At 46.3% G+C, this 72,089-nt stretch overlaps 3 protein-coding genes across 3 annotated transcripts; all 3 read right to left on the bottom strand.

Moving 5' to 3' along the window:
- Positions 1 to 38,602: 38,602 nt before the first annotated feature.
- On the bottom strand, positions 38,603 to 39,504 carry LOC125544012 (membrane protein PM19L-like). Its single transcript, XM_048707535.1, has one exon. It carries the CDS (start codon positions 39,432 to 39,434, stop codon positions 38,898 to 38,900), a length of 537 nt encoding a protein of 178 aa, XP_048563492.1. The 5' UTR covers positions 39,435 to 39,504; the 3' UTR covers positions 38,603 to 38,897.
- An 8,072-nt stretch (positions 39,505 to 47,576) lies between these two features.
- Positions 47,577 to 48,814, bottom strand: LOC125544002 (thaumatin-like protein 1b). The gene has a single exon (XM_048707530.1). It carries the CDS (start codon positions 48,616 to 48,618, stop codon positions 47,833 to 47,835), a length of 786 nt encoding a protein of 261 aa, XP_048563487.1. The 5' UTR covers positions 48,619 to 48,814; the 3' UTR covers positions 47,577 to 47,832.
- Positions 48,815 to 61,825: 13,011 nt separating this feature from the next.
- On the bottom strand, positions 61,826 to 66,528 carry LOC125543998 (cation/H(+) antiporter 20-like). The gene is made up of 3 exons (XM_048707523.1): positions 65,150 to 66,528; positions 62,473 to 63,438; positions 61,826 to 62,394 (listed from the first exon to the last, which is right to left on the bottom strand). Exons 1-3 carry the CDS (start codon positions 66,356 to 66,358, stop codon positions 62,017 to 62,019), a joined length of 2,553 nt encoding a protein of 850 aa, XP_048563480.1. The 5' UTR covers positions 66,359 to 66,528; the 3' UTR covers positions 61,826 to 62,016.
- Positions 66,529 to 72,089: the final 5,561 nt, after the last annotated feature.

The raw sequence follows: 72,089 nt of genomic DNA, 5'->3' as shown, positions 1-72,089 counted from the left end.
TCCGAGTATTGAGTATACTCCAGGCAAGGCCAATGTCATTGCTGATGCTTTGAGCAGAAAGGCCTACTGCAACAGTCTGATTCTCAAGCCTTATCAACCCGAGCTTTGTGAAGCTTTCCGCAAACTTAATCTGCAAGTTGTTCCTCAAGGTTTCCTCGCCAACCTTCAAGTTTCTCCTACCTTGGAAGACCAGATTCGCCAAGCCCAGCTTCTTGATGCTATGGTGAAAAAGGTGAAGATTGGTATTGCAAAGAGTCAGTCCAAGTACAAGTGTTACCGACTTGATGACAAGGACACTCTCTTCTTCGAGGATCGAATTGTTGTGCCCAAAGGTGAACTTCGTAAAGTGATCATGAACGAGGCTCACAACTCTCTCCTCTCCATCCACCCTGGTAGTACGAAGATGTATCAGGACCTCAAGCAAGCTTATTGGTGGACTCGAATGAAGCGCGAGATCGCTCAATTCGTGAATGAATGTGATGTCTGCAGAAGAGTGAAGGCAGAACACCAAAGGCCAGCTGGTCTCCTCCAACCTCTTGCCATTCCAGAATGGAAGTTTGACCACATTGAAATGGACTTCGTGACTGGGTTTCCAAAGTCCAAGCGTGACAATGATGCTATATTCATCGTCATCGACAAACTCACCAAAGTGGCTCATTTTCTGCCTATCAAAGAGTCGATCACTGCAGCTCAATTGGCGGAACTCTATACCTCTCGCATTGTCTCTCTGCACGGTATTCCTCAAGTGATCTCTTCAGACCGTGGCAGCATCTTTACCTCCAAGTTTTGGGATTCTTTTCAGAAGGCCATGGGTACCAACATTCGCTTCAGCACTGCTTTCCATCCTCAAACAAGCAGTCAAGTCGAGCGTGTCAACCAGATTCTTGAAGATATGCTCAGGGCTTGTGTGATCTCCTTCGGCATGAAGTGGGAGGATTGTCTTCCTTATGCTGAATTCTCCTATAACAACAGTTTTCAAGCAAGTTCGGGCAAGGCCCCTTTTGAAATTCTATATGGCAGGAAGTGCCGTACCCCTCTCAACTGGTCTGAAACCGGTGAACGTCAGCTTCTGGGTAATGACTTAATCACAGAAGTAGAAGAAATGTGCAAAGTCATTCGTGATAACCTCAAAGCAGCCCAATCCCGCCAGAAGAGCTACTATGATAGTAAGCACCGTGATTTGGCTTTCGAGATCGGAGATCATGTTTACCTCCGCGTCTCTCCCATGAAAGGTACTCGTCGCTTCGGTATCAAAGGGAAGCTTGCCCCTAGATTCGTGGGACCTTTCAAGATTGTCAGCAAGAGAGGCGACCTCGCCTATCAACTTGAGCTTCCTTCAAACTTTGCAAATGTTCATGATGTGTTCCATGTCTCTCAGCTTCGTAAGTGCTTCAAGACTCCTGACCGCACCGTCAACTTCGAGGACATTGAGCTCCAAGAAGATCTCTCTTATCGTGAGCACCCAGTTGCTATTCTTGAAGAGACTGAACGCAAGACTCGCAACAAGTCAATCAAATTTCTCAAAGTCAAGTGGTCTCACCATTCCGACCGTGAAGCTACCTGGGAACGCGAGGATCACCTCCGTTCTGAGTACCCGGAGTTCTTTCAGTCCTAGATCTCGGGACGAGATCTTTTCGTAGTGGTGGAGTGTTGTAACACCCCGGATGTAACTTTCCATATTTGTATCCAACTCTTGCCGGTTCTGGTGTTAAGTTATATTTATTTCTTGGGTTCGGGTCTTTGTCTCCGTGTGTTGTTTTCTTTTTCGTGCATCTCTTATCATGTCATCTCGTGCATTGCATTTGCATACATGTTCATCTCATGCATTTGAGCATTTTCTCCGTTGTCCGTTTTGCATTCCGGCGCTTCGTTCTCCTCCGGTGGTCATTTCTAGCTTTCTTTCGTGTGTGGGGATTAAACATTTCCGGATTAGACCGAGACTTGTCATGCGGCCTTGGTTTACTACCGGTAGACCGCCTGTCAAGTTTCGTGTCATTTGGACTTCGTTTGATGCTCCAACGGTTAACCGAGGGACCGAAAAGGCCTCGTGTGGTGTTGCAGCCCAACACCCCCAATTTGGCCCAAAACCCACCAAACTCAGCTCCATGTCCTAGATCGTTCGATCATGATCGCGTGGGCGAAAACCGCACCTCATTTGGACTCTCCTAGCTCCCTCTATGCCTATTTAACCACCCCCCCATTTCGGATCTCGTCTTCCTCCCCGTCCTCGTCGAAAAAAGAAACCCAGAACATCTCCCCGCACCGACGGACACGTCCGCCCCAGCCGGACGCGTACCGCCGCGCCCTCGCCCAACCACCGCGTGCCACGTGGCACCGCCGCCGCCGCGGGCCGGGAGGCCCGGATCCGGCCCCCGCGACCCGGCTCCTCCACGCGCGCCCCGCCGCCTCCTTCCTCCACGCGCGCCGCCGCCTCTTCGGGCTCCGGCGACCGGAGCCGCCGTCGCCGCCGCGGGTCATCTCCGGCGAGCCCGAGGCCGGCCGCCGCCCGCACCTCCTCGCCGGCGCGCGGGCCGCCACCGCCGCCGCCGGGCGCCGCACCGGCCTCCCCCGACCTTCCCGGCGCCGCCCCGGCCTCTCCCCGCTGCTCCGGCCGCCTCCACCGGCTCCGGCGAGCCGTCTCCGGCGAACTCGCGCGGGTGCTACAGTGCTGCTACAGTAACCGCCAGATCTGGAAACCCTAGATCCGGTTGACTTTCCCTCTCCCCCTTATTTTTTCGTGCTATCTTTGACTGCTCGTATCTCCGCAACCGTAGCTCCGTTTTGGGCGTATGATATATCAAAATCTTCGTCTCGACATGTAAATCATTTCATTCCATTGCATCATTTGCATTTGAGGTCATCTTGATGCCCAAAATGCTGTTAGAAGGAGGCTTCGTGAGTTAAATTGCAGATCCGTTAGTTCATCATGCACTTTTGTCATTTTTGCCATGTTTAATTCGTGCATGATATGCCTGTGCCCCTTTGGGATGAATTGTTAAGCATTTTGTCTTCTTTCCAGAGGTGCCACCCATGCATTTTTAGGATGTGTGTGTTGTCTTGTGCAAGCTTGCGAAGAGAGGTACCTGAGATTGCTGATTTCAGGGACTTAGTGATTTTCACTAAGTCTGGGATATTTTAGTTCATGATGCTATATGTCCAGCTTGTTTCCTAGTGATCCGTGCCTCTTTTGAGGATGATCAGTAAGGGAGTTTTGATATTTATGTTATGCTCTATCCATCCATGTCTTTGTTTGCATATGTGGAGTGCTCTAGGTTGACTCAATCGAGCTCAACTTTTGCTTCGTTGTTAATCTGGGCAGATCGTCAACTTGTTTGCGATTTTGCCGATGCTACCGTTAGTGTTCCATGCATGCTATGCCTTTGTTCTTGCCATGTGTAGCTAGTTATTGTGCCTTCTTGATGGATGAATGCTTGCCTTGCTGTGACTTGCACCATGGTGAGTGCATCGAGCTCGTTTACATGCCTTCGTGAGTTATATTTCAGCATGTCTCAGTTTTCACTAAGTCTGAAAACTGATTGTGTTTTATGCTATGTTCGTGTGCCCGTTAATATATTTTGTGAACCCTTTTGGCCCCAGGTCACTTTGGGTCTTTTGTTAAGCTTGTTGAGTAGCTCCATGCCATATTCTTACTTGTCATGTTCAGGTCATTTATCATGTTGTTTTGCTGCTCCGAAGAGGGCTTCGTGATCTGAAATTTCAGGCTAGTGTTAATTTCACTAAGTCTGGAATCTGTTTTGCATTTCATTTTTGCCATGCTTGTTTGAACCTCTTAATGGATGAATTTGCCTATGGCTCAGTGCTAGTGTTTTGTTAACCATCTTGTGTACATCACTGCCATGTATTTTTTTTTCATGTTTGGTGGCTGTAGCATGTTCATTTCGTTGCATTTAGATGCCTACTTGCTGTAAATCGCAGACCGGTGTCATATCTTAAAACGCTTGCCATTTCCAAACCGTAACTCCGATTCCAATGATCTTTATATCGTTTTCAAGCAATTTCATCCCCTCTATCCAGTGGCACCCTTGGAATTCCAAGTTGAGGCCAGTTTCATGCATTTCCTGTCATATCTTGCATTTTGCATCCCGCATCGCATCCCGCATAGCATATCATCATTTCATCATATTGCTTGGTCTTGCACGTGGTTGATTGTATCCTTGTTGCTTGTTTGTCTTTGTTGGGTAGAGCCGGGAGACGAGTTCGCTACCGAGGAGCCCGTTGAGTTTGCTTGTGAGGATCCAGTCAACTCTGACAACTGTGCAGGCAAGATGATCATACCCTCGAAATCACTACTATCTTTGCTATGCTAGTTTGCTCGCTCTTGCTATGCCAATGCTACGATGCCTACCTTTTGCTTGTCAGCCTCCCAATTGCCATGTCAACCTCTAACCCACCTTGTCCTAGCAAACCGTTGATTGGCTATGTTACCGCTTTGCTCAGCCCCTCTTATAGCGTTGCTAGTTGCAGGTGAAGATTGGAGCCGTTCCTTGTTGGAACATTTATTTACTTGTTGGGATATCATTATATTGCCATGTTATCTTAATGCATCTATATACTTGGTAAAGGGTGGAAGGCTCGGCCTCTCGCCTAGTGTTTTGTTCCACTCTTGCCGCCCTAGTTTCCGTCATATCGGTGTTATGTTCCCGGATTTTGCGTTCCTTACGCGGTTGGGTTATAATGGGAACCCCTTGATATTTCGCCTTGATTAAAGCTTTTCCAGCAATGCCCAACCTTGGTTTTACCATTTGCCACCTAGCCCTTTTCTTTCCCTTGGGTTTCTGCAGACTCAAGGGTCATCTTATTTTACCCCCCCGGGCCAGTGCTCCTCTGAGTGTTGGTCCACTGAGCTGCCCTGCGGCCACCTCGGGGAAACTTGAGGTTGGTTTTACTCGTAGCTAGTCTCATCTGAGTGTGCCCTGAGAAGAGATATGTGCAGCTCCTATCGGGATTTGTCGGCACATTCGGGCGGTGTTGCTGGTCTTGTTTTACCTGTCGAAATGTCTGTTGTACCGGGATTACCGAGTCTGATCGGGTCTCGGGGGAGGTCTATTCCTTCGTTGACCGTGAGAGCTTGTCATGGGCTAAGTTGGGACTCCCCTGCAGGGATTGAACTTTCGAAAGCCGTGCCCGCGGTTATGGGCAGATGGGAATTTGTTAATGTCCGGTTGTAGATAACTTGAACCTTAATAATTAAAATGAATCAACCGTGTGTGTTGCCGTGATGGCCTCTTCTCGGCGGAGTCCGGGAAGTGGACACGGTGTTGGAGTTATGTTTGCGCAGGTTGTTCCTTCTAGCTTCTCGCTCGCGCTTGCCTCTCTTCTCGCTCTCTTTTGCGTATAAGATAGCCACCATATATGCTAGTCGCTTGCTGCAGCTCCACATATATTTGCCTCATCCATTCCTATAAGCTTAAATAGTCTTGATCGCGAGGGTGCGAGATTGCTGAGTCCCTGTGGCTCACAGATACTATAATTCCAGATGCAGGTCCAGGTGATTCCGCTCCAGGTGACGAGTACGAGCTCAAGTGGGAGTTCGACGAGGACTCTCAGCGTTATTATGTTTCCTTTCCCGATGATCAGTAGTGGTGCCTAGTTGGGGTTCGATTCAGGGCCTTGTCGCATGTTGGGTTCTTTCATTTTGGCGCCGTAGTCGGGCCATGAGTGTTTGTTGATGGATGTTATTTATGTACTCTGATGTGACGTGGCGAGTGTAAGCCAACTATGTTATCTCCCTTTATTATTATTACATGGGATGTTGTAATGATTGCCTGACTTGCGACATTGCTTTCAATGCGGTTATGTCTCTAAGTCGTGCCTCGACACGTGGGAGCTATAGCCGCATCGAGGGCGTTACAAGTTGGTTAATCAGAGCCTTCCCCGACCTTAGGAGCCCCATTGCTTGATCGTTTTTAGAGCGAGTTGTGTCTAGAAAAATGTTTTGAGTCATTAGGAATTATATATCGGAGAGTTAGGATTCTTTTTACTCCAGTCCCTTCTCATCGCTCTGGTAAGGCATCCTGACGTAGAGTTTTGACTCTCTCTCAAATTTCACTAAAAAATTTAGGATCACGCGGGTATCTTGGAATCGTTTTCCGATGGTTTTGTGACGAGAACATTGTTCTTGGTGCCTCCTGACATTTTAGGGGTTGTGGCAGTGTCCCGGGGAGTTGAGCTCGAGGTGTTGTCGTCACATTTTATCGTTGCAGTTCTGGAATACCTGAGTTGTGCCGACATCGAAAATCTCTTTTATGCAGTTGTTGGTGAGATAACCTCGACGCCACCCAGTACTGGGGCGGGAGTTCGGGAGTATCCATAACTTGTATAACGGATGCTTTTCGAAGGTTGAGTAGATGATTTCCGAAGGCTTCTTGGTTATGTGTTGAAGGATGGATACAGCTGGATGTAGGATTTGCTAGTTGGGTGAGATATTATGCTTCCCCTGTATCCCCAACACCTGATTGCATAACCGGAAAATTTCGGGAGTTTCATAGGTGGGAATTCAAGTAGCTCTTAGGATATCTTTCCGACAGATGTATGATATGAAATTGGGGTTCGACGTCTAGTGGTTCGCCTATTCACGGTATTTTACAGTGGTCTCGTTGTGTCTTAAAGAGTCCTTGGCTATCGACTCGGGGACGCTTCGTATGTCATGTGCACTGCCTTGTACATGATGGTGCTGTACGATCGAGCCCGTGTAGGTCCCACCACGAAAACTTCGGACGAAATTTCTATATGTATTTGTTCCGGCTTATTCGCAAGCCAACCCTTGGTTTTATTTCGAGTTGTGGCATTCGTTTTGCTTGACGTCATATGTTGATTCCATCCCTCGTTGTTGTACCCCTTCTACCTGATTCTTCGTGGCTTCGCAATTTAGGAATATGTGACCACTTCAAGAGAAATGCATTCGTTCATTTTGTTCGGATGTGAAGACTTATGTTGCAATTTTCATTCCGTTGGATTCAGCTTCAATATTTGTCTATTTGTGCTAACGGTGGTCAACCTCTTCAGGATGGCTCCCGCTAAGAGCACCAGTCAGAACCAGAATCAAGATCCGCCACCGCTCCACCTCCTCCAGAGGCATGGCAAGCTGTGATGGCCGCAACCAATGCAAACACTCAGCTGATCATGCAAATTATCCAAGAGCGCAATCAAGGCAGTCAAGGGAATCAAGGCAGCAATCAGAGTCACTTTGCTACACTCAACCAGTTCCTTGCTAATGGGCTAAAGACTTTCAGTAATTGTGTTGAGGCAACCGATGCTGACGATTGGCTTGTGGATCTGTGTAAGCATTTCGAGTGCAGCAACGTCAGGCCTGAGGACTTTGTCAAGTTCGCTTCCTTCCAACTCAAAGATCAAGCTGCAGAATGGTTCCAGCAGTACAAGGATTCCAGAGGTGGACGTGTTATCACTTGGGATGATTTCCGTCGAGATTTCCGAGCTCATCACATTCCGCAGAGCGTGGTTGAAAGCAAGCGTGAGGAATTCCGCAATCTGAAGCAAGGCTCTTTGTCTGTCTATGACTACAACAAATTGTTCCAGAAACTTGCCCGCTTTGCCAAGCAGGACGTGCCTGATGAGAAGAGCATGATATATCAGTTCAGGGGTGGTCTCAGAGAAGATATTCAGCTCGCTCTTGTTCTCTTCGACCCTTTGAGATACGATGAGTTCTACAACATGGCACTGAAGCAAGAGGCTGCTCAGTTGAGGTGTGATGCTTCCAGGAAGCGAGTCAGAGATGTTACTCCGTCTTCCTCTACTCAAGTGGCCAAGCAGCAGAAGTTTTGGCTTCCTCCTCCTCCGTTCCGTCAGCCGTATCAGCAGAAGAGCAAAGGTGGCAGTGGTTCTTCCCACCCACCCAACCCAGGCTTTCAGAACAAGACTTCGTCTCAAGCTCCAAGATCGAGTGCTCCGTATCACCGTCCGCTTTCAGAGGTCACGTGCAACAAGTGCCAACAGAAGGGTCACTATGCCAACAAGTGTTTCAACCAGAGGCGTCTTCCTCCTCCTCCTCCTGTCAGATCGGCAAGTACAGCTGTGGTCAAGCATAATCCCAAGCACGCCAAGGTCAATTTGATGAATGCAGCTCAGGCAGAGGACTCGTCAGATGTGATCATGGGTAACCTTCCTGTTAATGATATTCCCGCAAAAGTTCTTTTTGACTCTGGTGCATCGCATTCCTTCATGTCATTTCCATTTGCATCGGAGAACAATTTTAGCACTAAGGCATTACCTAGAGCTATGCAAGTCGTCTCTCTAGCTAAGCGACTGAGTTCTAGTATGGAGGTGCCGGATATTTCTATCTTGATGGGTGATTTCAAGTTTCTTGCTTCTCCAATGGTTCTTGGTAACTCTGATATTGATCTTATTCTCGGAATGGATTGGCTTTCTAAGCACAAGGCTCAGCTTGATTGTGCAGCCAGGCAGATTCAATTGACTCATTCGTCGGAGGAAGTAATTGTCTTTGCCGCTCGGGATAATACCATCCGTCTGTTTTCTCTCAATTGACTCATTCGTCGGAGGAAGTAATTGTCTTTGCCGCTCCACATATATTTGCCTCATCCCTTCCTACCAGCTTAAATAGTCTTGATCGCGAGGGTGCGAGATTGCTGAGTCCTTGTGGCTCACAAATACTATAATTCCAGATGCAGGTCCAGGTGATTCCGCTCTAGGTGACGAGTACGAGCTCAAGTGGGAGTTCGACGAGGACTCTCAGCGTTATTATGTTTCCTTTCCCGATGATCAGTAGTGGTGCCTAGTTGGGGTTCGATTCAGGGCCTTGTCGCATGTTGGGTTCCTTTCCATTTTGGCGCCGTAGTCGGGCCATGAGTGTTCATTTGATGGATGTTATTTATGTACTCTGATGTGACGTGGCGAGTGTAAGCCAACTATGTTATCTCCCCCTTTTATTATGTATTACATGGGATGTTGTAATGATTGCCTGACTTGCGACATTGCTTTCAATGCGGTTATGTCTCTAAGTCGTGCCTCGACACGTGGGAGCTATGGCCGCATCGAGGGCGTTACAGGTATACCTTTTGATCGAACTCTTTACCATTGTCGTCGGGACCCAGATGATGTTTGGCTGGCATTGGTGTTGTGAAGCCTTTGCAGTCTTGCATACCAAACTTCTTCAGGCACTCTTTGAGATACTTCTCTTGAGATATGAAGATGCCGTTGCGTTGTTGTCGTATTTGAAGACCGAGGAAGAACTTCAGCTCCCCCATCATAGACATCTGATATTGCTCTTGCATCATATAGCCAAACTCTTCACTGTACTTCTGATTTGTGCAGCCGAAGATAATGTCATCCACATAAATTTGGCACACAAACAGTTCACCATCATATGTCTTCGTGAAGAGAGTGGGGTCTAGGGAACCAGGTATGAAGCCTTTGCTCTTCAGGAAATATTTGAGTGTGTCATACCAGGCCCGAGGGGCTTGTTTGAGGCCATACAGTGCCTTGTTGAACTTGTATACCATGTCAGGATGTTTTGGATATTCAAACCTAGGTGGTTGTGCAACATACACTTCTTCTTCAATCTTGCCATTGAGAAAGGCACTCTTCACATCCATTTGATATAGAAGTATGTTATGATGATTTGCATAGGCCAGCAGTATACGTATGGCTTCAAGTCTAGCCACAGGAGCAAATGTTTCATCGAAGTCAATGCCTTCCACTTGAGTATATCCTTGAGCAACGAGGCGAGCTTTGTTTCTGACAATTTGACCATGCTCATCTTGCTTGTTGCGGTATATCCATTTGGTTCCTATTATATTGTGCTTCCGTGGATCAGGACGCTTAACCAGTTCCCATACATTGTTCAGCTCAAACTGTTGAAGCTCTTCTTGCATAGCTTGAATCCATTCAGGTTCCATGAAGGCTTCTTCAACTTTCTTGGGTTCTATAATTGAGACGAATGCGAAGTGTCCACAGAAATTTGCCAGCTGAGTTGCCCTTAAACGAGTGAGTGGACCAGGTGCATTGATGATGTCTATTATTCTGTCAATCTGCACTTCATTGGCAACACGAGGATGTACAGGGCGAAGACTTTGCTCTTGCTGATCTGTGTTGTTGTTGGGAGGAATGTCTTCAGGCTGAGCATTGTCTTCATGTGGATCAGGTGCTGAGATGATAAGTTCTTCTTCAGGATGAGCTTCAGAAGGTATAATCTCTCCAGTTCCCATTAGCTTGATTGATTCACTAGATGGAACTTCATCTAGCACATTTGGCAGTTGCTCTCTTTGTGAACCATTGGTCTCATCGAACCGCACATCCACTGTTTCAACCACTTTGTAATGAAAGAGATTGAAGACTTTGTAGGAGTGCGAATCCTTTCCATATCCAAGCATAAAACCCTCATGTGCTTTTGGTGCAAACTTTGAGGTGTGGTGTGGGTCCTTGATCCAGCACCTTGCGCCAAATACTCTGAAGTAACTGACGTTTGGCTTCTTGCCAGTTAGGAGTTCATAAGATGTCTTGTTCAGAAGCTTGTGAAGATAAACATGATTGATTGTATGGCATGCAGTGTCAATGGCTTCAGGCCAGAATTTTCTTGGAGTCTTGTATTCATCTAGCATCGTTCTGGCCATCTCAATGAGTGTTCTGTTCTTGCGTTCGACGACGCCATTCTGCTGTGGCGTGTACGGAGCTGAGAATTCATGTGTGATGCCCAAGGTATCAAGATATGTATCAAGGACAGTGTTCTTGAATTCAGTGCCATTGTCACTTCTGATGTGCTTTATCTTGGCGACGTAATTGTTCATAGCTCGATTGGCGAAGCGTCTGAAGACATCCTGCACTTCAGTCTTGTAAAGGATTATGTGCACCCAAGTATATCTAGAGTAATCATCAACAATGACAAAGCCATAGAGGCAAGCAGTAGTGGTAAAAGTTGAGTAGTGAGTGGGACCAAAAAGATCCATGTGAAGCAGTTTGAAGGGTCGAGTAGTGGTCATGATTGTCTTCGAGGGATGTTTTGCCCTTGTCATCTTCCCTGCTTCACAGGCACCGCATAAGTGATCTTTCTTGAACTTGACGCCTTCGATGCCTATGACATGCTTCTTCTTTGCAAGGGTGTGGAGGTTCCTCATGCCAGCATGCCCAAGCCTCCGATGCCAAAGCCAGCATTCTGAAGCTTTTGCCAGAAGACATACTGTAAGCTGTGGCCCTGCTGAGAAATCTACCACGTACAAATCATCTTTCCGATACCCTTCAAACACTAGAGACTTGTCAGATTCCATTAATACCAGGCAACGATATTTTCCAAATATTACGATCATGTTCAAATCGCAAAGCATTGAGACAGACATTAAGTTGAAGCCAAGGGATTCAACAAGCATGACTTTATCCATGTGTTGATCCTTTGAGATTGCAACTCTACCTAGACCCAATACCTTACTTTTACCAGTGTCAGCGAATGTGATGTGGCTCTTGTCGGATGGTCGTAAGGTTGAGTCCATAAGAAGGCTTCTTTTGCCAGTCATGTGATTTGTACACCCACTGTCAATAATCCATTCTGAAGACGCTGGTGTTGTACCCTACAGTGCAGTTAGGGGGATAGGCTTCACGAAGAGAATTGCTAAGCAAAGACATTTGACGAACCAGTGGGTTATGAAAACTTAGATCCAGATTAGGACTAATAGGGAGAGTAGTGTGCGATTCAGGAACGAAGTACATAATGATGCCATTCGGGCATTTTATCTTGCACCCTACAAGATGTTTAAGGTCCCCAGCAATAGCGTCAGAAGATTTTGGTTTTCTGCTGGAGACCTTTCCCTGCAAAAGAGAGTTAAGCTTTCTTAGCCACCCACATCTTCAAGGGTGGCTTAGAAGCAATAAGTCTAAGTGCAACATCTGAGAATTTTGGCTTTGGAGCCCTAGCAAACAGTCTAGCAGGTGGACAATAGTACTCATAAGAATAGGCAGAATAATTCTTGGTCATATGAACATGGCGGTTTGATGAACCGTTCTCATATTCATATGACTGAGTGTGGTTTCCCTGCAAAACATTTGCGTTAGTGCGACTCAGATGAGTCCTCGGTCTGTATGAAGCCTTTGGACTGTATGAAGCCTTTGGTCTGAGGTTTGTCTTCTTCATGTGAGGTGTCATGAAGACATTCACAGGAAGATTTTCAAGACACTTTTTCGGAACCCAGATCTTCTTCATAGGTGGTCCATTCCTGCGGTTAGTACCAATATACCTGGCAAACACTTCACCATTCTGATTCTTAAACAGTACATAGTTTGCATCAAAGGATTCATCAATGATAATGGGGTTAGCACAAGTGAAGCCAGATAAATTGGATGGATCTGCTGAAGGTTCCTTTGTAGCAACCCACTTGGTTTTGGGGTACTGCTCAGGTTTCCAGTAAGAGCCATCTGCATTTATTTTCCTTACGAACCCAACACCCTCTTTCCTAGGGTTTCGGTTCAGAATCTGCTTCTTAAGGACATCACATAATGTCTGATGCCCTTTAAGACTTTTGTACATCCCTGTTTCAAGCAATGTCTTCAACCTAGCATTCTCATCAGCAATAGCAGTGGTATCCTCATCAGAGGGGTTAGTTACCACATCAACAGTTGAAGATATTGCAACAGCAGTAGCAGTGGAACATTCAGCAACAGAAGTAGCATTATCACGCTCAATGCATTTAAGACATGGTGGTTCAAATCCTTCCTGAGCGGAACTGATCTGTTCGGCGCGAAGTGACTCGTTTTCCTTTTGAAGATCTTCATGAGCCGCTCTCAATTCCTCAAGTTCTTGCTTCCTTTGAAGATAATCATAGGAAAGCTTTTCATGAGTTGTTGAGAGAGTATCATGATGATCTTCAAGTTCCTGATACTTAACGTGAAGATTTTTTATGTCTTCAATTAAGGATTCAGATCGAGTCATTTCAGCACCCAACAGATCATCGCTTCTGTCTAACAGTTTTTGAATATGTTCCATGGCTTTCTATTGTTCAGTTGCAATTTTAGCAAGTGTTTTGTAGCTGGGTTTTGAATCACAATCAGAGTCATCGTCACTAGATGTTTGATAGTGAGTAGTGCGTGTGTTTACCTTGGCACCGCTTGCCATGAAGCAGTAGGTAGGAGTGGAGTAGTCCTTATTATTTGCATCGGTGTCGGTGATGAAGTCATTGTCTTCAGTGTTGAAGATGGACTTGGCGACGTATGCTGTAGCCAGACTTGCAATGCCAGAATCAGACTCCTCCTCAGACTCCACCTCTGCCTCCTCAGAAGCGGACTCCTCCTCTGAATCCATTTCCTTGCCAACAAACGCACGTGCCTTGCCAGATGAGCTCTTCTTGTGTGATGAAGACTTTGAGGAAGACTTGGAAGAAGACTTTGAGTATTTCTTCTTCTTCTTGTCGTCAGAGTCATATTCCTTGCTCTTCTTCTTCTTTCTGTTCTCATTGTCCCACTGTGGACACTCAGAGATGAAGTGTCCAGTTTTCTTGCACTTGTGGCATGTTTTCTTCTTGTAGTCATGAGCAGAAGCTTCATCATTCCTTGAGCTTGATCGTGAAGACTTTCTGAAGCCTTTTTTCTTGGTGAATTTTTGGAACTTCTTCACTAGCATTGCAACTTCCCTTCCAATGTCTTCAGGATCATCAGTACTGCTGTCAGATTCTTCTTCAGATGAGGAAACAGCTTTTGCCTTCAAGGCACGAGTTCGCCCATAGTTTGGACCGTAGATATCTCTTTTCTCAGAAAGCTGAAACTCATGTGTGTTGAGCCTCTCAAGTATGTCAGACGGATCGAGTGTCTTGAAATCAGGACGTTCTTGTATCATCAGGGCTAGGATGTCAAACGAACTATCAAGTGATCTCAGCAGCGTCTTGACGACTTCATGTTTGGTGATCTCAGTGGCGCCGAGGGCTTGAAGCTCATTTGTGATGTCAGTGAGTTGGTCAAATGTGTGCTGGACATTCTCATTGTCATTTCGCTTGAAGCGGTTGAAGAGGTTACGAAGGACACTGATTCTCTGATCTCTCTGGGTTGAGATGCCTTCATTGACCTTGGAGAGCCAGTCCCAGACCAACTTGGATGTCTTCAAAGCACTCACACGGCCATACTGTCCTTTGGTCAGATGACCACAGATGATATTCTTGGTAGTAGAGTCCAGTTGAGTGAATTTCTTGACATCAGCAGCAGTGACACCTTCTCCAGCCTTGGGAACGCCGTTCTCGACGACATACCATAGGTCGACGTCAATGGCTTCAAGATGCATGCGCATCTTATTCTTCCAGTAGGGATATTCAGTTCCATCGAAGACGGGGCACGCAGCGGAGACTTTAATTATCCCTGCAGTCGACATAGCTAAAACTCCAGGTGGTTAAACCGAATCACACAGAACAAGGGAGCACCTTGCTCTGATACCAATTGAAAATGCGTTATATCGACTAGAGGGGGGTGAATAGGCGATTTTTATGAAAGTCTTCAAAACGTGGAAGTTATGAAGACAAACAATAGAGATATGCCTATTACTATGCAGCGGAAGGTAGACTACACTAGGCAAGCCATGGTCAAGTATTCAGTAGAGTGAAAGCACAATGACAAATAGTTGTAGTGTAATAAGGATCAGGTAGGAAGATATTATGAAGCCAAACAGATCATACAGTCACGTTGTGAAGACAAGAGATAGAGCAAGCATGCAATGACTTCACAATGAGTAACAGTAAGTAAAAGGAAGTGAAGATGAAACCAGTGACTTGTTGAAGACAATGATTTGTTGGACCAGTTCCAGTTGCTGTGACAATTGTACGTCTGGTTGGAGCGGCTAGGTATTTAAACCTTAGGACACACAGTCCCGGACACCCAGTCCTGAACACGCAGCTCAGGACACCCAGTCCTCACCGTATTCTCCTTGAGCTAAGGTCACCCAGACCTCGCCCAATCACTCTGGTAAGTCTTCAAGGTAGACTCCCAAACCTTCACAGACTTTGTTCACCGGCGATCCACAATGTCTCTTGGATGCTCAGAACGCGACGCCTAACCGGCTGGAGGATGCACAGTCCTCAAGTGTAATAAGTCTTCAGATCACTCAGACAAGAAGACTTAAGTGATGCCCAATTCTCTCTGGCTCTGGGTGGTTAGGGCTTTATCCTCGCTAGGAATTCTCTCTCTCAAAGGCTTCGAGGTGGGTTGCTCTCAAACGACAAAAGCCGTGCACTGAATTTGAGCAGCCAACCGTTTATGGTTGTAGGGGGTGGGCTATTTATAGCCACTAGGCAACCCGACCTGATTTGTCCGAAATGACCCTGGGTCACTAAGGAACTGACACGTGTTCCAACGGTCAGATTTCAAACTCACATGTCAACTTTACTTGGGCTACAAGCAAAGCTGACTTGTCCGACTCTGGACAAGATTTGCTCTCATAGTCTTCACTCGAAGACATAGGTTTTTAATTAGGCATCACTTCAGTTGTTCTGACTGGTTCTCTTGGACCCCACTTAACAGTACGGTGGTTCCTATGACTCAACACAAATGAAAAAGAACTACGAAAGATCTAAGTCTTCGAGTTCCATAGGCTTCACATGGTGTCTTCTCTTGTCATAGTCTTCAATGTGAATATCTTCATATACCACCATTGACTTCAATGTCTTCGTACATTTTTAGGGGTCATCTCTGGTAGGAAAACCGAATCAATGAGGGACTTCTACCTGTGTTATCCTGCAATTCTCACAAACACATTAGTCCCTCAACTAGGTTTGTCGTCAATACTCCAAAATCAACTAGGGGTGGCACTAGATGCACTTACAGTACCCAACAAGATTAAATGTTGTTAGCATGGCAAGAGGTGAAGCAAAGAAAAACTACCTATCTAGTCAAGTTTAAATGAGGCCGGAAGCAACGAACAACAATTCCGGAAAATCCTCATATGCATATATTAGGTTTGGTACTGTTCTGCCCTAAACATAATTTTAGAGTTGTTAAACATGCAAAGTAAGGTCACCATGTTAAACTAGGCATTTTTCTACCCCATTTACATATAAGGTTTATTAAATTTGGAGCTACGGTTATTTAGTTATGAATTAAAGCATTTTAGCATGGCATTAGGCAAATTTGAACAAACAATATTTTAAACATTTTAAACATAGATGAAAGTGGCAAATTATTAATCTACACAAAATTCTAAGCAAGTTTCATATATAAATCATTTTAATATGATGCACGGTTATTAAGTTATTATATGCATGAGCATTAAGGGGTTTTCTGAAAACTGCAGTACTCTGATTAAAAGAAGAAGAAAAACGTCCTGGCAAGAAAAAAACATAACAAGGCCGAATCCATGCACTGGGCCGAAACAGAGCATGGGAGCTGGGGGGATTTCGCACCATGGGCCAGGCCCGGTTGAGATCGAGGCCGCTGGGTCAACGCGAGGCGCTGCGGAGGCGCTGACTGCGTGCACTCCGTGTGTTTCTGAAGAAAACTGCAGCCGCAGGTCGAGGCAGCCCGGCAGGGGACAGGCGCGGCAGCAGCTGGTCTCTGGCAGTGGCGATTCTACCGTCCGGGCACCCTGGGCATGTGCCCGGGCTCGAGCGCTGCAAATTTTACGAGCACCCGAATCATAACCTATGATGTACGATCCAAAATACAACAACTTCGTGATGAATTGGCCTGTTTGGGCATCGTTTTTTTTGCCTTTGGGGCTTACCCCCGTCAAACCAGTATGCCATAGGCAGACCCATCCCTTAATTTTCTTATATGGGCCACAATAGATAGTCAGTTAGTTGCATCGCTAGCCTCGCCGGTTCGTTTGTGCGGCACGACTTGCCCTAGCAACTCCAGGGTTGGAGGCTGCGGTCGGTGAGGTGGACTGGCGGAGGCATGGCGACCGGCAACACCGCAAGAGATGGTGCACGGCCGGGCCTCCAATCAGGCTATGACCCCAGCGAGCAATGACCGGGATCAAAAAACCCCAGATTCCACTCCGGCACCGGCGCATGGTGGCTCGTCCTAATCACCATCTGCACTTCAGCGAACCCTAGCCATACATGCAGCACCGCTGCACCGGTGAGTGCCCCTATGATATATCGGCAAATTGTTCAATTTACCCATAATATCTTCTCAATTAGCCATTTAATTGGTATTGTATCCCATGTTTTTATTTATTCTGCTATGAAATATTGGTGTATATATTGCACATGGCGTTTATCCAAATATATGATACTTGTGGTGTTTGATAGACCAAAGTAAAATTTCGCTTGTGGTGTGCCCAGGCTTTAGCAATTCGCTAGCTCCGCCCCTGGTCTCTGGTGGCGCAGCGTGGAGCCCTGGAGGCGGGGAGGAACTGCAGGGCCATGGCAGGGAGGATTCAGACAAGAGGCAGGGACAGAGAGAGGGCCGGAGTGTGAGCGAGAGGAGGCGAGGTGACCTGGATGCAGAGGAGGCGCAGGGGACTTGGTGGCCGGCAGCGGGGCTTGCGGCGGCGCAAAATCCGGCCGGTGCTTGCCGTATCCGGCGCGGGGGAGGACGGGAATGGGTTCCCTACGGACCGAGGTAGGTCGGGAACGGCAACAGAGGAGCTCCGGGGCCACGAAGAGGATGCGGGGCGCCATAAGGACGGGCGCGGGGACCTTGGGACTTGGCGTCCATGGCGGAGGAGCTTCAGTGGCGGCGCTCATCGTCGGATGGCGAGGCGAGGAGGGGGCCAAGGACGAGGCATGGCTCGGGCAGGGGAAGACTTGGGCGCGGTCGAGGTGAACGGCGGCAGGAGGTGGCTCCCGTTCATGGCGGCACCGTCCTGGTGGCTTCCTGCAGAACGGTAGGGAGAGAGAGAGATGAGCTCGGGAGAGAGAGCAGGAAAAGGAGAGGAGGAGACGGGGAGCGGTGGCATGACCTGGTTGCCGGAGCGGCGAGGCGACGGGAGGAAGGAGGAGGTGCTCGAGCGGCTCGGCGACGGCCATGGGAGCTCGTGCTCCTTGCGCGGCTGCACGAGGCAGGGTCTCTGGATCCATCGCTCTGTGTGGGGGACTCGGTTGCCGTCGCGGGAAGGCACGGGATGCAGGGGGGTCGAGCGAGGAAGCAGCAGAGGATGGAGGAGGAGGCGATGTGGTGCTGGTCGATTGGATCGATCCGATCTGGGAGGATCCCGAGGTGAATTGAGTGTGGCGGCGGCAAGGGGAAGGATGGGACAAGGGTCCTAATTGTTAGGGTTTGTCCCAAAAGACTAGCAGTGGAGTATATATATACCTCACAGACTAGGTTAGGGGCTACCTCGTCCCTACGATCGCAATCGGACGATTGCGGATAAAATAGCTAGGGAGCCCAATTAACAAAACAGAGATGCTTTGTAGATGTTTGGGGATGATCCGGATCCAACGGTGACGACTGCCTGGGTCGGGTCCGGGACAATTTCGGACGCACATGTGAGGGGTTCGATGCACTGTGCAGAGAGGGTTTTGGACCGTGCGGTCGCATCGGACAACTCCGGAAGCAAAGAGGGGAAGGAGGGTGGACTAGGTGGGCTGTGGCGAGACTGCGTGGGGGAGAAGAGAGAGAGAGGGCCCGGCATCTGTTTCCGGAGACTAAAAACGTCCGACGTTAGACCGCCTATAATGCCGCTATAGTTAATCATTGGGGCGTCAAACGAACTCCGAATGCGATGAAACTTGACAGGCGGTCTATCTACACTATAATAAGACCACACACCAACTCTCATCCCATTCCAAGAACATTTTCCGGCCACTTATAAAATAATATTTCGGACGTGCCGCGGGCGCGTGCAAGTGTGTCTGGGCTCAGAATGGATAACGGATGGAACTCGGGGAACCCGGACGGATGCAAGTTTCGAAAACATGATGATGCAATGCGGATGATGACATGGCAAGATGCAACACGCAAGCAAATGACAAGGCAACAACAGCGAATAACTGGAGGACACCTGGCACATCAGTCTCGGGGCGTCACAAGTACCTTGTCTTTGCAGGCATGTTGCGGCCATTTTAGCCTAGTTTTTTGTTAATTAACCAGGCAACTCTTTTTTTTAATGAATTAAGATCCTCCTCGGCCGACTTAAAAAAGTTCCTCCATCTCAAATAGCCACTAAAACACATGACTCAAATATAAACTTAACAATGTCATCAACTGAACACAAGGAGGTTAAATGTCAAACCATCCACATGGCCAATGACATACAAGCCTGCCGTATAATAGAGAGAAAAATCATGTAAAATACATGAGGCCCTAATCATGCCATCTATCTTGTCCCCTGTCCAATGCATGTTGTAGACATAAAGCCCCAATAATAGACACTAACCTATCTACATGCGTTAGTTTGTCTATTTCTATCATCTCCTTTCCTATTTGTGTTATCTCTTCTCCATTTCTGGATTATATATAAGCCAATCATGCCCTTTCCACCACCTCTAGTTCTTCTCACCAAATCTCTTATTACAATTTGCCACAATTTTGAATGGTAACTTCAATGGCTCGAGGTCTCACCATTGTAGTATTCTTGCTAGTGTTTGTTGCAGCGACGATATCATCTACCTATGCGGTGAAACTCCAGGCGGACGATTCCCCTAATGTGGCCGAGGGGCCCGCTGACACTTCTTCTGAGGCTGAGGGGCCCGCCGACAATTCTTCTGAGGCTGAGGGGCCCGATGGCCCTGCTTTCGTCGAGATGGTTATTAAGAACCCCTACCCAGCTTCCAGCCTTAACGCACGCTCTGATGGCCTCCCGGTTGACCCAACACCAGATGGGCTCCCTGTTGATCCCACACCAGACGGCCAATTTAAATAAAAACGACCTCGATGTTTTGACGATTAATGTTTGACACTATGTATGTGTATGTAAGATGATCAAAAGAATTTGCCATGTAGATTTATTTAAGTGTATGTTTTGAAGGATACATGGAAAACTTTGGAGCCATTTCATCTCTCTTCAGGTGCTATAGATTGAAGGGCACTGGTTGTATATCTACCATGTGATTTGTATTGGTCCGCGTTAAAAAATATTAATGCTTAAGAATAAGTACTACTCCATCTGATCCAAAATATAAAAGGTGTATTAATTTTTAGAAAAGTGAATCCACTCTATGTTTGACCCAGTTTAGTGAGAAAAATATGAATAACTAAAATACAAAATCGATATTATTAGATTCATCCTGCTATATATTTTTATATTATATTTATTTGGTTTGTAAATATTGACTTGATTTTCTATAAACTTGGTAAACATAGAAATGTTTGACTTTCTGAAAAACACAATATTCCTTATATTTTAGGATGGAAAGAGTACTTAAAAGACTAGAGATCTATGGTTTGCTTCATAATTCTAGCCCAAGTAGCTTCATACTCTAGTGGCACGTGGAGCTGATGTGAGGTTGGGGGCGACTTCATAGCGCCTCAGCTACAATATCATCCCAGGTCACAGCGGGTAGCCCCCTAGCAATCCCACCATCTCGGAGGTTGCTTGACATGCGATCCTTTAATGCATGAGTGGTGGGCCCTCATGCGCCACCCGTAAATGTGGCGGGGTGGTTGCTGCGAGCACCGCCGCGATGACGATGCCACCGGTGTGATGCATGGCAGGCCCGATGGAGGGTGCCTTCTTGGCTGTGCCAGCGTGAGATCCACATCCTTCCACCACATGTGCGTCCGCGTGTAGGTTGTGATATCTTTGCAATATGATTCATTTTGATTTTGGGAAAATTCTTTCGCACGACTTTAAATATAAAGCCCTTTTAGGGAAAGTCTGATACAACACTAGTAGAAAAAAAGCCATTTGTCCCGGTTTGTAAGGGTCTTCTGTCCCGGTTTTGGAACTAGGACTAAAAGGTCGTTACTAATGCCCTTGGCCTTTAGTCCCGGTTCTTACACGAACCAGGACAGATGGGCCTCCACGTGATCGCTGCGGCCAGCCCAGGCAGGGGCGGGGGGGGGGGGGGGGGGGGGGGGGGGGGGGGGGGGGGGGCTTTTGGTCATGGTTGGTGACACCAACCGGGACCAAAAGACATCCACACGTCAGCAGCTGGCTGGAGCTGAGGGTTTTTTAAAGGGCCTGGTTTAGGGGTTTTGGGGGTTAATTTAGGTTGTTATTAGCTAGCTAATAGAGAGAAGTGTCCTCTCTTATATCTCCGTGCTTGGTTTACCAACGCTACTGCTATGCCTAAACATGGCTTAGATTGAAGTGAAGGTAACATGTGGTGCATGTCGAAAATAATACTAATCCTAACTTTGATCAAATTTGGATTGTACTACTTTCGACATGCAGCACATGCATGTTGCCTTCACTTCAATCCAATTCATGTTCATTTCACCCGCTGATATATAATAACTCTTCATGCTCGCATCATGCATCATCATATATAATAACAAGTCCTACTAATCATCATCATACAACTTCTACTCGTTATTAATAACAAGTCATACGATCATCATCCTCATAGTCATCGAACCAACCCTACTTAATTGTTCTTAGCACATGATCATCAGTATTAGGTAGGACCTAAATACCCTCTTTAAGGTAAAATAGCATAAAATAATATAGACCCTGACTCTCCATTATGGAGAATGGAGATCATCATGTCTCCAATTCTTGCGCTTCGCTTTCTTTTGCTTCCAAGAACCTCCTTACGACTGTCCATACATTTTTTCCATTCTGTGATTTTTCATGTCTCCACTTCTTTTAGAAATCCGATATGGACAGGTAAGATTCATAGGATGACCTAGCTGCATGTTCAAAACATTAAGGCGACCATTCGGATACATCAGATGAGGCACACAATTCTTTGGGATTCTCTGTTGAAAAACATAGTAATAACTTCATAGTTAGCAATGATGTACTAGTTTTAGAAGTATGCAAAAGATGCACGGATGTCGTAATAGTAAAAAATCTTACCAGGGTATCTCCATGGTAGTTACCATAGTTCAACACATGCACTAGTGGCACGTATTGACCATAATGTTGGGGAGTTTGATTGTAGATATTGTAATTCTCAATATCAGTACGAAATCTGACCAAATGATTTTTCTTCTGATAAGTTAATTCGGAGCCATCGTGTAGCGGGTTTTGTCTACCATGTTCCGCACATTGTTTGAACAATCAAAATAAACTGTCAATGGAAAAAAATGTCAACTATTTTGAAATAAACAATATAAATTAGCTAATAACTATGTTTGGGGAAATCACATAGCGGTAGAATTGGAGGCGTATCAACAAGGACCCAAATGTCCATATTGTCTTGCACGATTTTAGGATCATCAAGATCCATGGTGACAAGCATACCCTCATCAAAACCATACATCTTGCAAAGTGCTTCCCATTTTTTGCAACCAAAATGGGTTACGCTCTCAGAATTATACAGCTTTACTTCAAAATCCACACAATGATGGGTCCTTAGGTGAATTTTCTTTGTTTCGAAACTTTCATGGTCTTCAAAACTCATCCTCTCCAAGACATAGCATCTTGCATGGCATGGGATAAGCTAGTCGAATTGTAAAAGATGAAAAGTACATGTTGAAATATTTGAAGTCGTGCTTAATTACGAAAAAATAACACTTGTCGTCGTTGCGTACCGTTTCAACATCGAAGGTCTCCTCCAGCTTAATGCTGAAGCGCCGATCTTCGTCTAGGTGAGGTATGTCGCACTGACCTCGGTCGTCGTGGCACCAGTCGCACTCCCCCGGGAGACTTTCGTCGTCCGAGTATGACATTTCCTATGTTCATAATTCAAATATTAAACATCTACAATTAAATATATGTACTAAAAAACCTAAGTTAGATCATTATTATTCATCACTGGAACGAAGGAGAAGCTACCCCCACGACAACAGTCGGGATTCTTCGTCCTTTCATATATGGTGGAGACTCGATAGACTTAAAGTCAACCCGAGGACTCATATTATAGGACTCATATTGACATGCAGATTTGGCTGGTCTCACCTCGAGGTCGGAGGGGGTCGGTGACGAGGACGATGGCGGGGATAATGGAGGGGGGCTCCTAGATTTTTGCAAAAACAAAAACCCTATAAGCTATCAACTAATCATATGCATACGCCTTGCATAGTGCTCTCTAATTTTTCCGGTTAGAGTAAGACATCGTATTCCCACATTTAGGGCATGGGCAACACATAAAACCATTCTGCTTGTTTGCCTCAGCCACTTCAAGAAATTCATGCACGCCCTTAATGTACTCGGAGGTGTGTCTGTCACCGTACATCCATTGCCGGTTCATCTGCGTGCATTATATATAATTATGTGTGTCAAAAGTAAGAAAATCAGACAAGTATCTATCTAAAATAAGAAAATCAGAAAGAAAATAAGAACAAGAGGCTCACCACGATGGTGCCGGCGACGAGATCGGCACGGGCGATCGACGGCGGTGAAAACGGGGACGGGGCGTGACGGACCGCTAAATCTAGACAAATCTCGGTAAAAATGGAGCTCCGAGGTCGAGCTTCGAGAGGAGAAAGCTTAACTAGTGTCGCTCGGGCATTTCATCGAACACCTCATGTGCATAGGAGGTGAGCTAGAGCACCCAAATGCCCTCCCCTCGCCGGCCAGAAAAAACAGAGCACTATGGAGTGCTCTGCCGCGGCGACGGGTGTATATAGGCAACTTATTTGTCCCGTTTCGTCGCACGAACCGATACTAACGCCCCCCTTCTGTCCCGGTTCTAGACATGAACCGGTACCAATGGCTATGGGCCAGAAGCGCGGCCCATTGATCCCGGTTCATGCCTAGAACCGGTACAAATGGATTCAGACGAACCCGGACCAATGCCCACGAGGCCCCGGCCGGCCTCCTGAGCTCATTAACCGGGACTAATGCCCCCCATGGGTCCCGATTCGTGAAGAACCAGGACTAATGGGCTGGCCAGGCCCGAACTAAAGCCATGTTTTCTACTAGTGCAAGCTGGTTAACCAGCCAACAAACGGAAAGTGAAAATTAGTCTGGTAATGTCCAAGGGAGTCTAGCAACAAGATCCACAAGAACTACACACATAAGTAGTCAAAATCACAACAAAACATAACAGAACTCAACGAAGGGGCATCACAACTATCGGGTATCTACATCTTTAGAAGAGAAGATGCCTGATTGTAGAATGGTGTGATGAGGCGGTCAAGCACATGGGTGTCCTTCCTCCTGCCTAATGGTCTCCACAGCTATGATGATTTTATAAATTTAGTCAGTGAGTTGATTGATGAACTTTCCTTCAATAACAGATTTGTACCTAATCGACCGTAAGTCCCAAGTCATAGCCACGAAGCCAACTCATTGGATACAACACGTCTGACGTGAGAACCGTTGGATAATGATTTCATTCTTGCTTAATTCGGGTGGTTTTTTTTTGAATAAAAAGGTAGAGCATTTTCTACCTTATGCATTCAAAACGGGTAGGGTACCCGAATGACCAGAGTCATTTACATGAAAGTGATGTTAACGCCGCACACTTTGTGCAGCAGGCCACCAAACCTAGAAAAGGATACAAAGCAGAAAGGTTGGGAAGGAGAGGCGGAAGAAGAAAAGGCTAAGTAGGATCAAGTGCATTTGCCCAGGGAGAAAAATTATATCCATCGAGTGGTTTAGCGCGGGGGCTCCATAGTTTGAGTAGCTCAGTAACCTTGCTACATAGTTGCCTCTCATTCCAAAAGGATCCATGAAACACCTGATCATTCCTGGCGCTCCAAAGGGCGACTGCGCATGCTGTGAACAAAATGTGCCACTTATTGCCGTGTCGAGCCCGCGACTGCTGCGAACACAGGAGCTCTCTTGCTTCGATGGATGATGCGGCAATGTCTTGCATCCCTAGCTTGGACCAGAGGGACTGCGCCAGCTTGCAATGTAACAGGATGTGGTGCATTGTCTGTGCGGCCGGGCATAGATCACACCCGTTGTGTGCAACGAGTTTGTCCCAATGCTTTTTAAGTATATTGTTGCGAGTGTTGTGTCTGTCTTGAAGGGCAATCCATAGGAAAACACGGTGCCTGTGTGGTATGATCTTGTCCCAAATATACTTGGTTGTCGGACAAGTCTTTCCTCTAAAGGTGAACAGCTGGTAGAAATAAGAGGTGGTGACAGACTTGTGTCTTAGAAGGGGCTCCCTCACATCTGGCATACATTCATGTGGCTGAATATTATGCAGTAACTCGAGATGTTGTGAAGCTCCTGAGTTGCTATGGAAGAGAGGTTTGGATGTAGCCGAATGCTCCATTGTCCATCTCTAAACTGGGAAGCCACTGTGCAAAACTCGGACGTGGAGAAAGAGAAAAGAGACGGGAAACATGCCATGAGCCAACCACGTTCGAGCCAATGGTCATGCCAGAAAGCAGTGCCCTTTCCGTCCCCAACCTTGCATTTGGTAGCCTCGATAACCATACGCAAGGTGGACCTGAAACCTCTCCAGATGGCTGTGTCCCGGTTTTGTGGAGACCAGGAGATTTCCTTGTGACAATATGCGTGTGCAAACCAGTTGTAGCACGGCACGTCGCGTTGCTGCAAGATCCTTGCCATGAACTTGCAAACGAGGGCCCTGTTGTGTGCTGCAATGTCTCTTACCCCCAAACCTCCATGTTCTTTTGGCAAAGTGACCACATCCCAAGCGACTAGGCAATGCCCTCCGCTGACTTGGTTTTTCCCTTGCCATAAGAAGCCCCTTAGGATTTGCTCGACCTTGTCTAGCGATTGCTGTGGCCATAGAAAACAGCTCATGAAGTAACTGGGGATCGCTGCCAACACTGCGTTGACCAAGGTGAGGCACCCCCCCCAAGACCAAAAGGTTGCGAGCCATCCAGACAGACGCTTGTCTACTTTGTGAATTACTGGCAACAACAGTCCATGAGTGATCTTGTTGAGAGAGTGGGGTAGTCCCAAGTACGTGCATGGGAAAGCCGAGACCTGACATTGTAGAATATCTGCTATACTCTAACAAGTCAGATCATCTAGGCAGACTGGCATGATAGTGCTTTTATGATAGTTGATCTTAAGTCCGGTGAAATCACTGAAAGCTTGTAGAATCCGTTTGATAACCCGTGCTTGTTGGATACCTCCTTACATTAAGATCAGCGTGTCGTCATCATACTGCAGGAGCAGGAAGGGGCCATCGCCCCCAAAAGGTTGAGGTTTCCTGCTTGGTGTTCCTTTTGGCAGAGCTGTTGCAAAACGTCGGCTGCCAGGATGAAGAGGTAGGGAGAGAGGGCGTCCCCTTGCCTTAGACCACTCCTTAACATGATTTTCTCTCCGGCAGATCCATTGATAACTATCCTGGACAAACTAGTTGATAGGACGTCATGTATCCATCTGACCCATCTGCTCCCAAAACCTCTGGCTGTGAGGATGAGCTTCAAAGCATCCCAGCTAACACTATCAAAAGCTTTCTGAAAATCTAGCTTGAGCACTAACATTGGCTTTTTTTCTCTTTTTTGCCTGCTGAACCAGTTCTGCTGCCAAAGCGAAATTTTCAGCTATGCATCTTCCAGGCAGAAAACCAGATTGTAAGGGGTGTATGAGGCTTGGGATGATACGTTGAAGCCGGACTGCTAAAACCTTCGTTGTAAGCTTGGGTATACTATGGACCAAAGCAATGGGCCTGAAATCCCGGATATCTGTTGGGTTCTCTTTCTTTGGAAGCAGCACAATATTGGCAGTGTTGATGCCGCTCAGGTCACTGCAATGGTCATAGAAAGCTTGGAAAAATCGCATTAAGTCCTCCTTTAGCAGCCCAAAAAAGCTCCTATAGAACTCATTGGTGAAGCCGTCGGGCCTTGGGCTCTTATTATTCGGAGCTCTCTGTATCACTGTTGCTATTTCAGCCCAGGTGAACGGCACTTCCAAAGAGCTTAGATCAGTCTGGTCGTATAAGCTTTCGGGGTCCAGAGTTGGCAACGACTCGGAAGGTGTGTCGAAGATGCCGTTGAAGAATTGTGTAGCAATTTGAAGTTTGTCTTGATCATTGTAGAACTCTGCATCGTCCTTAACTAGCAGCTTGATCCTGTTTTTGCGATGCTGGCAGTTGGCAGCAGCGTGGAAAAACTTGGTGTTCTCATCTCCCAAAGTGCAGCCTCTTATTTTAGCTCTTCTTCTCCAAAAGATGGTTTGCCACAAAATAATTTGCTGGGCTTTTGAGTTGGCATGGTTTCTCAGAGAGGCCTCCAGCATGGATAACTGCCTGCGTTCCTCCACGGAGTCAAGGTATTGAACCACATGATTGTAGTTGGCTAGAATCTCTCGCATGGGTGACTTCTTGCGTTCCCAGACCCTGATAGCAGCTCTAGTCCTCCTCAACTTGAAATTGATCAAAGTGGCGGCTGACGCGAGCTGCCTGGTTCCTCTCTCCCAACTCTGTGATATCAGATTACGGACCTCTGGAATGAGCAGCCAGTGGTTCTCAAAGCGGAAGAAAGAGCTCTTGAGTGCTACCCTTGAGAAATCCACACCGATGAGCACATGGTCTGAAGTTTTGGCAGAAAGGGCAGTAGCGGAGGTGTTGAGGAACCCCATGTTCTAGTCGGCGTTGACAAGCACCCTATCAAGCTTTACCAGTGTAGGTTCCGATCTCTTGTTGGACCAGGTAAATCTTCTGTTGGCAACTTCAATGTCGTCAAGAGCGTGATCTCTGATCCATGTGTTGAACCTGTCCATCAATACCCAATTCTTCCTGCCTTGCGACTTCTCGTGCTCAAATCTGTACATGTTGAAATCTCCGATAACGATCCAGGGCCCCGTTACTTGGTCTGCTGCATGATTCATTACGGCAAAGAACTCATCTCGCTCAGCGTCGTCGCACGGGGCATACACCGTGGACAGGACGAAGCTGTCGTTGTTGCTCCGGGACTGGAAACTGACAATTATAGTGAACCTGTGCTTGAAAATCTCTGAGCCTGAGACGACATTGTCATCCCAGGCCAAGAGCAATCCTCCAGCTGTTCCGTTGGCCGGCATGTGTACGAAGGATCTTTGAGCTGCGGGGGGGAAGGAGGCTGCCTTGAACGAATCCACAACCTGCAATTTAGTCTCCTGCAAGCAAACAACACTCGGGCGACTAGCAAGCAGTGCATCTCTGACCAAAGAGCATTTGTCAGAGTCCCCAAGCCCTCTAACATTCCAGTTAGCAATCCGCATGAAAGATAAGGGAACACTTAGATAACAGAGGAATAGACATGGCAATGGGTGGAACCAGACGAAATGCTAGATTGATAATCGAAAGTTGCTCAGACGAGCTTACAAGGCTTTGAATGCAAAGGACAGTGGAAAGCAAACATGTAGCACAATGCAGATACATAGTCCAGCAGGACCAAACACTAGATGGATGAACTACGATACAATGCATAAGCAGAAGGAGAAAGTCGTTGGGGGAGGCTCGAACTAACATGCATTTGCCCGAAACATCGTTACTCAGTACCATGGTAAATCTATTCATGATCAGACCCGGTCGACTCAGAAGAACCAGGGGCAGCACCTGACGCGTCAGAGGAGGATGAGCTTGCATCCGTGCAGACGGCCTCAAAATTCAGGTCGCAGCAGTGTGCGAGCAGCTTGGCCTTGCCCCTGGTCAGAGGCCTTGGGGTGCCCTGGAGAGGTAGCTCGACGATGGAGGCCGCCTTGACGGTCTTGCACCTCTTCCGTCCCAAGGAGCGGCGGCTGCTGCCCTCACTGGCAGCCGGGTTGGCAGAGGCCTTGCGCTTGGAGGCGCGCTCGATGGGGTCAACGCGGACCCCGTCATACATCTGCCGAATGCGCGGGCTCCGGCGGGGGAAGGTAGTGTGGCCGCATGGGGCCGGATCCATTGCCTCCACTGTGCCTCGCGCCGCTGCCGCCATAGCATGGGCGTGCGGGGCCGGCTCCGCATCCTCCTCCGCGCCCTGCGCCGCTGCCGCCGCGGGCGCGGCCGGCTGAGGTGGCACCAGAGGCCCATCTGGAGCTGGGAGGGCGATGGTAGCTGTCGCAGCCGGGGGATCTAGGAGTTGCAGGGTGGGTGGGTGGCTCTACTGGTCGGTGGCGGAGGGTTGGAGGGGAGGAGCACGGCAGTTGCAGAAGCGATTAGCAACCTCCAAAGGCAGGATTGCGCAGGCCCCGTGCTGCATATCCGTGCACGCAATAGGCGAGAGGAAGCCCACGGGCAACAGGCCGACGAACGGGCCGGGCACGGGACGTACATGCCTCGTACAAATTGGCCTGGCCACCATCACCTGATGGGCCTGGGCTCGAATTTGCGCCAAAGATCTGTCAAGCCTGGGGAAGCGGCTCTCGCCCGCAAGCGAAAGAAGAGGTCCAACATCAGGAATCAGCGAGTTTGGGACGAAAGCTTTGGGTAGATGCCTGCAGTCGATAGAAGGTAGCAGTGGAAGTGTGCGGGGACAGAATTCTCCTGAGAGGGTTTTAGGCCAGAGCTTAAAAAGGATAGATCTACAGGTGTGGTGTTCGATCTTTCCAAGGGTGAGATCAAAGCAAAGGAAATGGTTGTGGCTCGTGCTGGTAGGACCGACCACAACGATGTCAGAGGTCGTGCGATTGTTGCTCAGCTTGACAGAGAAGGTGAAGCTTAGGGTGTCAGCGTCAAAGGCGGCCTCCACATGTGGCCGCCGGACCTCGGTGCCAAGGAGGATAGGTTTGAGGCAAAGCCGGTCCTCGTCCTCGTGTGCTACCTCGCCAATGGTGGGGATGGCGAACGTGTCTACCTTCCGGATCCTAGGCTTAGCTGAGAGCTTGATCATTGCGAGGATATCGCCAAACGTGGCAAAGTGGGGGTATTGGAAGGCGCCGTCGATGCGGTGGAAGGCGAGGTGGTGTGGGATGTGTTGAAGAGATTCGACTTTGACGAGGACAAGGATGCTGGAGAAGTCATTCCCGTGGAGACAGGCATGGCTCACCCCTAGCAGGCTAGCAAAGCCAACCACGCTGGATGAGACCCCTCGGCGATCCCACAGCTCGAGCGGCATCTTCTCGAGGGATAGGCTAACTATGTGACGGAAGGAGAAAGTAAAGGAATTGTCGCCTGCATTGTGCGGCATGATGTCCACCCTACGAGTATCAGTCATCAGCAGGCTGGCTCGTAGGGCGGCCACCTGCTCTGCCTCGCGAAGAAAGACTACAAACACAGTGCCAGTGGCGCACCCGGCGAACCGGATATCTGTGATGTTGAGCCAATCCGCGAAGAGGCGTTTAAGCCATGGGAGGAAGCCGGGCATGGGAGGAGTGATGTTGATGAGGCAAACTAGGGCATTCTGATCAGGGAGGAGGGGGTAGTGCACGTCCAGGGAAGTGGGGCGGCCTCGGACCACGGGCTCCATGGAGATGGGGGGTGCGGGCTCGGGAGGAAGCAGGGCAAGAGAGCTTGAAGGAGTGGGGCGGGCTGGAGAGCTTGGAGCAGCGGTAGGCATGGAGGCCGCATTATAAGGGGGGAGGGGGCAGCGCGCGAAGACGATAAGCCGCGTCGGGAGTGGCATTAGGAAGCCACATGGCCCACACGTCTGCAGAGCAAGCAGACAATGGGGTCTCTACAATCCTTGCGCCGGTGGCTGTAGGCTAGGCATCGAAAGCATCTAAGATGCAAATCTTTAGGCTTTGCAGTCCTCTCTCATGTAGTGGAGGCGATGCGTTGCGCAGGAATCGCGTGATTCCCAGGTGCCGGAGTGGACAGGAGGGCCTGCAGGTAGGAATTATGACGCATGACAGGCGTGCTATTAAGTTGGTTTTCACGATAAATGGCAGTAACATCCTGGTAAGCCGGAAGACCCATCACATCGTATTTGTCGAGTGAGCGATCAGATTGGGCGTCATGCGCGGCAGCCAGCGGGTGAAGAGGGTTTAAGGCATTGGCATGATTGCTGTTGCATGGGGCATGCAGCCTTGGGGTCTCACCCTCAACAGATCGCGGGAAAACTGGGCTCGAGAGATCACGCACACTGCACGAGGGATTGGAGGGACGTTGCACCGTGCCAGGGTGAGGTCCTAGCAACGATGGCAAGCGGGAGTGCGCGGTGAACGGTCGTGGCGTAGAGCGTGCCGCTAGGCTGGTACGCTTCTCTTTGCTCAAAGAGACTGAGACATGTAAAGTCAAGATGTTTGTATTCTGATCCAAGGTGCAGTAAGAACTTTTAGTACTAAGCTTACCTTTTACTTTTATTTTCTTTTAACTGAGAAGTGTAGAAATTAGACACACTAAACCGTTGGATATAATAATTAAAGAACTAGAAAAACATTTCACAGTGTGCTAGGTAGTGAACAGAAATCATTGTCAGATGCTCCAAAGTAGATTTAGTTGGACAAAATAAGATAAATTTAAACTGTCTAGTGCAAACTCAAGTAGGACAGCATTGATCACGGACAACCCAACCAAAACAAGAATTAGAACACAATACAGATGCATGAGTGATAGTGATGAGCGAGAAGCTTGTGCGGTATAATACACCAGTCTTACAAACATATCGACGAGTGAGTCCTACACTCCCCCCAACCAAAACAAGAATTAGAACACAATACAGATGCATGAGTGATAGTGATGAGCGAGAAGCTTGTGCGGTATAATACACCACTCTAACTAACATTTCCAACAGGTGAAGCAAATGTTTTTGTTCGCCAAAATAAGCTCAGTTTCATAGCTGCCAGACTGCACATCAGCACATGTATATATGCAACCCAAGCAAGTGAAAAGGTCCCTCTGTGAAGGCATCTTGGAATTGCATCTCCATCAGCCATCCATAATTGCCTATTACAAACACATGAAAAATTGACAACCACCAGCCATCCATAATTGCATCTCCATTACATGGAATTGCCCGCACGAATCTTCATCAAAATCAAGTGGTGTGGGAGTTAGATGTGAGTTGGTTAAGTCTCATCTAGATGAGAGCTAGACACACCCATTCTCAATACGCTATAGCGTGCTATTATTTTCAGTGGCATTAGCACAACTTCGTTGGTGCGGACGGCGCTCATAGTTCGGCCCAGGCACCACCGTGCAGGCGAGTTGGTCATGGCCGTGTCCAAGCCGGAAAGATCCCTGTGGTGCGGGCAGCAGTCGACGTTGGAGTGACGTGAGTAATTAAAGTGAGGCTTTCTTTATTTTAGGGAAAGTGTGGATTCTTAAAGCAACAGCCCAGTCATACAATTAGCAGAAAACCTCTTCACGGTTTGAGGGAGTTGTGAGGCATACCTCAGTCAACAAGAGTTTATTATCAGGTCCTGGCTAATGTGAGAAGTAAATGAACATTAGATTATATTCAGATTCTTTTCAACAGATCTCTTGCTCAGTTCCTTCCTGCCTCAACGTTTCTACTTCAAAATTCAGCCAACAAAGCAGTGACGGTCTGACGGAAATACCGTATTTCTCTTTAGACTCCAGCAGGAAGTATTTCTATTTCGGGAGGGGAGTTTCTTAAATCCGTTTCCTGATCCTCGTTTCTGAAAGCCAATATAGCAAGCTCTGCACTAAGAGGAGCAACTTACTGCTTTACTATGGAATGAAAAACGTTTAAGCGATTCCCGTTAGTGTTCAAAACTTAGCATTAACAATTCAAAAAAAAACTTAGCATTAGAAAAAAAATGTTACAAGTAATGGGGCAAAGCTAACTTGTCTCGTGTGGTATTGCTAAATAAAGGCTGTCCTGCCCAGCTTGTCGTAAAGAGCGCGCAAAAGTAAAAATGAAAATGACAATTAGAAACAAATTCAAGGAACTCAATACAGTCTAGCAGAATGCTGGGTAGACAGTACGGGACAAAAAAGTACTGTGAGGTAACATTATGGTCAACAAAATCATAAGATGCTGAAAAATAGATTTAGTTGGATGGCGACCTATCAATTTAACAATCTAGATAGAATTCAACTAGGAGAATAGTCCTCGCAGTGACAGCTCTATGTAATCAAGAACTAAAAATAAATCGGGGGAGTGTAAGTGATAGTGGTGAATGGTGAACTTATTGTATGCATGGTATCATCCCAATATTACTAGACATATCTATATGTTAATCATGTTTTTTCTGTTTCCCTCAGAAAGTCCTCTTCCCTTGACCACAAAACAAGATGAAAGAACTATATATGTTTCCTAGGTTTTGAAAGAACTGTCTTACAAATGCATAAAAACAGGGAGAAATGAATATTTTGCATTGATGGATAATAGTATGTACATATTGTAGAAGATATTTACTTGCACAAAATAAATGGAAGAGAGGTGAAAATGCAAACCATTTCACATATAAATAATGCACTCTCAGTGTCTTAAACTACCCATAGCAAGAGCTAGCAAGTTGCGACAATAACCAGTAATACATGATGGCAAATAGATTGAATGACTAGGTTCATTCAGGCAACTAAGCTTTACCAATTTACCCTTACAAAGTCTTCTCTAACCAACATTGTTTGAAGCCACAAAAGTCATGCACCCAAACACCAACAGATAAAGACATAGGACTTCGGACATATCCAAGCTACTGGCACATTAAGTCCATAGCAACTTATATTTTTTCATACCGTGTCGTGTCATTCTGCACTGACTCTCACTGACCAGCTGACGGCCATTCTGCAAAACAGGGAATGTAAGGTAGACCAAACCTGGATTGTGTAGAAGTGGAGAAGACACGCACTTTCTGATTATCCATATTGTACGACATTATTAACTTCTGTTTGTTGGTAACGAAAATCACATTACAATCTGGATGGACTGCAAACATGGTATAGGAATAGGAGTATCCTTTGTGATGCCTTGTGAACAATTTTAAAACGCTCATTGTATGCTTTAGTGCCCACTTTCCATTAATGTAATCCTCTAGAACCCAAATATAGAGTTGGTAATCATCAACATTCTCAATCCTCCAAGCATACAAGAGCCCCTGAGACTGGCCAATGGAATAATGTGTAAACAGGGTTGGCAAGTCATCTGGCATTTCAATCTCCCTCCAAACTTTCCCCTCCGCGTCGACCGTGACTATTGAGTTACTAAAGGTAGTCAAATGCATAGCGCCATTCAGAAACACATACCCTGCATGTCTATTCACAGTGGTTCCAGAGGCCCACTTACTCTGAACAGAAGTCCACCGCCCAGTTTCTGATGAGTAGATAGACACTTGTCCGTGGTTTGGTGCCTCGGGTGCAGACAGGGCAAACGCCACAAAGCGGGAGGGAACGGCCGCATCGAAGCCCAAGTAAATGAGTGGTCCGACATTGACGATGCCTTGAACCAAAAATTGTATATGAGGCAGCACAGTCCACTCCTTAGTTGCAGGATTGCACACAGCATAGTCATGTCCGCCTCCGCCTCCGCCTCCGAGGGAACGGGATTTCGCGCAGTCGCAAAGGAGAAGGCCGCCGCAGCATTGTTCAAGCCACACGCGTTTGTAGTTCTCGCGCAGGAACTGGAGATTGAGGTCGACCAGAGGCGGGCCTCGCCCAGATAAATTACGGACACAGATGTTACCTCCGAAGTTGAGAAAGAATCCGGCTAGGCTCTGCGGCGACTTCTTGAGGATTTCTCGGTCGAAGCAGAGGGCGAACCACGGCTTGGACACGCACTTGAAGCGGCAGAGTGACTTGTAGGGCACCCGCGAGAGGATCTCGACGAGGGGGCCTTCAGGGATGCTCATGCTCTCCACTGGCTGCTGTTTCTGCTTCTTCTCGTGCAAATGGCAGAGACGATTTAGTTTTAGGTTTCCAGTTCTGGATGGAAGACTGGAAGAAGGATGAGGCGGGGTAGCAAACCTCGGAAGCCACGGGAGCAATGTCGGGGAACGGCAGCGTACGATGGGGCGGAGCGCCGTCGTAGCGGCGCCGGGTAGCCGGCGGGCTGTCCTCCTTCGTGCAGCCATGCCTGCCTCCTCCTCCTTGTGGCATCCTCCACCCCGTCTTGTCGATCAGCGCCTCGATGCCCTCGCCTCGGCTCCCCGGAGCTGTCTCTAGGTCTAGGGTTTGGGGTGGGGAATTTACCGGCTGCGGTGTCCTCCGTGTGAGGGAGCGACGGATTGGCTTCTGAGAACGGCCCTTTTTTTTTTTTTTGAGGGTAAGAACGGCCCAATTGGTTTCCAGCCCTACACGTAATCATATGATTTCCATGAAAAAATTATTAAGGGGCGCGCGACAATATACGATCGCTTTATGCGACACTGTAATTCAGCTCGTCAACACGGAGCCAGTAGTGGGCCGCACCACCCTAGTTCGTTCGTTTTAACACGAAAGCAAAAGGCTGAACCGCTTCGTTCGCTTCTGGGACCGCTCGAGACAGACGATCAGGAGGCGACTTTCCTGCCGCTTCCTCAACACCGGCGACGCTGGATCCTCGTCCGTCTCCGTCTGCCGCTCCAGCGGCGGGAGCGGGCGGGGACCCTTCCAGATTCTCTCCGGTAGAGCCCTAGAGGTATAGGATACGCGTAATTCATTTCTAGGGATGCTGCATCAACGATGGGGATGACACCGTGTCGAAATAATTTGTTTCTGTTCTTCCTCCATCTTGGTGATGTTCTAATGGGCAGAGCCAGGGAACGATGGGGATGACACCGCGTCGAATGAAGTTGATGGCACTAAGATCTAGCGAACACGGGGAAGAATCCCGGCCGATGTGCCACAAAGCATTGGTGGTGGTCCGGTTCATCGGCTCGAAAATCATCCTTGTATGCGAAGGTGTTCCTCTAAATCTTGGTATGATGGCAGCTCCCATCTTTCTTCAATGTTGCTTCTGTGGCGGAGGAGGACGATGGTGAGTGATGTTTTGTTGTGGCACCAGATTCAGTCGAAGTGAACTTCTAGTTTTATTTTTTGCGAAGTCTTTGGTGCAATATTGCAAGACATCTATGTATGTTTCTTATGATGATCATATGTGTACTCTTTGTAATACGTTTGTTTATTGAATATATTTGTGGTTAATTCAAAAAAAAAAGGTTCGTTCGTTTGTAACAGCGTGAGACCAGCGGCGCTTACATAGGAGAACCTGCACATATGATCCTCTCGGAAAAAAAACATGCACGTACGTATGAGCCATGTGTTCTACCTTTTTTATATTTTAAAATATTATAAATATGTATCTTCTCAAAAAAGTTAAATTTTAAAAGTGGTCGTTACACGTTTAAAAAATATTCATGCAGTCTTGAAAAAAATGTTTGTATAATAAAAAAGAAAATGTTTGTGCCATTTAAAACATGTTCAATGTTCCAAAAAATGTTTGTGGCATTTATTAAAATTATACAATGTAAAGAAATGTTTGAGTAAATTTAAAAACTGTTTTATAAATATATAAAAGATGTTTGTGGCGTTCCTGTAATAAAAAAATTTACACTTTTTTTAAAACAATGTCCAACATGTATTCAAAAAATAATTCATCGTGTATATGAAAAACGTGCAAGGTGTATAAAAACATTACATGTGTGTAAGAAATATATATAACATGTACTAAAAAAGGCGATGTATATTTTTAAAAAGAAGAGGTAAAGAAAAAGAAAAAACAAAGAAAACTGGTAAAAGAAACGCAGAAAAAAAACAGCATGAAAGATTCAAACATTGGTCCAAACTCGTCTATAGAACCTTCCCAAAACCGCTAAACGGGTTGACGGGCTAAGACGATGCACTCCCAGCACCAGAGGCGAGGCTACGATAGGTCTTGCAGTAGGCCAGAAATAGTCTGGGCATTATACTTGCACTACTCACTACTTACTGATGTATCCTGGCATCGCTTTGTCTCACCCACAGCGACCCGAAGGAGGTGTCACTACTATTGGACCAGCCCAGTAGCTTCGTTCTTTGCTTGTTCGTTTGTTCTTTCTTGCTTGCTTCTCGTTCACTCTTTTCTTTATTTATTACTTTTTTCTACTTTTGCATATATTTTAAAATCGTCTAAATACATAAATTTCAAATTTTATTAACTTTCAATTTAATAAAAACTTCACAACAAATTTTGAATATATTGAGTCAGTGTAAAAAGTTTGTTCATGCATTTTTTTATGATTGTACATGAAAAAATTGTTTGTCACATTTCAAAGGTATTCAGCCATTTTTCAAAAATGTTTATACAACGTAAATTTATGTTTTTGTAAATTTTACAAATATTGTTTCCACTAAATAATTAAATAATTAAAAAATGTTAACATAATTTGTAAAAGGTTTTTTTTACAATTTTCGAAACGTGACATTTAGTAAAATGTTCACAAGTTTCAAAAATGTGTTCATGACATTTGAAAAATGCTTACACACTCAAAAAAATGATCGCCTAATTTCAAAAAATATGTTCTCCTTTCCATAAAATATTCAACGGGTATTTGAAATCATATGCATATCATTAAAAATACATTCTAACATGTTTCTGAAAAAAGACATCATGTATTTGAAAAATGCTGAATGTGCACAAAAAGTATGTTCTTCATATATGTGAAAAATGTACATGTATTAAAAAAGTATACATGTAAATGAGAAAAAGATAAAAAAGGAAAAGAAAAAAATCACAAAGAATGTTCTAAAACTGGTCGGTAACGATTTGTAGAATTTTCCCAAAGCCGCTTTATTGAGCCAGCCCACTAAGGCGGAGCGCAAATCATATGTAGAGATACAACTCACGAAATCACTAATGAAGAAGCACTCGTTGCACGGAAGAAGCATCTCACGGAAGGAAAAAAATATATCTTTTTTTTAGTTTACGAGCTCGTGGAAGGAAAAACAGAAAGCATTTTTTTCTGTTTTCGAGAGGCACGATAGTGGCTCTTGCGGAAGCAAACCCATGCTTCTCACAGCAGAAAAAAAAACTCATTCTTTCGCAGAGTTATTTTTTCAATTTGTTTGTCCAAAAACTAAGAAAAACCGATGAAAAACAAAAAAGTCAAAAAATCTAAAAAAAACATTTAAAAGCTAAAGATGCATGTGAAAAAACAAAAAATTAAAAATTAAAGAAAACGCCCAAAACGCGACACGTGACAACGGCTGTGAGCGTGTCGTGTGACGTGCTTCGGCACACCTCAAGTGACCTTTGGAGAGCCTCCTGAACGAACGGTTTTTCATTAGTTGCTCTCTACAACTCGCACTAATAAAAATCGAGATGTACTGCACTTTGCGCTATATATCGCCTGCTGGTAGCACAATCATAGCGTCGTTCACGAGGATCCCCCAGCGGCCTTAGCCTGGAGCATGGCGAACCAGCCAACCAGCACACGGCAAAAAAGCAATTCCAATTTTTTTTTCACTATTTTATTTCAACTGGTTTATTTGGAAGCAATTGGGAATTTGAAAAATGTTCACAAAATTTCAAAGATGTTACAAATTCGAAAAAAGTACAACATATGAATAAATGTTCCCAAACTTTAAAAATGTTCACTAATTAATAAAGTGTCCATGAATTCAAAAACTCTAGGAGGATTCGAAACATATCATAAATTTGGAAAATGTATACAAAATTTAAAAAATGCTCACAGATTCAAATGTTCGTGAATTCAAAAATATCACAATTTTAGAAAATGTTCGTGAATTTTCAAAAAATATTTGTTACATTTGAAAATTTTGGAATTAGTACATTCTCTTAAACTCAAAAATTATAAGATGTTTTGGATATTTCAATATGAACTACATCTGTACTGAAATGATTTGAAACGGAGGGAGTAGATACTAGCTGGAAATTAAACAGGACCAGAAGTACATGTACGTACAGTCTTTCCAAAGACAACGGCAGCACATGCACAGGGAGTAGATATTACGTAGATGGAAATTAAACTACGTAGATGGAAATTGAACAGGACCATAACTAGTACGTGTACCTACAGTCCTTGAAAAAACAACTGCAGTACATGCACAAACACCATGGATGCATACACGCTAGCTACGTACATCTCTCGCGCGCGCGCGCGCACACACACACACACACACACACACACACACACACACACACACACACACACACACACACATCTTGTTCATCTGCGCCCATCACGAAATTAAGCAAAGTAAATAAGTAATTAAAGCTCAAGACGGTCAGACCCTGGCGGTTGCGGGGGCGGCGGTGCCCATGCCCTTGTGGTGGTGGTCGCCGTACTGGTGCTCCGCGCCGTACGCACCTGCGCCACCGAACTGGCCGCCGAAGAGCCCGGCGTGGAGCGCCATGACGTAGAGTAGCTGGGTGAAGGCGAGTATGATGATGAAGGCCTCGAGCACCCGGAGGCGCCAGCCGCGGTGCCCGCCGACGTGGATCTCCTTGCACGCGAGGCCGAAGGCGAGCGCCGTGATGGCCCAGGCGACGAGGGCCGAGGAGGCGCTGGTGGCGAGGCTGTCCCCGCGCCAGGTGCGGACGTGGTGCACGCCGGCGAGCTTGGAGGCGGCGCCCACGACGCCGGCGAGGATGGCGAAGAGGAGGAAGTAGAAGGTGGCGCCGTTGCCGGCCACGCCGGCGTAGTTGGTGGTGCCGTTGATGAAGTGGTTGAGGTTCCAGCTGGCGAGCCCGATGACGACGATGTACATCACCAGGTTCAGCACCAGCAGCGGCGCCACCATGCTCCGGCTCACGCCCGCCATTGCTGGATGGTTTCGTCCAACTTGTTTGCACGTACACTACGTCGCTGGATGGAAGGATGGAAGCTTAGCTGTGGGTGATTTGATCTGGAGTGTAGTGGGATAAAATATATAGGGAGCGAGAAGCGGGACAGGTGTGATCCGCGGCTTACAGGTGTTGGACGCGTGGCCGGAGACGCGCATGGGGCTTTACACCAAGCTGCTTCCGGTAGCCGTTGGCGGGAGACGCCGGGTGGATGGTTCCAGCGCTTCTCGTACGTACTCAGCTCCCGGCCGTACGTGGCGGGCTGACGGTCGTGCCCATTTACATGTGCGTGCGCTCGTGCCCATTTACCACACTACCCTGCGCTATCGAATCAGCTCACGGTTGCTTCAGTCCGAAGTTCGGTGTTCACTCCACTTTGCTAAAAAAAAACAGAGCTTCTTAATTCTGGGGTTTATGGTGCGTAAACCATTTCTAGCGGCAGGCAAAATGTTGAAACATAGGGTGGGAAGGAAAATCTCTAAGCGCCTTTGTACGTGTCAAGGGATATAATGGGCAGTTTAGTCTCACTCTGCTAATAGAGGGAGGAATTAGACCTTTTTACAAGGGATTTTTTTCCACATGCTATTGAAGTTTGAGAAGAGAAATGGTTCCCGCAACGATGTGGACGCGGGAATGAGCCGAGAAGAGCTCATACCTGTGCGATTAACAGGCGCTCTATGAATCCGAGACAGGAGAGGCGTGATTAGATTTTTGGGGACTGTCTCCTACATGAATTCGTCTGCATCCATTACGTCATCTACGTTCACGTCACTTCTGTAATTACCATGTCCACCGAAGCCGAGAGACTCACTGCCGAGAAGGCTGCTGCTGATAAGAAGGCGACCGAGGAGGCTGCCGCGCGCCGCCGCTATTGCCAATTGGCCTACTGTAAGGGTTTGTTCTGATCCTCTACAAACTTCCAAAACTCCTCAAAATCAGCTTCCTGAAGCTAGCTTCTACTCCACATAGCGATTTGCCGAGCGTTCTGCACCTCGTAGCTTCTCCCAGTGATTTGGCCTGCTGGGAGGCTGCTTGCCTGTTCGGCTAGAGCTTGGGCCGGTTGGAATCAGCCCAGCTCGGGCCTGACAGGTAGCGGCAGGGATGCACCTTCGGGGTGGTCTTCTGGAAGGGAACCTGCGGGGATGGCCTTGTATACGCCGGATATGGCGGTGGACGGGAGCTCCGGCCAGCAGCTGACAGGATCCGACCGTGGCGGCGGGGGCAACGGCGGATGCAAGGTAGGTCGCAGAGGGGATTGCTTGGCAACGCAGCTATTCGAGGGAGAGGGGAACTGCTCGAGCGCGTTGCTATGACCGTATCGAGTCGGGCTGGTGAACCGTTTTCTTTAGCGGTGGCATTTTTGTTGTAAATAGGGCGAACTTCTCTTTCTCGTTTTTCTGGAGCTGGGCTTTACGGGCTTCGAGTTTTTACACACGAGAAGGGCTCAGCTTCTCGAATACAGCTTCTAGGAGCTCAAACGTTCGGCACGGCTTCTGTCGAGAAATGTTCAGAATAGGCCCTAAGGTATAACACATTTATCCGGCTCCTATTTTATTTTCGCGTGTGTTGTACTAGCGATTTGCATAGATGTTTTTATTATCTGTGTAGTAGATATTATGATCAAGTATCAGTATGTTAGTATTGTTTACGTCATGCTCATAATTTATTGATGAATTAAATTAATCAAAAAAATGCTAATATACTCTACACAAAACCTGTTCCATTTGAGAAAACACTAAGATTTGTTGACATACTCCAACAATAGTTGCATGCAAGCCCAATACAGTTTAAGAATACAGACAAGTCCTTGCAAAAATCGTACGGTCTTCCTTTCTTCTTCTTCTTCATTGATCAGCCGCAAGCCGTGAGTAAAGCTCCTGTCTCACTGGCAAGAACAATAGTTGACATCCGACTCCCTGTCTCACCGGAGCAACCTTATTGAAACACATGAGCTCATAGGGCAGCGGCCAGGAAGTTAGATCATTGTCCCGCCCCAAAGTAGCAAGAAGATAAAATCCTAACTCTAACCGAATGAAGGATGGGGACATAAATCTCACAAGTTACATGACGAAGCCTTATATGGCTGAGCTTCATCCACTAGAGATGGAACTAGAGAACAAAAAAACACATTGCAACGTCACCCCCTCCGTAGGGTGCTGCCGATGTGCACAAACACTATTCACACCAGACCAAGTGCCCGACAAACGTTAATATCCTCCAACTCATCGACGCCACTCTGAGGATGGACATCAACATGGAGAAAGCCGAGAAAGAATTACTCCCAACGACGCCACTACCCTAGAGGGAGAGTCAGTAGGGGGCAAGCTGGGGCCATGACCCCCCATGCTATTTGTTTCTTAAATTACCCATATATCATATGTGGATATACAGAGTTAATGCCTAAACTTTTATGTATGGCCAACTCCAGTGATCATAAATGTATCGTTGGCCTTCCTCATAAAAACTTCCTGGCTCTGTTCCTGCACTACTCCAACTTCACAGCGACGAAGACCCTATGAGACACAAATCGGGACACTTAGATTAGGGGTTCCCCGAACCTCCCATCGCTGCAGCGACCAGCAGAGGCCAGGGGAAACCGTGGTGGTGCCGGTGGCTCGAGGGGATGAAAGTCACCTCCTGATCGCCTCTATCAATGAACCCCTGACAAGAAAATCGAGGAGCTATATAAGCCCGGTATCGTTTGGCACAGGGGTAGTGCAATTTGTTTAAAATCTGGATGCAACAATGGAACATATGGTTGCGCAAAAGATGTGATGCCTAGAATCCTTATTCTCGCCCCTCTATAGGTTCCCGCGACTACATAGGAAAATAAATACTAGTTATTCTCCCGCTGGTGCATGTTGAAAAGAATAGTTGGCAAACTTTAGGTGTCTTGGTCAGTGGCGGAGAGGGACCAGTAGCCCCCCCCCCCCCCCCCCAAAGCCCTAACACTACTGATTTAAGCCTAGTATTAGTGTAAAGTATGATGTTTTTGTTGCTAAAATGATGTGTTTCGATGAACTGGCCCTCCCTAACAAGACTTGCCCCCTCATTCGATTTTTCTGGGTCCACCACTGGTCTTGGTGCTCGCAGATAAGCGAATTCAGGTGTCTCGACTATGATGTTTCTCGGACCCTAACTATGATTAGGGAATTGCATACAACAAGATGACATAAAATTGAAGACATAACCATTGTCGAGGAGTTATACAATCATTTTACCCTTAGTGGGGGGAAATCCGCCTAAGCTTTTCTTCTTACTGTCACACTCACAACGAATACTTCACAATTTGGCATCCATCTCATACATACCACTCATCTAAATTGGTCAATGATTAGATTAAAAAATAGAAAGCAATATACATCTATAATGAATCATTCAACCATGGGAATTTGCTTGTCAAGTAGTTATTCATCACATAACAAATTTGAACTAAAACCATGACGAGTAATTTGGAACGGAGGGAGTAGCAAGTACTATTTCTGTACTGGTTTATTGGCTTCCTTCGTATTTTATGCCAAATTTTGATCATATATTTAACTAACAATATGTTAATGTATGTCATGAAAAATTGTACTGTTAGATTCGTATTTGAACATAATTTCTAATGATATCGTTTTTGCTACATATAACTTATATTTTGTTAGTTAAACTCATGATCAAGTATAACCCTAAATACAAAGAGGACTAATAAACTAGGACAGAGGTAGTATGCATCATGATGGGAGAGAGAGAGAGAGAGTGAGAGAGAGAGAGGGGGGGGAGAGAGCAAGCATGTGATGGTGTAGCCTGGGTATAGGCGCACAAGTTGAAACAGATTAAAGAATGGCAAACAAAATGAAAATGTAATATTTTACAACTAAATAGCTTTTACTTTATCTTATAAATTTATTTAACAAATTATTACCCTTGTTTTCTTAGTTTTTATCAATAAATTATGCGAAAAAGATCTGATCTGCAAAACAGACATAATTAATATTTAAATTATTATTTTATTTTTAACTATGAATATCTTGCAAATATTACTATTTCCGGTTTGCATTGCTCAATCTAATACGTCTTAAACTTTATTAAGACAAATGTTTGAGGATGAACCTGTTATCCTTTTTCTCATGATATTCTATATTGTGCAAATTCGGTATTAACAAATATAAATTGTGTGTAATTTTATAATTAATGATTAATTAGCTATGAATTGCGTGACTCCATCTATGATAGTTCAAATCATGATACTACTTAAAATTACCCATATGTATGTGTGTTAATAACTATCTCTACACGTGATGGCACATGCCATTTACTAGTTACATATAGATTATCAAAATCATGTAGCATGATGCATGTGATCTACTCGTCGAAGCACAGACAGAGACCTTGCTACATATATATCACAAATTCTCAGTCAAGTACCTGGCCGTTAGATGAAGGTGCATCAAGATTCGTGCAGTAGGCCGGGCTTGTGTATTGTCATGTGGGGTGTGACGGGACCTTTCTTTGTGTTTTGTTTTTTTTGGTTGGATCACACGCAGAATGGTTCTGGGGAGAAAGGGTGAAAGCAGCCTATTTTCGTGTTTTATGTTTTTTATTTGTTTCAAAGACAAGAAGGGTGGAGATTGTTAGCCGGCTTCTCTTCTTTTGTGCCATCAATATTGTGTGTGTCTCTCTTTTTATCATTTTTTTGGATATTCTTTTTCAAAAAATATATTTATTTTTGTATTGTATATCTCCACCTTTTATTTTCTGTTAATTTCCCCCCTTTTCAGTAAAATATGGACCATTTTTTGTTTGAATATATATTACCGACATACATGTACAACTTAATATTTTGATATGTTGTTGTGTTCATTTTACGTATATGTTGTGTCCGTGTGTGGGATGTCGACTCATGGAGTATATTATCCTTTTCCGTTCTCATTTTTTCACTCTCTCTCTCTCTCTCTCTCTCTCTCTCTCTCTCTCTCTCTCTCTCTCTCGTTGTGTCAGCGCGCCGACTGGGATTTAGCAAAGTGTCAGTGGACATGCTGATCGTTAGATGAATGTTGCCTTGAGATTCGCGTGTCACTTTCTTTTAGCAAAATTCGCATTTAATAGACAGGCTGGGCGTGTGGTTCGTTTGTCGCACTTGCTAAGGAGTGGCCCATTAGGTTTTTCTTTCATGTGCTTGTTGGGTAAAGGTTTTTGTGAATGGGCCGGTGTAGGTGGAAGGGACCTTTTGTTGTCGTTTTTGTCCTTTTGCTTTCTCTTCTTTTGCCTTTTCAAATTAATTTTCCACAATAGATGGTTATAATTGAATGGCTGCATCTTATTCCTTTTACAATGTGTCTTTTCCTTTCTCTCTCAGGCGTGCAATTATAGACGACCCCTTCACCAGTTGCATACAATGTGAGGCGCGTGTAGCTATGCACACTCAACATTTTCCGTATACATCAAAAACATTTATTTATATACACAATTAATATTTTTGAAATACATGATTAATATTTATTAACACTTAATGTCCACATTTTCCATACATATTGTATATTTTTTCTATATATCTAACACATTCTAATACATGTTAAAAATCAAATATAAGTTTAATATTTTTAATACATGGTAAACATTTTTTCTCTACAAATTTTAAACATTTTTCAAATACTTGATTAAAGAAATTCAAATACAAGATTATCATTTTTCAAATAAATGATGAACATTTTTCCATACATTTTAAACATTTTCAAATGCTTGATTAACATTTGAATACAAAATAAAAAAATTAATACATGTTCAACATTTTTCTCTACACATTTAACCTTTTCTAAATGATTGATTAACATTTTTTAAATACATGTACAAAAAATTAGAATTATTGATTAAAGTTTTAGATATATGATCATTTTTTCATAAACTTTGTACTTTTTGTATAGACTTTTTGTTCACATAGAAATATTTATCTATAAACATTTAACAATTTTTTAAAACTTAATTAACATTTTTTCTCAAATTTTTATGTAATTTTTAACATATATTTATTTAGAATACTTGGAAGTATTAAATAAAGTGAAAAAACAATAAACATGGAAAAACAGAAAGAAAAAAACTAGACAATACACAAAGCCCAGCCTAACGCATGAATCTCAATGAACAAAGGGAATACGATCCTAGGCCATGAGCCAGCTTAGCAACACACCGTCGGCGAGAAGCTTGGCTGCAGCCAAGGGGTGCATTCAGCCTGCACAGTGCGCCGCTGGTACGGCAAGTGGAGGCGCCCAAGAGCATCGCCGTGGCATGTGGGGAAAAGCACACCGGCGGCGATGTGAAGAGATTGAACTGGATAGGAATTATGATTTAGGAACGGGGACTGGGGAACGAGATGACCGCTGCTTTACGATTCGTATGGCCTGGTGTCACGTGCGGGGCAAGGTCACGATCGGCTTTGTACGACCCAGTCGCATATGATTTCCCCCCTTCCTACAAGATACATCAGGCTTTTCTTTAAAAAATAAATAGCAAAAAGGCCTGTATGTTGCAACGGGAGGAAAAAATACCAGACGCTCTTAATTTACAAAAAAGAAAAAAGCTTTATGGTATGAGAATTTGTAGCTACGGCCCAAACAAAGATGGTCTTAACTTATAAAAACGCAGTTCAAGATTCTACGGCTATTTTATTTCAACACGGCTTGCATATAGATTTAATCCATATAAAGAAACGGGCAAGTGATCATGCATTTATTCATGCCATGTGTGAAATGGGGTATTGTTATCGGCGGGTAAAGAGAAACGACAAAAACAGATGATGACACATTAGCACACTACTGAGACATTTGTCCATCAAGGGCGGTTTTCTATTTAAGCATCACCAACTTAGGATAACTCTTGAACACTATTTTTCACATGCATATTTCTTAAATACATAAAGAGTTGTTAAAAAGATACATGATTTTTTAAGCATAAAGAAATATATTTGTCTGGAAAAAACATTTTTGTATGGTCTCCTATGAACGCAGGTACTTGCGTCCATATTTCATCACTATTTCTTGCCATACATGTCATTGGTATTGGTCCCTGTTTCATCATTATTTATATCTTGTCAAACATGTCTTTTTTTTTCATGCATGCCTCCTTTTTACTTTTTTCCATGCATGTCCTCTCATTCTTCTTCTTATATATAGGAGAATAGCGCAACATTTCATCTTTATCGGATCTCCTCTGAATTTTATCTTTTATTTCTTTTATAATAGACCTCCCATCTTTATTGGGTCCTTCTTTTATTTCTTGGCATGCATGTCCTTCTTTATTGGGTGTCTCTAGTAAATTAATCTTTAATTTCGTGTCCAATCCTGATTTTGTTGAGGTGTTCATTCCCAATCCGAATCAGTACCAGTATGAAAAAAAGACGGATAATGCATAGTTCATTATATAATTAGTAATTAGCAAAAGGGCCCGTGCAACGAGAGAAAAGAATACCACATGCTCTTAATTTACAAAAAATGGTATATAATCTGAGTGTTTGTAGCTACGGTCCAAACAAAGATGGTATTTGCCTACAAAAGCACAAGTTCAAGATTCGACATGTCTTCTATTTAAACATGGCTTGCATGTAGACTTAATACGTATAAAGAAACGGGCGGGTGATCTTCAATTTCGTCTCCAATCCTGATTTTGCTGAGATGTTTATCCACAATCCGGATCAATACCGATATGGCAAAAAGACAGATAATGCACTGTTGATTAAGATTGCACCCTAAATAGTATTTTTTTTAAATGGTTAATAGGTAAAATAACATCATATTCAGATTATATGTATTTTTTAATCAAATTCCATATGTAACATGTTAAATTTAAAGTTACGGTTTAGAAGATATGAGTATTTAAAAAAAATATTTCATATGTACTGCGGATTTAATTTCAGAAACATTAGGTTTTTCTTTATAAAATAACATGACTGAATAAAAATATCTATTTCCTTTATTAATAGGTATAGATAATTAGTACTAATTAATATTAGTACATAGTAGTAGGTATGGATATAGATATAGATTATAGGCTACATCAGGCTGACACCTAGCGCTGGCCAATAATAAATGAAAAATAAGAGAGAGGAGAGGCACTGTACATTGCTGAAGAATTAAACCGAAAAATAAGAGGCGGCAAAGGCATGGCTTTGTTCTCATCCATTTTGTGCTACAGTACTGATTACCAAAATACACATTGAATAAGGAAGCATAATCCCCTCAAAGAAAAAAAGAATAAGGAAGCATAAAGATTTGTAATCCCTTTTTTACTCTTTATAAATATTATTTTCACTGAAAAATTAAACTGCATACATGTCCACTGCGTGATTATAATTAATTAATTAATTAATTAATTAATTATAAGGATTGTGAGGTTGATGAGTTAAGTGGCAGGACAGAAGGTGATGTGGTAGGTGGCGGCGCCGGAGCAGGTGAAGGTGCTGCTGGCATCGTCGTAGGCGTAGCTGTAGGCCGCCGGGCAGGCGGCCTTGAACACCTGCGAGTAGCTGGTGGGCCCGCAGGCCGCCGGCGTGCCGTAGTCGCCGCTGCAGCAGTAGCGCGCGCTGCCGTAGGCGTTGCAGGCGCTCTTGCACGCCACCACCTCACCGCTTGAGCCGGACGCGACGCTCAGGTCCGACGGGCACACGGCGTTCACGTCGCCCGCGCACGCCGCCGCCTGGCAGCCTCCGTGGGAGGGCGCGATGCTGACGGGCAGGTTGAAGCCGTCGACGAGGCTGACGTCGTAGAAGTCGAGGCCGCCGGAGCCGGGGGCGGCGAGGGTGATCTCCGCGAGCGTGACGGGCGGGGCGGGCCCGCGGCCGTCGCAGGCGACGTCGCCGCTGCCGCAGTCGGCGGTGGCGCAGGCGAGGCGGCCGGTGCCCTCGTCGACGGCGCAGCCGGTGCGCGCCCAGAAGTTGCCGGACCAGGCGCCGGAGGACGGGGCGGCGAGCGAGGAGGTCGCGCCCGGGGCGAGGTAGAAGCCGGTGCGGGGCAGCTGCGGCGAGGTGGCGCCGCTGAGCACGCCCACCCACACCGGGTGCGAGCACTCGTTGGCGAAGCTGAAGGAAGTCGCAGCGTCCGCCCCGTTGGCGCCGAGAAGGAAGATGAGGGTCACGTGGAGCGGAAACAGGGTGAGCAGCCTCCGGGTGGTAGCTCCATTGCCGGCCATCGCCAGTCGGCCCGAGAAGAAGCCGGTGAGATCGACGAATGGAGCGTCACTGGTCAATTAGCAAGCAAATTGACACCTGGATCGATCCATCTTTCTTGGCTGAGATGTTTATTTATAGCGTGTCAAAGTACGTACGCGCGTACGTGCCATACTAAAACAAGTGGGTAGATGCACGCAGGAGATAATCGATGAACAATGGGTAATTAAGGTAGGCAGGTCAGGGTAGATAGGTAGCTAGAGAGGTTATAGGTGATGCGTGGATGAGAAAAATTATTAAAGCGTACGTGTCAACATGCATGCAACAAACTGGTAGAAAAACGTTGCCGCTTCTTAGTTTTTTGGGTAAAAAAAAAAGCTTACTCGATAGTTTTTGGCCGTATGCTTGGCGTGGGCTAGCTACATCGGCCGATCGATCCATGCATCATATAATGATGAGAAAAAGCAAAGGCAACCAAGTAATAACCAAGTTATTGTCGTCACGTACGTACGTCAGTAGTCATCAATTCCACCGATCGGTCGGTCGATCGATCTGCCTTTTTGGTTCACCGATCCATTTTTCGGTGCAGGTGCAATGCGGGTACTACATATGCCCATGCATGGCGAAGAAGCTTGATTAACCGGTACGACTATCTTTGGGTCAAGTGACGGTTGAACTGACAAGAGAAAAATGCAAAAAGGGTTGTAGTACTTCTGTTTTTAGTTGAATGGTTTTTAGTCCTTTGTGTGAGTCGCAATGCAACTCCCCCAAACAATAATAGGAAAAGACCTACCTCCGTGCAAGGAGCTAGCTACTTTTCAAACGCACGCATGCTCAAATTAAGCACAAGAAACGCAGCCGTCTGTGTTAAAAATCAGCCATTCCCCCTCCTACCCGAAGGTGAAACCCTAGCCCCGAGCGCCTCCTGTCCATGAAATCCCTGGCCGCCGCCGCCGCCTGTGACGTGGCGGCGCCCGGCCGACAAAGGTGGCGGGCGATATCTGCTTGCCCTGACAGGCCTTCTTCACGCATGGGAGAGATGTCTCAAGGGGTAAACCCGGGCAAACGTCGGGCTAGGCTGGGTTTCGGGCCGGGCTTTTAAAAGCCCGATCTTCATTTCCCAAGCCCGAGCCTGGCCCAAAGCTCGAAATACTCCCTGTTTCCACGCCCGGACCCGGCCTGAAATTAAGCCCGAAGCCCGAGACCCAGGCCGAATGCTATTTTTTAGTATGCACATGTGCAAGCTCGGCCCGAAGCCCGAAAACCCGGCCCAAAATACAGAAAAATAGAAGCCCAAGTCCAGCCCGAACTATCTTTCGGGGTATAAAACAAAGCCCGAGCCTGGCCCGAATGTCAAGCCTGGCCCAGCCCAACCCAGGTTTTTTGGGCTGGGTCGTTGGGACAGGTTGTCCATGCCCGAGTTTACTCGAGGGTGGCACGGTGGCTGGTAGATCTCGGTGCGGCGGCACATGGCGAGAGTGTGGGGAGAGGCGGAGCGCGGTAACGAGGTGGTGCGGGGCGACGGTCTTCTTCGAGCGCCGAGGTGGGAGCCGGAGGTCGCGGCGTGGGGCCTTGGCGGTGGCGGATCTTGGCCAGTTATGGTGGCTAGGAGAGGCAGCCAGGATTCGCTGTCAACTGCTTTAGATCCATGTAAGGATTCAACAACGATGACTTTAGTTTTAGGACCCTGGTCCTTAGGTACACGTGCATGAAGAGTTCTCGGCTGTCATCAATAAGGTCAAGCCAGCTTCGATAGGGAAGCAGCGACAACGGCACGTAGACGGCTCATTCTGACGACAATAGTGGTCTTTCGATGGTCTTGGGATCTCATATAATTATTATTATGTTTGAGATGTTTTCTACTTTAGGTGATTTTTTATAGTATACTCCCTCCGGTTTTTTTTACTTTGCATATTAGAATTTTCTGAAGTCAAACTTCACAAAGTTTGACCGCATTTATATGAAAAAATATCAATATCTGCCATGCTAAAGTTATACAATATGAAACTTTATGTCATGACACATCTATTGATATTGATTTCAGATTGTGAATGTTGGTACTTTTTTCTATAAAGTTGGTCAAACTTTACGATGCTTGACTTTAGTCAAATTTTATATGCACATTAAAAAGGACCGGAGAGAGTATTTGATATTTTCTGAAAAAACAGGGTGGCCGACCATCGGTCCAGATCAAACCGGAATGGCCTACATACACAGCGAACGTCTCGCGGTGCAGGAAGCTCAGGTCAATGAGTCGTGGAGGGTGTAGGGGTGAGCTACAGCGGCGCATGTGTCCGAAGGTTGGAGAAGTGTGGGTACGTCACTGTAGTACATGCAACGGTCCACCTAGGGATACTCCTAAGTGTTAGACTAATAGATCTAACGGGTGTGTTTAAGCCGTCATATCAAAACCAACATTCTCCCCCTTGATCGTTAGGCTTAACTTCATTCGCCCATTCTACATAGGAATGATGTACCAAAATGAGGTGTTACTAGAGCTCGAAACGCCATGGAACCTCAACACTTATAGCACACCCGCCTATTTCGAAATGGAAAAACATTTTGCTAATTGGGGAGTGGTTCATTTTAATGGTCCTCTTATTCCAGAATCATAAGGCTTCCAGTAGTCCCATGCCGGCAACATGCTCACGAAAAATACTAGGTGGTAAGCCTTTTGTTAGCGGATCCGCAAGCATATGCTTCGTTCTTATGTGTTTAACATCAACTGTTTGATCCTGGATTCTATCTTTCACAACACGATACTTTATGTCAATGTGTCTGGCAGCATCACTTGACCTGTTGTTACTCGTATAGAAAACTGCGGGTTCATTATCGCAGTATAATAAAATTGGTTTAGATATGTTGTCAACCACTTTAAGTCCAAAAATAATATTCTTTAACCATACAGCCTGCCCGGTGGCCTCATAATATGCTACAAATTCTGCTTGCATCGTAGATCTAGCAGTTAAGGTTTGTTTGGAGCTTTTCCACGATATAGCTCCTCCCGCGAGTGTGAATATATAACCTGACGTGAATCTCTTACTATCCACACACCCGGCAAAATCAGAGTCTGAATAACCAACAATTTCTAGGTTATCAGTTCGTTTATATGTAAGCATGAAATCCTTAGTTCCTTGCATATAACGCAAGACTTTCTTTGCGGCCTTCCAGTGGTCCGGTCCTGGATTTGATTGGTATCTGCCAAGCATCCCGGTTACAAAACATAAATCTGGGCGTGTACACACTTGAGCATACATGATGCTTCCGACAGCTGAAGCATAAGGAACCGACTTCATCTGATCAGTTTCACATTGGTTCCTCGGACATTGAAATGTCCCAAACTTATCGCCCTTAACTATAGGAGCAGGTGAGGGTGAGCACTTATGCATATTGAATTTTTTTAGTACTCTCTCAAAGTATGCCTTTTGAGATAGTCCTAACATTCCTCTGGACCTATCTCGATGCCGAGGACATACGAAGCTTCACCAAGATCTTTCATATCAAAACTGGATGACAGAAAATTTTTGGTCTCATGCAGCATATCCTTATCGCTATATGCCAACAATATGTCATCAACGTATAGGACTAAAAATGTGAACCTACTGCCTTTAAACTTAACGTATATGCAGTTGTCCACAACATTTTCGGTGAAACCAAAAGTTTTGATAATTGTATCAAACTTGAGGTACCACTCTCTTGAAGCTTGCTTCAAGCCATAAATCGATTTCTTTAGACGACATGCCAAATGTTCCTTCCCTTCCACAACAAAGCCTTCTGGCTGAGCCATGTAAACGTTTTCTTTTAAGTCACCATTTAGAAATGCCGTTTTAACATCCATTTGGTGTAGTTCTAGGTCGTAATGAGCTACTAATGCCATTATGATTCTGAAAGAATCCTTGGTTGACACAGGAGAGAAGGTTTGCTTATAATCAATGCCTTCTCTCTGTGTATACCCTTTTGCCACTAGCCTTGCTTTGAACCGTTCGACATTCCCTTTGGAATCATACTTGGTTTTGTAGACCCACTTGCAGCCTACTTTCTTAGCTTCATCGGGAACTTCTATTAAGTCCCATACGTCGTTTGAGCCCATAGATTTCAACTCGTCTTCCATGGCAACCAACCATTTGGACGAATTTTCGCTTTTAATGGCCTCCTTATAAGAGGTTGGATCCTTCACCTTTCCCAGATCATTCATATCCTCAATCATGAAAGTGATATAGTCGTCTGATATGGCTTTCTTCCTCTCACGCCATGGTCTACCCACAGGAGGAGGTGGTGGTGGTACATCATCATTTTGTGAATCAATATTTTCCTGGTGGTCCTCATTTGTGTCTGGATTTTCATTATTAGTCTCCGGATCACCATTTGACTGAGAAACTGAACCATGAGATTCAGGATCATCAGTTGTCACATTTCTTCGTATTGGAAAAACAATCTCTTGGATAATCAGGGATGGTGCACAAACCCGCTTCTCCTCAAGATCGATCTCCCTTAACTTAGTGACCTTATTATCCTAAAAAAAATACCGCTTGTCTAGTCTCCACAAACTTGGTGGTATGACTTGGACAATAAAAACGATATCCCTTTCCCCTATGAGGGTATCCAACGAAGAAACAACTAACTGTTTTTGGATCCAATTTCTTAAGTTGTGGATTGAAAAATTTAGCTTTAGTAGGGCAACCCCACACTCGTAAGTAATTCAAGCTCAGTTTCTTTCCCACCCACATCTCGTAAGGTGTGTTCGATGCTGACTTAGTTGGAGCAAGATTTAGTATGTGTGCAGCTGTCTTTAATGCCTCTATCCAAAGGCTTACTGGTAAACTAGAGTGATTAAGCATGCTTCGCACCATATCCATAAGGGTGCGGTTGCGACGCTCGGCCACACCATTTTGTTGTGGTTCACCAGGCATTGAGTATTGAGCAATGATTCCATTTTCAGATAAGAACTTGGCAAAAGGTCCAGGAATCTGCCCATAAGGAGCATGCCTACCATAATACTCTCCCCCGCGATCAGACCATACAACTTTGATTTTCGCGTTCAGTTGATTTTCAACCTCCGCTTTATAGACTTTGAATTTCTCCAAAGCTTCTGATCGGTCACGTATGGGATAAATATATCCATAGCGGGAAAAGTCGTCTGTGAATGTATGAATGAATCAAAACCATCTACAGACTTAACATTAAGGGGTCCACATATGTCGGTGTGAATTAATTCTAAAACCCATGTGGCTCTTACTGCTCCTTTCTTAATTGTTTTTGCGAATTTTCCTTTAATGCAGTCGACACATTTGTCTGCATCTGAGAAGGCTAATGGGAGGAGTATTTCATTTTTAACTAAGCATTCCATTCTCCCCCTCGAAATGTGGCCCAAACGACAATGCCACAATTTCGAAGAATTACTAACTCCTTTCCATTTCTTCTCAACATTAATTTCATCACTCACATGCATAAGTGAATCATTATTAAGAGATAACATGTATAGTTGGCCTCGTCTAACACCGACGCCTACATTCTTATTACATTTGATCAAAGCAAATTGTTTCTTGCCAAAATGGCACTCATACATATCATCATCTGAACGAGAAACTGAAATCAAATTCCTACCTTAAGGTAGGAAAGATCGTGGATATTGCCTAGAGGGGGGGTGAATAGGCGCTTTAAAATAATTACGGTTTAGGCTTGAACAAATGCGGAATAAACTTAGCGGTTAATTTGTCAAACACAGAACCTACAACAACTAGGTTCACCTATGTGCACCAACAACTTATACTAAGCAAGATAAACAACTATGTGATAGCAAGATATATGATAAGAAACAATATGGCTATCACAAAGTAAAGAGCATAAGTAAAGAGCTCGGGTAAGAGATAACCGAGGCACGCGGAGACGACGATGTATCCCGAAGTTCACACCCTTGCGGATGCTAATCTCCGTTTGGAGCGGTGTGGAGGCACAATGCTCCCCAAGAAGCCACTAGGGCCACCGTAATCTCCTCACGCCCTCGCACAATGCAAGATGCCGTGATTCCACTAAGGGACCCTTGAGGGCGGTCACCGAACCCGTATAAATGGCAACCCTTGGGGGCGGTCACCGAACCCGTACACTTTGGCAACCCTTGGGGCGGTCACCGGTACCCGTCAAATTGCTTGGGGCGATCTCCACAACCTAATTGGAGACCCCGACGCTTGCCCGGAGCTTTACACCACAATGATTGAGCTCCGAACACCACCAACCGTCTTGGGCGCCAAGGCACCCAAGAGGGACAAGCTCTAGGGTGCCCAAACACCCAAGAGTAATAAGCTTCTCAAACTTCACTTCCACGTATCACCGTGGAGAACTCAAACCGATGCACCAAATGCAATGGCAAGGGCACACAGAGTGCCCAAGTCCTTCTCTCCCAATCCCACCAAAGCAACTAATGCTAGGGAAGAGAATGAGAGGAAGAACGAAAGAAGAACACGAAGAACTCCAAGATCTAGATCCAAGGGGTTCCCCTCACTTAGAGGAGAAAGTGATTGGTGGAAACGTGGATCTAGATCTCCTCTCTCTTTTCCCTCAAGAACTAGCAAGAATCATTGGAGGGATTGAGAGTTAGCAAGCTCGAAGAAGGTCAACAATGGGGGAAGAACACGAGCTAAAAGGATAAGGTTCATTGGGGAAGAAGACCCCCTTTTATAGGTGGGGAAAAATCCAACCGTTATGCTCATAGCCCGCACAGAGCGGTACTACCGCTCCAAGGAGCGGTACTACCGCTAGGGCGGAAGTACCCCTTTGAAAAACAACAGTGAGGAGGCAAAAGGCCAGAAAAACTGCCGAAGCGGTACTACCGCTCGTCCTCACGGTACTACCGCTCGACCTCACGGTACTACCGCAAATGGTAGCGGTACTACTGCTTGCGAGCGGTACTAAAAAAATACATCCGGGCCTACCACCGCAAGACTTGGGACGAGTTTTTGGTCCGGAGCGGTACTACCGCTGTAGGAGCCGCGGTAGTACTGCTCTGGAGCGGTAGTAAAAAATTACATCCGCTCCAATTCGCGGTAGTACCACTGCAGCCTTTTCAGAACACCAAAACGGCCATAACTTTTGCAAACGGACTCCGAATTCGATGAAACCAAGTTTGTTGGAAAGCTAGCGACAAGGGATAACACAATCTTGAAAGAAATAACAATAAGAAGCAAATTAGAAAAGTCCCATAAGAAAATGGTGAGGACCCTTCCTCGGATAAGACCGGTAAAACCTACAACACCGAAAACATCATAGAAGACGCATGCGAACTTCGTTTTTGATGAACTCAAGCTTGTCATCAATATGACCATAAGCTCCAAGACTCACAAAGAGAACCAAATAAGAACCAAGAAACATGATGCAAGGATGCAATGGTTTGAGCTCTCGACGAACGATACGATCAAGCTACTCACTTGAGAGCCCCCCTTGATAGTACGGCTATCGATCCTATAACCCGGTCTCCCAACTACCACCATGACACCGGTAAAATAGAAAACCTATCAAGGGCAAACCTTTGCCTTGCACATGATCCACTTGAGTTAGATGATGACGATCCTGTCCTCCTCAATATGGACCACCTTTCTTGATTGCGTTGGGTCGATGAAGACTAGATGATTGCTCCCCCATACTCCACTATGGGTGAGCCACTCTTCAGCACATCTTCACAAGTCCATTGACACCAAAATGGATGGCAAGCTTCAAGCACTTGATCTCTTCGTGATTCTCCACTTGAAATTGCACACGGCAATCTTGATGACGATCACCACTTGATGTCATCCTTCCCATGGGTTGTATGATATCATCCTCTTGACGCAAGCCCATGGACACGTACCTAACCCCACATAGACTCTCACATAGACCATGAGTTAGTACACAAAGTGCAATGGACAATGCTTACCATACCATGGGATCACTTGATCCCTCTCGGTACATCTTCTACTCTTTGTGAGTTGATCAACTTGATTCACTCTTGACTTAGTCTTGATCAACCTTGAATCTTTCCAACTCTCTTCGTTTGGATGATGTCTTGAAGGTAAACATGAATGATCACACAATTTTCTTCTTCAAGACATGCTTGCAATAAGCTCAACTCTCAAATGACCAATCTTTGGATAATTCCTTGAATAGCACCTTGGTCGACACAAACTCTCCTTGAAACCAACACATGTACTCCAAGAAAATCCTATGGAGAAAACCTTCAAATATAACTCAAGGAAAGCATTAGTCCATAGAGATTGTCATCAATTACCAAAACCAAACATGGGGGCACCGCATGTTCTTTCAGTAGGCACATAAATAACATTATTCAATCTAAGAATGTGGCCAATGTGTAGCTCCAACGTGAGAGATCCCACAACTTCAACATCGGCCTCAACTCCGTTCGCAACCTTAAGCTTTCTTGTTCCTCCTCTTATAGTTTGGATCGTATCGAATCCCTGCATAGAGTTAGCAACGTGAGTGGTTGCCCCTGAATCAATCCACCATTAACTTTATAGAAAGTTCGACATAAAAAGATTCATCTACAAAAGTAATTTCATCAATACCTCTTTTGTTCATCCATTTTAGAAAGCCTGGGCAGTCCCTTTGATAGTGTCCCTCCTCTTTGCAGAAGTTACAAGAATTTTCTCCAGCAGTGGAGCTGCTAGGAGCAGAAGAAGAACTGCCGGCTTCTTTACCCTTGAATGCCTTAGGGTTGAATGGCTTAGTGCCTTCTTTCTTGACTTGCTTTTTCTGAGGCTTGGGAAAACCTTGCCCGTCATGCTTTCTCTTGTTAGAGCCAACATGAAAAACATGGTCTTTCTTCTGCCTCATGATCCTCTCTTCCTCCTGGATGATCCTTGCGGTCATCTCAGAGAGTGGTCATTTTTCCTTTAGAGAGTTATAGTTGACCTTAAATTGTTCAAACTCTTCTGGAAGAGACTCAAGAATAATTATGACAAGAAGGGCTTCACTTAAAGAACACTCCAAAGCCTTAAGTTTGGTGTAAGCATTTACCACCCTCAATATGTGTTGCCTAACGTTTCCGTCAATAGTGTATTTCTGAAGAAGTTTAGCAAAAAGCTCATGAGCATACACTTTGTCGGAGCCTTTAAATTGCTCCTCCATTTCAGTGAGGAATTCTTTAGCAGTGTTTTTCTTAGGGAGTGCTTCAGAAATGTCCGGCAATATTGTCGCTTTAATGATGAGAAGCGCAATATGGTTGGACTTGTTCCACTTTTCCATCTTAACATCATAGTCTTTCTTTAGTTCTGCATACCCTATAACACCTGCCACAGGTTTTTCTTCCCTCAAGGCATAGTCAAATTCATTCCAACCCAAACATAATTCGACTTGGGACTTCCAATGAGGGAAGTTACTCCCCGTAAGTGGTTCGATCGTGTCGGACCGAAATGGAGCGGAAGCTGAAATCATCATAAAAATTCATAAGTAAACTTGCATGATTATAAATTTACGTTGGTAAATAAACAAACATGCCAAGTATTTAATTTCAACTCCATGTCAAAACACCGTTGGGCAGAAGAAACATGGAATTAAAATATCATAGGGGATGACTCATAATAATAAAACAACGTTGGTCCGAATTAAAATTAGAGTCATTTCATTCTGAATTTAAACATCAACATAAAAGAAAATATCATTATTTTTGATGTCTAAAAATTCATCATGCAAAACACATAATAAATCCTGAATAAAATATCTCGTTGGTTCAATTTTACCCAGAATAATAATGTGTTCATTTTAGTTTTAGGCATTTTCTATTTTTTAACTATGCAAAAACATAATAACTATTAACTTAAACGCACTGTAAAAACAGAAAATCGGACAGTGATTTTAGCCCGAAAGACCCCACAGCTACACGTAAAACGGCCCAGCCCAGAAGAAGTTTTTTTTTTGTGTTTTCGCTGGACTGACATAACCTGGGCCGCATCCGACAGCCAGAATCGGCCCATTAGCGCCCGCCGGCCCAGTAGGGAGCCGCGCGATGCTCTGAGTCGTCAGATCGAGCCGACGGCTCGGATCGCCCCAAACCCGAGCAAAACCTCCGGCTGGGTCAAACCCTATCCATTTCTAACCCTCCCCCGATTCCCACTCACTGGCGGGGAAACGGCGTTCGACGGCGGCCCGAAAGGCGCGCCGGCCATGGTGGCGCGGCGGCGGCGCTCGTCGAAGCAGCATGCCGTGGACGATGTCCGGCGTGCTCCTTCGTCGAGCGTGGCTGCTAGCGTCCGTGTACATGGCGCATCAAGGAGGAGGATGGGCGCCGGCCACCGCGGCATGAAAGGCGACGGCGACCTGCGCAGCGTCGGCCACACAGAGGCACGTCCATTAGAGCAGCGGCGGCTGCCGAGTTCTTCCCGCACGTCGTCCTGAGGACGGCGGCGTCACGGCGTCTCCGCCCTCGCACCGCGGTGGACGCAGTGCGGGCCCCGAAGGGAAGAGGCGGCTACGCGGCGCATTAGGTGAGGATTCTCCTCATTCCTTCTCCAATTCGTGTACATCAGTGCTTGATTTGGGGGAAAAACAGTCATAATTGCAGAATTAGGGTTCTTACGAATTTGGGATTAATTCTAGGGTTCTTCATCATGAGGGGTTGCTACTGTAGACTTGCATGTATCCCTCTGCCTAATATTTTGCTAATGCATATGGAAACAGTACTTAAGCATGATCAATTTTAATCAACTTAACATGAAAGTGAGCATTAGATCTTAACTTAGATTAATTAAAAAATTGATTGACCAAAAGATAGCAGTACTTAATCCGTAGCAATTAGAAAACAACATGATGATGTACAGGGGGCAGCAAGACAGTAGCATGCATATTTGGGCTAACCAGGGGCTAAAACTTTCAATCTTGATTATGAACCCTAAACTTGACATTGATCTAAACATGGTAGTGATCTACTGATCAACAATAAAGGGATCTATTGCAATCAAGATTGGCGACTAATACCACTGTTGGATAAATTATGATCTGACGGCTTAAACAGGCCCGTTAGATCTATTAGTCTAACAAAAAAAAAGATGAAGCGATAACAATAAGTGAAGGGGTCCACGTACCAACGTACGTGAGCCTCGATCAGAACTAACGCGCCCTGATCGGGGGCGCCCAAAAACCAACTCAGGTTTTGGATCCCCTGTTGCCAGCGCCATATTAAAAGGGATACGGGAGAGAGCTGGCCACCTACGAGATCACAATTCACGTAAAGTTTACTCTCCTCCCGATATTCTCTCACCCCATCCGATCAGGGGGAGTGCTGCAGCGACGGGAAGACCTAAGCCAGCCGCCACCGCTGTCCCTGGGAAGTGCCGGTGGCGCCCTGAAGGAATCAGGACGTCGAGGAGAACCTCTACTTCGACTGCCGTGACATGTAATGATCCCCTAAACCCTTCTCTGTTCATGTTTTTAGGTGATCTAGATGCAATCAGTTCCTGCTAATGACATCCAGAGATGCATAATTTTCCAACACTAAGTAGCTGCAACATACTTATATCTGAGGCTTTCCAAGATGTGTACCAGTATACGTACGTGTGCGGTGCAAGGTTACCGAAGACTACTCAATGGAATAATCAAACCAGGACACATGCATGCAGCATGGACGGCAATGGAATAATCAAATAATCTACACAACGAAAATTGGGAGAGGAGAAAAAGACTGCCCGATTGGTGCTAAATTATCCTTGTTCGACTTGAAGCTATAGATTCTTTTACTTGTGAGAGAGAGTAGTAGACGCACTCACACACACATAACCATGCGCACCACACGAGTACGCGCGTCTTTAGGGCTGCAAACGAGTTGAGTTCGAGCAAGTTGGATTAGGCTCAGCTCAACTCATACTAAAATACGAGCGAGTTCAAATTAAGCGAAGCTCAAGGTCAAGCCGTAGAAAGTAGCTCGTCCCTAGTTTGTAACGATCTCAAGCTAGTTTTGAATTAAATAAGATGATTTTTTTCTGGAATAATTAAGGCAAATTTCCACACGAGATAGGCCACAACATAAAAAATTACTACAAATTTCGACTTATTCTTTCTCAACTGAAGATAAGATATCATGGACGAACTTGCAAGAAAAGAAAATAAAGGTGCAACTGCTCTTGAACTTTGGCAAAAATAACAAGATATTCAACATACCACTGAACATGCACCATATTGAGGCTAAATTTTCTTCGCTGTTAATTAAGCTTCCATGTTTGTTAGTAAGTAAAATGGCGAAAAATTCGCACACAACATATATAATAATAAACTAACCATTTCTTTGTAATAAACATGAAAAATATTTAATATACTTATATGATATCGAGCTATCGAGTTCAAACTGAGCGAGCCAATACTGTCTCAAGATCAGCTCATTTCTTGATCGAGCTACATAAAGTGCTCATACTAAGCTCATTTCCTTTCGAGTCGATCTTGAGTCGAGCTAAAATACGAGTCGATCTCAAGCAGCTCACGAGCCTCGAGCTTTTCTTACAGCCCTACGCGTCTTACACATATGCTAGGAAATATTGAAGGCACAACTGTCTTTCCATTCCAGCGAATTCTACTAATAAGGATTAAACCCGAGTAGGTGGAAACTAACGAAGAAATTACCCATAGAATGGTTTTGAAACTTGTACAGTTTACCTGTAGGGACTGTCAAAACCTTGTGGATGTAGCTAGGTAGAAATGCCATCAAATGATAATCGCAAAAAATCATCGAAGAAAATATGACTACATATGTCCTATCAAAAATTAGCATGATAAAAAACTGTATCTTACGTTCTATTAATGAAAAAATGTATATCATTATATTATTTGATGTTTTTTCAAAGTCACTTTAAAGCAAGCAAATTGTTTTGGGTCTGTCGAGAACCTCGAAATATGAATCACTTCGAAAAATTAATTCATTCATTTTTGGTGGTTTTGCTTCTTTAAAGTTTCTAAGAAACGTATTGGGAAAATATGAAAGTGGGAGTGTTCTGGATTGGGAACCTGCAAAATTTTAACGAAAAATATGGCAATTTAATTTTGTACAAGAAAATATTTGGGGAGTCTATTTTATCTCTTCTTCCCGTTTTGTTTTATGAATTTTTTGCACGTTGTAATTTTCTAGCTTTCCTTACACACTTGTTTTCTTTTTCACATGCATTCGGAGAGTCACTGCAGTCACTTACCAACTGCCTGCTAACTTGGTGAGATATTGCTGCCTGATAACTTAAACAATAATTTTCAATTTGCTATTTGGTGTTCTTGAAAAATTGCTTATAGTTATTGGTGAGAAATTTTGCGTGTTAACTTATTAACCATTTAATTACACGTGAGGTAACACCAAACTCACTAAGATACACACAAGTCATGTCATCATCATCATCCTAGGTGGAGTAGTAAGTAGAAATAAGGCGCCGCTTGATCCGGAGCAGAGCAGTTTCGATGCACTCCTACGGCTCGGCCACGTCGTCCTTGCCGTGCTCACCGTCGTGGGGTTGCCCGTCGATCTGGACGACGGACACCGGCACCTCATCGGCGTTCACGTCGTGCTGCTGCACCACGAGCACCGAGGATGCCACGCCGTGCCCTGCCGACGCGAGCGTGTCGCCGATAGGTCCCAGCTCCGGGTGCTCTGCCGGACGGACGGCCAGCTCGGCCACCATCGCCGACGGCAGCCGCCCCCTGCCGGCCACCACCAGCCCGTACTCCCGGCTCTTGCCGATCGCCACCACCTCCTCGATCACGTTGCCGGCCACCACACGCTCCTCGAACCGCACCGTGTCGCCCATTCTCTGCCGGAACTCGCCCACCGCCGCCTCGTCCAGCTCCTGCGCGCGCACACCGTAGTCAAATCAATACGAGGAGTTCAACAATGCCGCCATTAATGGTAATAAAATGTTTGTTACCTTCTCCTTGTGGCCGTTGACGACGGCGGTGGAGAAGGTGTAGCTCTTCTCGGCGTTCCTGGCGTCGGTCGGGCGCAGCGTGACCTCTGCGTGCTCCTCGCTGCCGGCCTTGCCGTCGAGGAAGCGCACCACGGTGAGCTGCACGCCGGGGTGCTCCGCCATCCTCCCGGCGAGCTCGAGGGCCTCCCGATCGTCGGGCCCGCCAAAGAACAGGACGCACACGCCGTGCGCGACCTGCTCGGAGCTCACCTGCTCGCCTCCACCAAAGCTGCGGTCGACGAGGACGGCGACGGAGCATGGCGCCTCCCGCAGGATCCTCCGGTTCACGGCGCGCCACTCGGGCCCGAGGTTCTCGACCTCGTCGCCGCCGCCGTGGCCGGCGTGCTGGCGCTTGTGGAAGGGCAGGACGATGAGGGAGACGCGCTTGTCCTCGGCGACGGCGGCGACGTCGTCGTGCATGGTGTGGAGCGCGGAGACGGCGGTCATGGGGCGGACGTGGACGTGGCCGAGCTGCGCGTAGGTGCCGAAGGCGACGTCGACCTGGTCGTCGCCGCGGCGGTAGGGGCGGAGGAAGGGGAGGCCGTTGCGGCGCGCGGCGCGGGCCATGAGGATGGAGGAGGTGCGCTCGGTGAGCTCGACCATGCGGAGGATGTAGAGCTTGACGAGGCGGCGCGGCTGCGTGTGGCCCCGGATGGTCTCGATGAGGTTGATGAGCGCCGGCACGTCGTGGCCGCCGTGGATGCACGCCAGCACGCGCAGCTCCATGGCGTTGGCGCCCGCGGCGCCGCCAGCAGCGGAGGACGGGGAGGACGGCGCCGAGGTGGGGCCGTGGAGCTTGCGCGGGTGCAGGCGGCGGCGGCCCGTGGCGCGCGCCGGCTTGTAGATGGCCATGACGGTGGGCGTTGTGATGAAGGTGGTGACCAGCGCCATGAGCACCAGGATCGCGAACGTCTCCTCGTTCAACACCTGCAACCAGACCAACATGAACAGACGCAAGTTTTGGTTGAATTTCTGCAAAATCCGTATACCTGAAAAAGCTCTCACACAAACGAACATCCGATCATCTTTAGAGTATAATTAGCACAATCTTTAGAGTATAAATCTGATCATCTTTCTATTTACAGCTTATGACAAAATTAAGAAAAATATATTGTAAACTTTTTTTTTTGCGAATCAAAATTGCAAACTATAGCATTCTGTGTTCTGTAAAACGAAGTAAAAAAATAAAAACAAATGAGGTAGAAACATGATCGAATCTTTCCGCACAAAAAAGGAAGAAACATGGTCGAATATTTATGTTTGACTTGAGAGTGTTTGTGTTGACTTTGATGGGCCAAAATGAATAATGCATAGCGTAGACATTTCGTCGGATCGCGCCGCGCAGCGCAGTGCATGATGCGGCACGTGGTGGGCGTGAGCGACTCGTGGGCGTCTACGCCACTGCGGACCCACGTGTCAGCCACTCAAACGGTTGCTCTACTTGCATGAGCGATTCAAACGGTCATTCATCTGGACTTTGCAGCCATGCACGCAGGGTCAACTAAGCAAGTGATTAACCACTCAAGGATTATTAGTCATGTAAAATCACATGCGTAATTTTTGGACTTTGAAGTTTTTGTTCATTCCACTACTAGTTTCTACTTAGTACACCATGCAAAGTGCACCGTCATCATGTATTCATGTTAGCGGACTATAATACTACAGGGCTGTTTGGTTTGAGATTAAGTTTGCGTACCACATCTAAGGTTAGGCAAGTTTAACTTACTTGAATGGATGTTTGGTTCAAGCTACACCTTAGGCAAGTCACATTAAAGCACACATCACATACACTTAAAAAATATGGCAAGATTCTTTTAGACATGCCAACTTATGGTTCTCATTTTAAAAAACTAACCTTAGACAAGTGTGACAATATTGTATGACAAAGTGTGGCATGGTTAGACCTAAAACCAAACAGGCCCTACGTATGTGAGAAGGTTTTGGATCGGGAGAGATTGTTCATTCCGCTACAAGTTTCTAATGCAAAGTGCATGATGCGCCACGTGATGGCACGGGACGCATGCTCCAAGCTGCGTGCATGAGCGACTCGTGGGCATCTACGTCACTGCAGAGTGCAGACCCACGTGTCAGACTCACAAACGGTTGCTCTACGTGCATGCTGAAGGAACGCTCTGGAGCACTTCATTTGGACTTTGCAGCCGTCAAATTTCAGCAAGTGATTAATCACTGACTCACTCACTCACTCACGGAACAAGGTGTAATTTTTGGACTCTTCATGTGCTACCACTGACTTCGTTGCCCTAGAAGAAATGAGAGCAAACTGCCATGGCAGAGCAGAATCTAGAAAGGTATAGTACGTAGCATAGAGATGATCCATCTATTCTCTCCCATGTTTCAAGTGACTACCAACAGAGAGATAGACAGAGACGAATCTAGGAAGAGGAAGCAGCAGCAGCAGGTGACTCCTGCTTTTGTCCTCACGAGACCAGACGGCCGGATAGCCATTCTTTTGGCTCTCTTCACGTCTACGCACGTACACGTATACGTACCAGCACGCAAAGAAATAACCAAAATACATAAATTATACGCAGAAAGACATGTATATATACGACGTCGTGCTGGCCGGTGATGTGTAGTGTGTACGTACCGGCCGCACGCAGTAAGTAGGTAGACGTACCTTGCGCTCCCTGCCGATGTTGAGGACGATGAGCTCGACGAGGCCCTTGGTGTTCATGAGCACGCCCAGCACGATGGCCTCCTTGGCCCCCATCCCGCACGCCATGGCCACCGCGAACGTGCCCATGATCTTCCCCGCGCACGCCGTCACGATGATCAGCGCCAGGATGCCCAGCGCGCCGCCGCCGCGGATGGTGGCCACGTCCGTCTTGAGCCCGCTCGACGCGAAATACAATGGTAGAAGCAGCTCCGACACCAGGTCCTCCACGCGCTCCGTCACGCGGCCGGCGAACCCGCCGTCCTTGGGCACCGTGAGCCCGAACACGAAGGCGCCGAAGATGGCGTGGATGCCGATCATGTCGGTGGCGAGGCCGGACGCGAGGACGCCCGCGAGCGTGAAGGCCACCCACACGGCGGATCCCCCGCCGCCTCCTGAGTCCGACCGCCGCGCCACCCACGACATGAGCGGCTTCACGGCCAGCATCCACACGGCCACGAACGCGGCGCCCGAGAGGAGCACCCAGAGGGACGTCACCGGGCTGCGCCGGTCGTCCCCGCTGCCGGAGATGGCCACGGCGAGGGCCAGCAGCACCCACGCCGCCACGTCGTTGAACGCGGCGGCCGCGAGCGCCGTCTCCCCGATGGCCGTGGTGAGCAGCTTGAGCTCGGCGAGGATGCGCGCGAGCACGGGGAACGCGGTGATGGACATGGCGACGCCCATGAAGACCAGGAACGGCGCGTAGCCGGCCTCGTCCGCCCCAGGGATGGCGCGGCGGATGACGAAGGCGACCCCGACCCCGCACGCGAACGGGAGGGAGATGCCCGCGGCGGCGATGGCGAAGGCGCGGCGGCCGCTGCGGCGGACGGAGCGGAGGTCGAGCTCGAGCCCCACGAGGAAGAGGAAGAAGAGGAGGCCGAGGCTGGCGACGGACTCGAGCACCGGCGCGCTCCAGGGCGGGAAGAGCGCGCGGAGGTAGGGTTTGTTACGGCCGAGCGCGGAGGGGCCGAGCAGGATGCCGGCCACGATCTCGGCGATCACCTTGGGCTGGCGGAGCGGGCGGAGGAGGAGGGCCAGGACGCGGCTGAGGAGCAGGATGAGCAGCGTCTGCAGGATGAGCAGCGGGAAGGCGAAGTGGAGCGGGTCGTCGCCCTGCCACATCCCGTTCGACGACGTCTTCACCGCCGCCATCTCCGCCGACGACACAGACATGGCTGGCTCCTTCGTTTCTCGTTGGTTCCCGCGAAGGCGGAGGCGGTTCAAATCGTGCACGGGAGAGCGGGTGGGGTCGTGGTGGTGTCTCGTAGTGCCGTGGGGAGCGGAAAAGGAGAGGAAGCGGCGCGGGGGGCTCGTGATGCACAGGAGAAGAAGAAGAAGACACTCTCTGCTTTGGCTCTGCTCCGCATGTGAAGCGGTGAACTGGTGATGGTGACTGCTTACGAGTGAACAAAGTGCACTGAATTGATTGCTTATGTTCGATTTGAGCCCAGCATACTACATTCATTCCGCACATAGCACCAAGGCTGAGTCAAATTTATATGTTTGGTGAACAAAGCGCAATGTACAGTTACGATCTTGGATGTGTCTGAAAAGAAACGCCGACCCTCAACCCGCCCTCAACCGTCCCGATCGTGCGGTCCGGACGTGTTTTGCAATCCACGGGTCTGTGATAGACACAATTGTTTTGGCAAACTGGAAACAAAGTGGGGGAGTGGGGTTTGCGAGGCATCCGGAGCGCTGCATCGTCCGCGTCTCGCAACTATGGCCAATCCAAAACCCTCCTCTCTGGCCCGCGTGCTTTCCAGTCCAACGCCAATTGCCCGCATTCATGCCGCTGGGAGAGCGGCCGCTCCGCCATGACGCCTGCTCAGAGCGGACGCGACTTCTCACTGTCGGTCGAGAGAGCGCCGCTCGCTGCATGCCTGGCTGAACACGTGTCCTTGCCGCGTTCAAACGGTTACAAATTGCCCGCCTACCTCTAGTAAACATGCGCATGTGTTGAAAAACATACTCCGGTCACACGTCCTTTCGGGAGCCGGTCGACATTAAACACAACGCCGACTGGCTTCTCGCATCCGGATCATATTTAAACGAGGTCAGATGCCGGGCAAGAACCGCTTCACACCTCCATTTCCCATCCCCTGGGTGCACCATATTCTTCACATTCTTCATGGCATCCGGCGAGTAGGAAGAGGAGTTCTCCGGCATAAATGCTGACTGGATGGCCTGCTGAGCCTGCCGGATACGAGCCAGACAAGTCGCTGCTCCACCTCCCTCGTCGCTCCAGGCCATTAGTACCATGGGCGAGACTGCGGGCTGGCGTGCGGCACAACAAGTGACCGCTCCAAGCCGACGCGTGGTTCAGCAACTAGCCGCTCCAAGCTAGCTCACGAAGGAGTGGTGAGTTGCTCCAGGCCGACACGTGAGGGAGCACAGCGGCATGGGTATCATGACTTCCCTGGACGAGGTCATGTGGTACCGCTCCTTCCCCATCCATGGCAGCGTCATCCACTGTCAACATTCACGGAATCACATCCTGCCGTCAGAGAAAGAAGCCGACCTTGCGGAGATCGACCAAGTGGCCAACACATCCATGACCACTGCCGATAGCGAGGAAAAGTAGACCATGGGAGGCCACCGCCTATTGGGACCCACGAAGGCCACCGCCGCTGCGTCGCCAATGAGCACAGTCGATGTCTTGCCCGCTTCGTAGTCCATCGTCGTCCCCCACCCCAAAAACCAACCCTGATTCGTGTTTCATGGGCATGGAGGCCACTCTTGCCCTTCCACTAAAGCATATCCGTCTGGGGCTCAAGGCAGTCCGATGAGCGGGCTGCTGGACATAGGAAAGACAAACCGTGGGAGTGGAGATCCGCCGCGACCAGTCATAGACTAATTTTAGCCTAGTCTCATATAGTTGTTAGGTAAAATATGTCCAGAATGTAAATGTTGCTGTCTGGTTTGTATGAATATCATCTGGTTTGCATGAATTTTGTCTGATTCGTTGAAAGAGTAATTGAAATGTATGCGGATAGCGTTGAATGTCCGCCCCCCGCATTTGTGTGTGGGGACTAGCCCCTCCGGTCCATGGGCGAATACGATCTCCGTTTTATGGGACAGCGTTGGAAATGCCCTAACACACTAGTCTTGTGATTGGTACGAAGATGAACTGTCACATCTTTCAGTAAATTTTGCAGTCCTTAACTCCCGAAAATTCAAAGTTTTTATAGTTCTTTGGGTAAACTTAGAAGATAGAAAGTCATTTATAAACATTAGCCTAAAAAGAAAGCAGTAGACCATATATATATATTGATGGAGGGAGTCCGTATTTTCCTCTTCTTAATGAAATGCAACACTCCTGACGGTATCTAAAAGAAATCCTTATTAGAATTTTCACGCTATGGGAAGACGGTGGCTTCTCAATTTTTCCTAGCATATGTGTAAGACACACGTGCTCGTGTGTTGTGTGTGGTTGTGTGGGTTTACTACTCTCTATCTCTACCTCTACGTAATAACGAAGCACGCAGGGTTGTTTGTCGCACCAATTTGCAAAAAAGCCCCTGCATTTTCATGAAATCAATTCGTAGTTCAGATTTAAGTCACACCGAACCGTTATTTTACAGTTTTTCAGAAAACCCTGACTTTTTAGGTATTCCATCCGTGGATCATATTTAAGTCAAATAAATGCTTTTCTAAACCATCCATATCTTTTAAACCGTAACTTCGATTTAAACATGTTATATATGAAATTTGATTAGAAAAATATGTAGAATATGAATATAAGATTATTTAACCTGTTAAGTATTTATAAATATTATTTTGGAAGATATTTAATTCAAACAAATGGTTTTCTAAATTATACGTATCTTTTAAACCGTAACTCCGATTTTAATATGTTATATATGAAATTTGATTAGAACAATGTGTGAAATCTGTATATGATGTTAATTTTACCTGTTAAATATTGTTTTGGAAGCAAACTTATAACTATAGCGCACGATCCATTTTTCTTTCATACATGCGGCGATCCGGATTGCAAATAAACACCCACTATAATCATATAGGGAAAAGAAAACATCGAAAACTACACATGCATACCTCTGAATACGTCGCAGGGGAAAACAACAGATTTCTCATCGCGAGTGTGAGAGAAAGCGAGAGAGAGGGAGAGGGAGGAGAGAGGGAGAGAGAGACGTCTTAGGGTTAACCACATTCTAACACGTTTTGGTTTGTGTGAACACTAAGGCCACCGCCGGCGAGGGTGAGAAGAAGGATAAGCGGCAACACAACTATGACGCATTGCTAAAATAAAGAAGATGGACCTATTGTGGCTTGAGTGATGGTTGTTCGGTTAAGAATGTGTTGTGTTTTTTCTCCCGTTGCAACGCACGGGCTCTTTTGCTATTCAAAAGTAAAAGAATTTTAGACAACAACTTTTACGCGATGTGGTTGTGTGGTTGCTGTATCAAAAGTAAAAGCATAGAAATTCATCTCATGCAAGGATTTAGCACCATTCAGGCAACAACTTTTTTCTCGTGTCCCAACTTGTTGCTGTATGGATTATTTGATTATTTCCATTCCCGCCCATTGCATGCATGTGGCTGCCCATGGGTAGTGGTCAGAATATTATGTCCCTAGTTATATCATCAATTTTTCAGATGACATAAATAGCCATCTTGAAAAGTTATTTTTTTGCGGTTATTAGTTATGGCATTCCTTCCTTGCTACATCCATAAAGCTCTTTGGATTTGTGGAGTACATACAGGATAATTTCGTAACTTTTCAAGATAATTGAAACCCTATCATTATGAAATAAAACTCCTATTTACCTAAAAAAAACTTTTCAAGGCAGCTACCCGGGTTCAGTCCTTAGAATTCACATGGTATGGAATGATGGTACGAGCAAATGCTTTGCTCGCGGGAGCCGAATTGAATATTTTCCTACAGCATGGGTACTACTATCTCTCAATAATAAAATAATTCATAGAGCTTAGTGTTAAAGTCAAACAAGGACAATAGTTCACGGTTCAATTTCCTTTATAACCTAGATTGGCTTAACGAAGCCAGAATCAAACACCTCAAATATCATTGTATGTTATTTCCCGTGTAGATTATTCGATGCTGAATTTCTATTGCCGTCCTCCATGCTGAATGCACGTGGCCTAGCGGTGGGCACCTGTCAGAATATCATTGTAGGTTACTGGTAGAGTGGTAGTCTTCGGTTATCCATGCACCGCACACGTAGTACGTTTGTGCACACAGATATACTGGTATGTTGCGGCTAGTTAGGGTTAGGCCAGTCCCTCGCATGTACGGTTACGTTCGCACACTTCTCCAACCTTCGGACTGAAGAGTGAAAAACACACTGACAACCCGGCCTTACAATCAAGACGCCTACACACATGTGCCGCTGTAGCTCACCGACTCATTGACCTGAGCTTCCTGCACCGCCGTACGTACGTGTGCCGTGTATGCATGTCATCAACCACCTGACGCCGGTTGATCTGGACCACTCGTCGATCCATCGGCGGTCATCTGGTCATCATCATCGCACCTCCATTTCTTCTAAGAGCAACTCCAACAGCGCACCTCCGTTCCATTCCAGTTCTAAGAGCAACTCCAACAGCTATCGTAAACCTCAAATAACTAGCGCTTACAAAAAGTTGGGGCAAAAAGTTAGTATCCAGTAGCTTTCCTAATTACGATTCGTTAACAGGTTCCCATAAAAACATCCATTTCTTTCGGCAACTATGGGAAGAAAGTCCTTCGCGTATAATTTTGGTGGGCTACAATCCCATGAGCTTTCATGCTCGGGGCAAAATTGGCAAATTTGACCTTAAAACGAAAGTATTTCATAAACTAAACTGTTTTAGAAAATATTTCACACTGCTCGGACTCCCCCGTGTTGGCCCTGCGCCACACCGTCGTCGACGCCACCATGCTGCCTCACCATCGCTGCTACCTCGCCGCCATGCCGCGCCACGCCTGAGGCGCCACACCTCGCCGCGTCACCGTGCCCAGCCGTTGGCCCTGCACTACTGCGTGGCCGCACCTCCGTGTCACAGACTTGCAGGCCCTAGACTATTAGCTAGGCTTGTTTAGTGGAAAATTGAAAGAAAAATACAGGAAGAAGTTCATGGGAACTGAGAAAAGTAGTTGATGGTCAACTTCCCATAAATTATACAGTCATTCCGTAAAACCGCTTTTATGGAAGATTTTTACAAGAGTTTTTGGAGTTGTTCTAAGTTCTAATGTATCCTCAAAAGAAAAAAAATTCCAAGTTTCTAATCAATCAATGCCTCCATGGTTAGCTTTTCTCCATTGACTTCGTATTCTTAAAAAAAGACATGTGTCTTACGTGTTTCTCGACTTTATGCCGTTGCTAGCTAGCCCTGGCTATATAGTAAGCAATCAGATAGATTTTTACGGGAATCAGTCAGATAGACCTACATAGTTAACTGATCACTTGTCGGAAACTCTGTCTGGATCGTTCCTTGTGGCGAATTATTGTACTGGAAGCGAGGAATTGGAGCGGTGGCGGTAGGTGCTAACGTACACCGTCCGTTCTAAAGTATGCTAAGTATACTAAGCATTATATTATTCCTACCTATCTCGTACCGCGGCGGACGGTTTGAATCGACCCATCAAATGCCCGCGCGCCTTTTCCTCCAGGAATCCACGGTTTGCATTTCTCGATCGGAAAAGTAAAGTAGAGCCTCCATCTTGGAAGGGATTGGAGTTGTGCTGGCCACTCCATTATTACTGTAGCTAGGTTGCATACATCCTCTGAAAGAAAATAGTCACTTGCGTGCATCCAGCTTTGCCTAGTCAGCGGCTAGACTAGACGGACATCGATCGATCACGAGCGGCGGGTGTGTTGATGTGCATTCTTCCTCCTACAAAGCACAAAGCACAATGGAGAAAAGGTGCCCTTGGCCCGCTC

This window comes from Triticum urartu, chromosome 1, assembly GCF_003073215.2.
Source record: "Triticum urartu cultivar G1812 chromosome 1, Tu2.1, whole genome shotgun sequence".
Classification (NCBI taxonomy): Eukaryota; Viridiplantae; Streptophyta; class Magnoliopsida; order Poales; family Poaceae; genus Triticum; species Triticum urartu.
Note: the sequence above shows the minus strand (reverse complement) of the source record. Positions and strands in the feature narration are given on the sequence as shown.

Coding starts and splice junctions, on each gene's coding strand:
- LOC125543998 (XM_048707523.1), bottom strand. CDS start 66,358: ATGTCTGTGTCGTCGGCGGAGATGGCGGCGGTGAAGACGTCGTCGAAC. Junction 63,439..65,149: donor ACATCGGCAGGGAGCGCAAG/GTACGTCTACCT, acceptor GTCTGGTTGCAG/GTGTTGAACGAGGAGACGTT. Junction 62,395..62,472: donor TCAACGGCCACAAGGAGAAG/GTAACAAACATT, acceptor GTGCGCGCGCAG/GAGCTGGACGAGGCGGCGGT.
- LOC125544002 (XM_048707530.1), bottom strand. CDS start 48,618: ATGGCCGGCAATGGAGCTACCACCCGGAGGCTGCTCACCCTGTTTCCG.
- LOC125544012 (XM_048707535.1), bottom strand. CDS start 39,434: ATGGCGGGCGTGAGCCGGAGCATGGTGGCGCCGCTGCTGGTGCTGAAC.